Below are 67392 nucleotides of genomic sequence, written 5' to 3'. Positions count from 1 at the left end.
CAAGACCACAGCAACAAATTTTTCCCCATTGATTGGGCACCAGTCACGTATCTGGCAACCCGATTATCTACGCACACAATAATATTTGTGCATTGTTTTAGGCCGCCTCCCCATATAGGCGAACGCGTTGGTAGACGCGTTGGCAGTGCGTTTGCAACGGCGTTTGTGAATTGTGAGTAATCCACACATAGGAAGGTCGCTCAGTATGCTTTGGATAGCGCCAATGTGCGGACGGATTCAAAATGGATGTTGAGTCGCTAACAGCTGCAGCTGTATATTTATTTATTCACAGCTTATAATTACTTTGTAAATGTGGACAAGAAAAAAGGGTATTTTAAAGGGTATTCTCGAAATAAATAAACAAAAGGCGAGAAAACGTAACAAACAAAGAAATAAACTCACTTTTACATAATATTTTATAATATTAAAATAATATAAGTAATTATTTTATTACCTACTTATTATTTATTAAATTATTACATATAAAAATTATTACATATTATTATAATTATCATAACTATAACTCCGGGCGAACAGATCGCGCGGCCTATGTGTGGATAGAGCACGAAGCTTGCGACAAATGTCCTTAGCTCTTTGCCGACATTTCCGACCCGCGCGGCAAGGTCGCAGACGCGTCGGCCAACGTCTAAATACCTACGGCCAACGCGAACGCCCGTTCTACACATTGGGCCAACGCGTCTGCCAACGCGTTCGCCTATTGGCGGCTCTCGACATAGGCGAACGCGTTGGCCAACGCGTCTGCAGACGCGTTGGCCCAATGTGTAGAACGGGCGTTCGCGCGTTGGCCGTAGGTATTTAGACGTTGGCCAACGCGCGAACGCCCGTTCTACACATTGGGCCAACGCGTCTGCAGACGCGTTGGCCAACGCGTTCGCCTATGTCGAGAGCCGCCATATGTCGAGTGCCGGCATTACACACACTACAATATTGAGTTGCCGCATTCAGAATTCTGTTTTTTCTATACAGCGCGGTATCTAGTCGAGCGCGCGCGCGAGACCAATCATTTATCTAAGACTTATACCTTACAATAATTTACATATTATAAACTTTACATTTTACAGTGATGTAAATATTTTAAATACAATCACTACCTTGAATTGCGGTTTAACTTTAAACAATACATTATTGTATTGTTCAAAGTTAAACAGCAATTCAAAGTTACCCAAAATATTACTTTTATAAATATTAGATTAAAAAAAAAACTGCAGTGTCCTCACTCCTCTGTTATGTTACCCCCATAAAGTTATTATACCTAGCGGAATAGAGAAACAAAGGCCTGTGCAAGAGAGATGTCACTATCAGTAACACTGCGTGGTAAATAGAGACGTGTGATACATGACAGCAGCACCCTTTTTTTGACGTCCAGTCGGCACGTGCCGCACGTTGACAATTTAATCTCATAGAATTCATGTTCAATCATGCTTGTGTAATAATAAAAACTAGAGATCGCCCAATGGTCGAAATTCGACCTTACTTGCAACGACATTAGGACTAGACTACCTATATTTTGTAAAAAATATTGACTTCATCATAGTTTTTTTCAATTCTTGTCTCTGGGACTCAGCTGATCTCAGACTAGCCGTTTAAGCATTGTCTAATAGTATCTAAAATTAAATAAAAAAAACAATAATCCATTTTCAATTTGTCAACTTGTTGTCAGCAGACTTCAACCATAAATAAAAGAGTATAATTCGTATGTATAGGCTTGTCACTCAAAAATCTGTCATTTTTCCTAGTAGTAGTGTCGTAATGTGTGTAACGTTTTATTTGTTAAAAATATATATGATAAAAGCATAATTTTAAAATAATATTAGCTCGATGCACTCCTTCACCATATAAACTATAACTGTGCGAAATTTCATGCACCTACGTTTCCCCATTTTTCGTAAAAAGGGTTACAAAGTTTTTCTCTCACGTATTAATATATAGATATGTGTACGTACACATATTTTTCACACAGATGAAAACCAATTTCGGTTTCGTTTGACAGCTCGAGATTGTTGCTCTATTCCGCTAGGTATATTAACTTTATGTAATATACCTAGCGGAATAGAGCAACAATCTCGAGCTGTCAAACGAAACCGAAATTGGTATCATCTGTGTATAAAAATATGTGTACGTATACACTTACACAAGCATGATTGAACATGAATTCTATGAGATTAAATTGTCAACGAGCGGCACGTGCCGACTCGACGTCAAAAAAAAGAGTGCTGCTGTCATGTATCACACGTCTCTTTTTATCACGCAGTGTTACTGATAGTGACATCTCTCTTGCTCAGGCCTTTGTTTCTCTATTCCGCTAGGTATATTAACTTTATGGTATATTATTAACTTTATGGTTACCCCAATAATGCAAGCGGCCATGATTGTTTCTGACGTCACAGTGATTTGACCTTGCCAGTTGCCTGTTGCTTGCCTGGTTTATTTGAAAATAGTACTTTTTCAACACCTGCGTCTGGGATTTCCATGCATTTGTAATTAAATCCGTGTTCAGCTAAACGATCATAATAATAATATTCACTAAAGTTACATTGAAATATATTTTGTACTTACCTGTTAAATAATTTTTCTAGATTTTATTAAAGCTCTGCTATTTATTAGCTGTTCAAGTTTTTTTGTCATCAAACCCCCAAGAACAATATAATCAATTGTAGGTGCAATTTGCACTTATTATGTTTTGTTTTTTTTCTAATTTCTTTCTTTTCTTATTTTTGACCAATATAATTTTTAGAAAACGATATTTTAATAAAATATATTTTGTACCATACTTATTATTTGTTTTATTTTCAATTTGTTTTATTCATAAGTTCTCTTCAAATCGAGAGTAAAATATTTCCTGCTTTTATAAATACTTACTATAGAAGGAGGACCTTTCTAGGCATATTATATGTATAGTGGTCTAATTTATAGGTGTAACTTGAAACTAAGTGATAATTAGGGTGTGTATGTGTCTTTTATATTGAGTTCACTGTGAAAGTAGCAATATTACTGAAAGAGATTTTTTTTTGTGATTTGTATGGACAAGACAACACGCACCCTAAAGTATTATCATTTATCATTTAGTTTTGTTACTCCCTGTACTTATATTATGTATACTTAACTAAAATATAAATATCTACAGTGGAAAATAGACCCAGTGTACCAGTTTTCTGTCTCATTACAAGGTATTATGACTCTGATCTGAGATCTGTTGGCGACTCTACCTCATCGTAAATAATTATTTAAATAATTTTTTCTTCGAAGTATGATGTGAATGTGCAATAAGTACTTTTATGACTGTATTTGGGTTGGCATGGCATCATCTTGCATAACATTTTCATATTCTGAAATGAAAAGCAATAAAATTTATGTAGGTACCTACTTACTTATGTAAATATTTATAAAATACCAAACATTAAATTAATGTTTAATTATAATATTTACCTTTAGGAACTTATTTTGGACGAATGGACGAATTCTAAGACACTTCAGTTCTTAACGAACCATACATACATCGTTAGATCGTTTTCGGAAAACTCGAAACTTTGGGCATGAGAGATCTGGTAATTTGCTTCCATTTCAACAGCATAATATCTTGTTTCATCTCTTTCGACTTGGAATCCTGCAAAAGTACAAATAACTTAAAATTAAATTTTGTTTTAAAAACAGGTAAGTAAAATGAAGTAGGGTAGTACCTATGTAGAGGTCCGAATAAGTTGAAAATTGTAATTATTTTTAGGGTTCCGTACCCAAAGGGACTTCGATGTCTGTCTGTCCGTCTGTCTGTCTCCAGGCTGTATCTCAAGAACGGTGATAGCTAGAGTTGAAATTTTCAGAGATTAGGTATGCATTTCTGTTGCCGCTATAATGCCTGTTTTCACCAACCGCCTCCTAACGCTAAGTGGTCCCCTAGCGGCCATTAAGGGTACATATCCTTGAAGATTTCACGAATTTTTGTGTGTCACGTTCGTCCTTAGAGCGTAGAAGGGCATTTTCAAAAAAATGTGTACCCCCTGATTTTGCCTTGTCCCTCGACTTTGTTAATTTATTTTGTTGAGATAAATAACTTTTAACAGAATATATTAATTTAAGTGAAAAAAGTATATGATTAAATAGATATATAAATTGTCGTCTTGTTGTTACTTTACTAAATAAAAAACTTACGAAGGTTTTAAAGTATTGAAAACCATCAAATATACCTGTCCCCTTCCCAACTAAGATGAGATAATGATTGATTTTTAAAAATATCCAGTATTGGAAGTGATTTCTATACATAATTTAAAATCTCAAAAGTTAAATGTATCAGCTGAAAGTATCAAATATATATTTTTATATGTAATTTCTTTTAAAAATTAATTTGAATTTAAAACGAAAATTTTAGTCTTCCGGAAGTTTCCGCTTTGTCACCGCTCGTTTTTGCAAAAATTCTTCTAATACAGTAATTATTCGGCACGATCTGGCAAAACAACGTATGTTCTTCATCGGTAGGTACGTCTTTTTGTTTTTACTGGCAAACTAACTAGTGAAAAGCGCGGAAATGTTGTTGAAGTGCAGGTGTTTCAATTTCTTTGTTCAGGTATGTGACCAAGTTTTACTGTTATTAATCACTTTTCTTTGATTATTGTTATTGTTTACACATTGCAAAACTTGTATAGTATTTGATACCAAAAATGTATTAGTGCTAAATAAGATGGTTAATTTTTAAACAATTTAAAACAACAAGCAGGTAGCATTATGTGACCTCCGTTGGGTGACTATTTCTACGGTCATTTTTGATATTATCAGGAAAATGCCTTAAATTCCGCGTTCTTTTTTGTTTTTTTGTATAATAAACTATATTTCCTATTACATTATAGAAAAAAAATATAGAAAAAAAGAAAAAATTGACATAAAAATTAAAATGAAATTTTATACCCTGTACACGTTTTTCTGAAATTGCCCAGAAACTTTTGTAAAACATTACTTTTTTTTTTAAATGTGTTTGTTTTAAGAGATATTTGACCCGCAAAGATCGCTAGGGTACACTTAGCGTTAGGAGACCGTTGGTGAAAACAGGCATTAATCCAATACCTATTTAAGGGGGGCTCGTACAACAAACGTGATTTTTTGTCCTTTTTTGCTTTATATCAATAACGACAACACGTAGTTGTAGTAGTTAAAATATTCACAAAATACTTAGGTAATAGTATTTTTTCTTTAATAATTAATAACAACATTTAAATAAAATAAATATTTGAGGGGGGGCTACCATACAAAAAATACATTTTTTTGCCTATTTTGCTCTTTATGTCCGACTCGCACTTGGCCAATTTTTATTTATTAAAATTTTAGCTAACCCGGTGAACTTAAAGTATCACTCGTCTCCCTGGACTTCCACGAATATTTCATAACTGCATTCAGCTCAATACGTGGGAGAGCCATGCTTTGGCACGAATGGGCCGGCTCGACCGGAGAAATAACACGTTCTCACAGAAAACCGGCGTGAAACAGCGCTTGCGCTGTGTTTCGCCGAGTGAGTGAGTTTACCGGAGGCCCAATTCCATTCCCTATCCTCCCCTATTCCCTTCCCTTCCCATCCCTACCCTTCCCTATTACCCTATTCCCTCTTAAAAGGCCGGCAGGCGGCAACGCACCTGCAGCTCTTCTGATGCTGCGAGTGTTCATGGGCGACGGAAGTTGCTTTCCATCAAGTGACCCGTTTGCTCGTTTGCCCCTTTATTTCATTAAAAAAAAAGCCTAATTGGGTCACCCGTTCTCAAGTTTTAGTAATAACAACAAAATTAAAATTATTTTTTATTGAGGTATATTAACAGCTTATTTTAAACTAGCTGTTGCCCGCGACTTCGTCCGCGTTAGTATAGTAGATCACGTCCCAAGTAGGTATTATTTATTGTACAAAAATATTAAATGTACACCATTGACTTTCTTACGATTTTATTATATATAGATGTTCTGCGCGGCTTCGCTTGCGTAATTTAGGAATTTCACGCGATTTTTCCGCAAAAAAATAGCCTATGTCCCTTAACGTGGTCTATTCTTCATGTTTGCCAAATAACATAAAAATTGCTCCAGTAGTTCTTAAGAATCTTATTTCCCCCGTTTTTTCCACATTTTCCTCTATTTCTTCGCTCCTATTAGTCGTAGAATAATAAAATATAGCCTATGGCCTTCCTCGATAAATAGGCTATCTAACACTGAAATAATTTTTCAAATCGGACCAGCAGTTTCTGAGATTAGCGCGTTCAAATAAGCCCTTTCAAATAATTTCCCCCCGTTTTTTCCACACTTTCCTCTATTTCTTCGCTCTTATTAGTCTTAGCGTGATAAAATATAGCTTATAACCTTTCTTAACAAATGGGCTATCTAACACTGAAAGAATTTTTCAAATCGAACCAGTAGTTCCTGAGATTAGCGCGTTCAAATAAGCCCTTTCATATAATTTCCCCCGTTTTTTCCACATTTTCCACTATTTCTTCGCTCCTATTAGTCTAAGCGTGATAAAATATAACTTATAGCCTTACTCGATCAATGGGCTATCTAACACTGAAAGAATTTTTCAAATCGGACCAGTACCTAGTTCCTGAGATTAGCGCGTTCAAATAAGCCCTTTCAAATAATTTCCCTCCGTTTTTTCCACATTTTCCTCTATTTCTTCGTTTCTATTAGTCTTAGCGTGATAAAATATAGCCTATAGCCTTCCTCGATAAATGGGCTATCTAACACTGAAAGAATTTTTCAAATCGGACCAGTAGTTTCTGAGATTAGCGCGTTCAAACAAACAAACTAACAAACTCTGCAGAATTATAATATTAGTATAGATATCCAACATGTTCTGCTTATTTTAAATATCCAACAATTAAGTAGACATTGAAAAATACCGTATTGGCTCACTAAACAGGTTATTTTTTAAAACGTTTATAATTAGGCACTTTTCCTTAAAAATATTTGGTCCCTTTTACATATTCGGACACGAGTGAGACAGATAAGACGCGAATTATCTATGAGAGAGATAGAGATATTCTACGTGTTTTGCGACCGAACTTTGGGAACTAATACCTATCTATACGTATAATTCTGTGCTTTGGGTACAATATTTTCCTGGACTAAGTAGAATGTAGATATTATGTTAATCTACTTAGTCTAATACTTTGAAAATAATCACAAACTAGAGTCTGGTAGGTAACTATTATCAGAGTATTTTATTCCTCGTAACAATGTATTATGTACCTATCGTTTATTTATTTATTTATTTATTTATGCTTTTTGCACAATGTTGGTACATAGGCGGACTTAATGCCAGATGGCATTCTCTACCAGTCAACCTTTAGGTGTCCAGAAACAAAATTGTGTAGGTGCCAATAGTGCGAAAGGATGAAGAAAATAAATAAAATAAATTAAGAGTAATCTAAATATAACTTAAGTCATAAGCAAACATTATACCTAATAGAGTGAGACTATTCTACTAAATACTATAAAAAATATATATATAATACCTAATCTATTACTTAATACAAAATATTATTTATTATTTTTACATAAAATATCAAAAACTGTACTTTATATAATTTAAAAATACTAGTACATATTATATATTATTTATTTATATACCTACTTATATACTTAAATAATAATATATAAGTATATTATATATATTTTATAAAATAATAATAATATATAAAAACTATCATAGATTACAATAATTATTTAATACTTTTCTGCCAATTGCTTCAAATAAAACTCACGCACTTTGCGCTTAAATGTGTCCCTGGTTTTGGTTAGCCTGATGTCACAAGGAAGAGAATTCCAGAGAATAATAGCCTGTACATTGAAAGACGAGTGGATGATGTCCGATCTATGAGAAGGGCAAGAAAGGAGTGCATTGTTAGAGGAACGAAGGGATTTATCATGAGTACTGGAACGGTATTGGAAGAGGGGGGTTAGGTATTTAGGAGCATTAGGATGATGCAACAAGGAGTAAAGCATACACAAGGCCCTAGTAGAGCGGCGCTGTCGTATTGGTAGCCAGTGTAGTTTAGAACGAAAAGTAGAGACATGATCAAATTTGCGTAGATTGAAAATAAATCTTATACAGTTATTGAGTAGGCGATCAAGTTTATTAAGTTTGTCAGCGTTTAGGTCGAAATAGCACACATCACCGTAGTCAATGATGGGAAGGATAAGTGACTGGACGAGCATTAACTTGACTGAAGAAGGAAGGAAGTTTTTAAACCGATAGAAGGATCGCAGGATACCAGTGACTTTGCGAGAGACGTGTGAGATTTGAGCCTGCCAAGTTAAGGTCGAATCAATGTATAATCCAAGGTCCTTGACGTTCGAACTAAATGGAATGACACAATTATTATAGATTACTGGTGGAACGGCACTTTGATCAACCTTGCTTAAATTTCTAGCACTACCTAATAAAATGGCTTGGCACTTAGCTGGATTCACTGTTAGGCCAAACTTACTACACCATTCTCTAATAGCATCAAGATCTCGATTTATTATGTCAATGGCGGATGGTAAGTAATCAAGTTCGGCTTGACTATATACTTGAAGATCATCAGCAAACAGATGATACGCACTGCGAAGTATTTTGGTGACGAGATTTATAAAAATCGAGAAGAGAAGTGGAGAAAGAATACCGCCTTGAGGGACGCCCGTATCTAGATCTAGCCAATCGGAGAACGACTTATCTGTACGTACAGACTGCCGACGCCCTCGTAGATAGGAGGAAATCCATGCTTGTGCTACAGACGAAATCGGTAGACATGAAAGGGCTGCCAGTAATATGTCGTGATCAATATTATTAAATGCATTTGAGAAATCTACTAACACAAGAACTGTAATCTTAGAGTTCTCAAAGCCCTCTTTTATGTCACTTGTGACCTTCAACAATGTTTATGACACAATAGAGGTGAAAACGTGACCAAATCAGAAAGTTAAATTGTATTGTGTAGCGAACTCTAAGGTATCTACTAAAAACAACGGTGTTCGAACGGCTATTGAGGCAAAATGTTCATTTACTTACTTAGAAATCAAAAATATTAATAACTTTTTTAAAACTGGTTTACCGAGTCAAAAAAAAAACGCGTGTTCGTAAAGTTTACTTTTAACACCTCCATCGTGGGTATCGCAGACACAATAAATTTTCAATTGTTATGCGGCAGCCGGCTGCCGCTTGGGAATTGATAGGCAAACAAATTTTTACAATTAATAAGTTACCTACATAGGTAAAGGTAAGTCAGTATTTTTAAGATAATATACTTTGCATTTAGTAATTAACCACTTACATTCAAAACTTGTTTATCAAGCCAAACAAAAAACAAGAATCGTGTAGAGTTGTTGACTTTATAACTGAGACAGAGCAAAGGACGTTTAACTAAGTCTTAACTCTTACTAAGTATAGGTAACTAAAGTTTTAGAATACCTGATCATCCTTTCCAGTGGTTTTCAAAGTGAATATCAATGAGAAGCTCAGGAATAATAGCTTCATGGTGATAGCAACAGACACGACGATAATGAACGGAGTCATCTTGTTTTTCGAGTTTGGTCCACGACCGCAACACGAGAACTGCGCCGACCACCGCGACCAAGTTTGTAGCGCAACTTGTGGCAACACGAAGACTTGATAACTCGTAGAAGTGACACGCAGAAATTAAATAGCACCTGCTTAAGAGAGTTTCCTTAGCACGAGGTGCCTAGTTGATTCCCGCGTGTTATTTGTTTGTCCTGACAGGACCTTTTTGCGTATTACATCTATTTAAAAATCCGAGGAAAATGAACCTTATTGATTTCCTCCTTACTGACCCCGATTCTGCTATCTCAATCCAACATTAATACAGCTTCAATCCATCCGCATCTTATTAATCAGAAAGGAATAGGTACTACTTATATAGTTTGGTTTGATATTTTATGAGAATACCTACTCACTTACTAGGTATATTTTAATTTTACTACAGGGTACCAAAACAAAGTTTACGGTATGTTTAAATCCCATTTACAAAGTTCACTGCGAATATAGCGGCGGCTAATCTATTAGAAAAGAAAGTTTACTCTAGAAAACTTTTTTTTTCTTTTATTATGGGCAAATTCATGACGCTGGGGCGCTTGCCCAATGTACAAATCACATAACAAAAATTCTCTTTATACCTACTTTCACCGTGAACTCTAATACAAGGAACATATACATACTCTTATCACTTTGTTTTGTTACACCCTGTATGTTTACCAAGATTGCATGGAAAATTCAAAACTCTATTATTATTATTTTAGCAGAATCGACCTATGTTCCGATCGCGCGTCGCTCTCACACTGTTCCAGGATGAACGAGACAGCGAGATCGAAACAGGATTGTATCGTAAATACCTACCTAGTTACCGAAATTGGTGTTCAGGATAATGTACGGTCACCTCCAAGGATCAAGCGAGGTTAAGATTTTTCCTCAAACATGTTCAGTCTAATGAGAAACACTTTAACTACTGGACTATAAGTGATATCTTTTCATTTTATCACTAAAATTGAATGGACGGATCCTCCGATAATATTACAATCAATCTTGGATGTCTCCACTATCTACCGACTATCTATTTATCTAATAACTATCAGTGTAGGTACCAATTGTGCCTATTTACATAATTTCATAATAATACATATTATTATGAATTAAATTAATTAATATAAAAACAAAAAATCAAGAAACCTACATACCTAATTACTCCTGCGGGCAGCGGTTTTAGAAAAATGAATCATAATATGATTCATTTTTCTAAAATCGCAAAATGCAACTCTGCTTGCAATTCATTTCTGTATTTTTGTACTGATTTGACATTTGTCAGTTTGACAGTTTTGACAATTCATTTGCTGAATTGATTGAGAGGAATTGCTAAATGTGACCATTTTAGCCCCGCTGAATCTGATATAGTAGTTATCATGATAAAATAATTATTATACTACTCGTCTACTCTACATGTTGGCTGTTGCCTCTAGATAGGTAAACGCCTATTTATTAACAATAAACACCAATAAAAAATTAAGTGTTTATCTTATTGAATTTCAACTACACACACACTACACACACAGGTTACATAAACAAACAAACAAATATACTTTACTGTGCACATATTGATAACATTACAAACACAAATAGGTACAATACTTACAATTAATACAATAAATATTTTTTTAATAAACACTCATTAAAAAAACATTTAAGTATGTAACCAATATAGTCATACCAAAACTCATAAGTTCTCCCTTTTCAACGCCTGATAAAATACTCTTCTACTGTGTTAACAAAATACCATAATTAGTTCATATCTTGCACTACACTTCTAACTTGGACACTTCTGTGAGACGTATAATGCTACATTTTTTACTGGCGTGGCCCCGTAATAACATTCACTCATTGTAGTTGAACCAATGACATTGCTTTGTCGAGAAGCGATTTACTAATTTGAATTTTCGTATGAATAGCGAACTCGCTGGTTTACGTAACAAATGCCCTGCAGTTTCTAACGATTCTCATGAAATTTAGCATATAGGGGGTTTCGCGGGCGATAAATCGATCTAGCTAGGAATCATTTTTAGAAAATGTCATTTTATTCGTGTTTTATCGAATACCGAGCAAAGCTCGGTCAAATAGCTAGTAAGTTGACTAAAACAAGACATATCGATACAGGACTACTATAGGTATTTAATAATAATCAAATAACTACGTTTAACATTTTGATATAAGTAAACCAAAAAAGTTGAATCGACCTCTATCTCGGACAAAAATTAGTACCTCACTACCTACCTACAGTTTTTTTGGAATGAACATTGCACGTGAGTAGGATAATTGAGCACGGATGATATTTTGTGTGATAAGTAAATAAAATAGAAGACAAAATAAGAAAATAAGCTAACAAATTAGGACCTATAAATTACAATCAAAAAATTTTTTTTTATTGGAAGGGGGTTAGATGCCTCGATTAACAAAGATAGAGCAGCGGCTCTACGTAGATAGATTATAATACAGGCGCGGTCCGAAGGGGGGGGGGGGGGGGGGTCACGGGGGACATGACCCCCCCCAAAATCTAAGTTAAAATTGAAAAATCTCAAAATCTTGCCAAATAATAAAAGGAAATTTCTAGCTATCCCGTCAAAACCACTGCGTCCGACCTTAGACAGCTGTCAACCCAGAACCGTACGAGGGCGCAGATAAAAAAATTTATATTAGTATAGTGACTAGTGAGTGACCCTCTCCAAAATTTCAGGCTGCGACCGCGCCTGTTATAATATACCTATAGAAGATAGGTATAGACTATTTTTAAAGATTGATCGAACATTATTTGGTAGATTGGTTAAGCTTCTAATGGATTGACTATGGCATGGAATAATTTAATGCCTGTCTCAATGGGTGGTGAGAATTTTGGTGGCGGTGCTCAAGCATATCTAATGTAGACAGGAGCGTTCTCTGATCTCTCTTCCTTAATCTATCTCTTAACCCTGTCTGTCTGTCTGTCTCCAGGTTGTATCTCAAGAACCGCTTTAGCTAGACTTCTAGAATTTTCACAGATTGTGTCGCCGCTATAACAATAAATACTTAAAATGAAATAAATATTTAAGGGGCACTCCCATACAACAAACGTTATTTTTTACATTAAACAAAAAAAATACATTGTTCTAGCCTATTTTTGCGTTATATCGGTACGGAATCCTTCGTGCGCGAGTCCGACTCGCACTAGCCTTTACTTACATGTGCATTGTTGTGCATCCAATACACGTGTCGTCACCTATCTATAAAAGAACACGTTCCACAGATCATTTTCCAAAAACTCTCTTTTCCTAGCCAAGAAGCCAAGAGGCAGTGGCGGATTTACCAATTGGCTAAGTAGGCTGGAGCCTAGGGCGGCAGATTTAGGGGGCGGCAAATTTAGCCCCATTTTTTTTATCTTACAGAAATAAAAAATCTCACCAAAAACATTTCTTGTAAAATATTGCCGAGACGACCACATATTAGGTTTACGGTTAACCCTGTGAAAAAGATATGTGATCTCATGTAGAGCCAAACATCTGAATCTACTGACCCTAAACAAACATAAACAAATTCTACATACCAGTAAATAATGTATGGCATCGCCGTTTCGCTACCGCACAGAGTGAAACCTTGTGTGGTCGTCTCAGCAAAAATTTTAAAAAAATGTTTTTGGTGGGATATGATTGTGAACTAAACTAACGTATTGAATTTGAAAGCTTTATAGGGGCTGCAAAAATTGAATAGCCTACAGGCGGCAAATTTGTAAATCCGCCACTGCCAAGAGGCCAGTGGCTATCATCAGTCTCAGTATTAAGACTGTTATAATACAACACTAATGGCCCGTCCCATTAGATAATGCCATTATGTAAAACGGGAGTGCTTGACTGTTATCTCTTATTGTCTCTCTTAATATGTAAAATGAATTAGGTCAAGGCTTGGGCGGCCATTCGGCTATCGTCATAAGTCATTTGTCAGGATCGTTTCGGTCTATAACAAACTAGATGTTCCGCGCGGCTTCGCATCTATGGCTCAGTGGATTAGCGCGTTGGTAGATTCAGCCGGGGGTCGCTGGTTCGAATCCCGTCGACGGATCTTTTATAAGTACATAATTGTCTATAAACGTACTACATAAGATACTTAGTAGGTAGTAGGTTACTGTATGTGCGCCGTAGACTCGATCACACAAAAAGTGTGCCGTCTGCGATCTCCCATAATCTGCACTGCCATTTAATATTCGAAATACGAGGTGTCTCTAAAAACATTTTTAAATAAATAAAAGTGAATCAAGAACATAGTTACTAGTTAAATAATATCAGTGTCTGTAAATTGAATTCAAAAGTAACTCACGTTGATAATTCGCTTACGATTATGAAAATCACGTCTGATACCAGACGAACGTGATCCTTGGACTTGTTTGTAACAAAGTGCAGCATGCAGATCATGTAATCGAAAGTGTCTGCGGACAGCCGAAACATGTCTTATTGTATGCTCTACACTGGCTAAAGTATGTGATACAGCGGCCATATTAAGGTATATTTAAAATAACGTCTTTATAAGGGTGGGTTGCACCAGAGGCGTGGTTAAAGTTATGGTCAAAGTTATGTTTATAGTTAAGGCTTTGACCTTAACTTTGACCACAGAATTTGACAGATGACAGCTGGTCCGACAAGGCTTGAAATGAGCGTGGGCGGGGGCGCTGCTGGTAAAGGAGAACTGTCAAAAATGGCGTTTTTGTATGATGTCAGCGTTACTTCCTTTTTTCGCCACGTTCATTCAAAGCCTTGTCGAGCTCAAGGTTATGGTTAAATATGGCGTCCATTTTTTACTTTAACCAAAGATTTGACATTTTGCATTGTAGTTAAAGTAAAAAGTTACAGTTATAGCTAAAGTAAGTTGGTACAACCCACCCTAACATTATCATAATATTATTATGTTTTCGTAAAAGACAGAAAAGTTTTAAATAATTTACGAAAAGTAACAAAAATTGTTTCTATTCCGAGTAACATTATGTATCTAATCTTCACAAGTTATTTTTAAATTTGGTGTTCAGGCACAGAATACTAAATAGTTATTACGTAAGATCGGTAGCTTTATTTAACAGTGTCACTAACTTATCAGACAGGGACAAAATATTGTAGGACTAAACCGTTTAGGAACTAGGTATATTCACTGATTAGATGATGCCCGCAACTCTGTTGCGACAAAATTCGTTTATCGCGCGGGAACCGTACATTTTTCCGGGATAAAAAGTATCCTATGTCCTTTCCCGGGACTCAAAGTATCTCCATGCCAAATTTCAGCAAAATCGGTATAGCGGTTTGATCGTGAAGAGGTAACAGACAGACAGACAGACAGACGGACAGACAGACAGACACACTTTCGTATTTATAATATTAGTATGGAAGTATGGATATTGCTCTTTATTTGGGCACCAAAAGCACTAAAGGGCTAAAGGGCTAAGATTTTTCATATTAAATATTTTCTACGAGGAAGTTGACAAATGTCTATGACGCAGCGATATACCGTTATCGCTTATCTCTTATTGCTCACACAAAAATATTGATATTTTACCGATAAATACAACAAATAATACAATCAGGCTCACTCGCTCCAGTCTGGGTTATCGCTAATCAGTTGCCAAAATATTGTGCTTTCTCTGTCATAAATACAAGGAAGGAGGGAGACAACATGACAATCCACAAGTAACACTAATCTGCCGTAAGTGGGCCTAGGTATTTAAACATTAGTCTCGCCTGTTATGTTTTAAAAAAAATATTTTCACTCAAACATGTCGTCGTATCACACATTGTTTTTTATTTTGATGTGCGTATTTTTGGGGCTGAATGTCCTCTTTCTGATTGGATCCATCTTCCTGACGCTGCATTATGAAAGAACTGTAAGTTTATTTTTTTGGAAAAATATTATTATTAACTGATTTTAAGGTGGACTTTCAAAGCGAGCGTCTATAAGCGTCAGTGACGCCGACCGTCGTGACTGTAAAAATGTATGGTTTTGCGTCAGTGACGTCACAAACTCCGCGGTATCGGTGTGCTCGATCCCAAACCATACATTTTTCACAGTCGCGGCATCACTGACGCTATAGACCAGCGGTAGGCAACAGGCGGAGCTACATTTAGGACAAGTGTTTTTTTCTGGACCTCGTTAAAATTTTCTGACAGTATCCGGACCCCACCTAAAATTACTTGCCGACCCCTGCTATAGACGTTCGATTCGAAAGGATACCTTTAGGAATGCGTCACAGTATACAAAACAAAATGGCATCCATCCTTGTTACTGGCGGGTGCCAAGACAGTTTGAGCTTGTCCCTGAGGCTCCTTAAGATCATATCAAAGGGTTAGGAGTTAGGACCCAAGCTTAAAGGAGTTGCAGTGGCAAAATTTCGTAGTGTGCCTCCTTATTAAAAAATGCATTTCCTCTAATAAAACTTTCACTTACAGGAGCGCAAGAAACAAGACCTGGAACCAGCTCCGATTCGCGAGACGTTTCGCGAGTCGGTTCGCAGCGAGAACCCACGCTCCAGCCTGGTACCACAGGCCATTATATTCAACGCCATAATCGAGTCCAGAAGATCAACCCTCTCCGCATCCGGGGTCCCTGGATTTCCATAATAAGCCATCATGCATGGAGCCATCATGGAGCAAATGTCGGACAAAAACCAGAGAATTTGATTCACAATTTGACTATGGTAGATGGCGGATCTTCGTAATTTGGCCGGGTTATATCCATAACCATACCACACCATACAATGCGTGAACGTGAATTTTCGCCTTGTGTATGCCTTCCTTTGCCGTAGCCCGACCAAATTACGTAGGTCCGCCATCTGCCTACGGATCAATTTGTCCGACACATTCTTATGTGTCGGACAAATTGATCTCTTGCCACATCTTTGTGGCAAGGGGATACATTTTTTTATATATTAAATATTGTAAGACTAGAAAAGAATCTTAAATACATTACTGAGTAAATTGTATCTACTGTTTTACTGTAATTTGAGGTTATAAAATAATATATTTATGGGAAAATAGAGAGATTTCTTTTGTATTAACAACTGCTTAAAAAATCATTCATGTTATACCTTTTTTGGTAGTTTCAGCTCTAATTATGTAATTTTGAAATGATATGATACATCATACATGCTGCTTGTTGCATTAAAATAGTAGCTAGAATTCTGGTACCTACTTATTGCAGCAAACGATTATACGGATGAGCTTCATATTCGTACATGTTTTTAAAAAGATAAGACGACACGTAACGCAGCGATGCTTGAAAAATCGAGCGGTGTTATGATATTTTCAAAATTTTTATATTGCTTCTATGGACCAGTGCGATACTCATGTGGCATGCTTGAATTCGTTCCATTTTGATGCTGTCCTAAAATAAAGAAACTATTATTTTGTGTAATGACTTCGTATGTGATTAATCTGAAAAAGATTATTTTTAAACGGTTGTACGTGATATGAATCAAAGAATCTTATCAAGTATTGATTGTACGTAACAAATAAAACGATTATGAATATATTTTAAATTACACATCCAATTATAATATAATGTAGTAGATATACAATTGAAAATCTATTGTGTCTGCGATTCCCACGATCGAGGTATATAGTCCGTGCAATCTACGAAGACGCACCCCACCAATTTTTTGGTGAGCATCTTTCCCTTTGGCCGTGACGCTTTCTCTTAATTATTGGTCTATTTATTGAAGTGTGCGCGTGCACTCATAGGTAATAAATTAGTGTGTACCGATAACACTCAAACATTGGCGATAGATAGTACACATATACTATAGACGATTAGGAGGAATAGTGGGGCGCGTCTTCGTGGATTGCACGGACTATATTAAGTGTTAAACATTTGAACACATGCAGTTTTCTGATAAGATACTATTGCAATATAAAAATAACGGGTTACGGGGCCCAGAATTTCATATTTGGACATTAAGGGCCTGTTTCAACACTTTCTTTAATTGTGGGAGAGCCATGCTTCAGCACGAATGGGCCGGCTCAACCGGAGAAATACCACGTTCTCACAGAAAACCGGCGTGAAACAGCACTTGCGCTGTGTTTCGCTGAGTGAGTGAGTTTACCGGAGACCCAATCCCCTACCCTATTCCCTTCCCTTCCCTACCTTCCCCTATTCCCTGCCCTTCCCCTATTCCCTGCCCTTCCCCTATTCCCTGCCCTTCCCTACCCTCCCCTATTACCCTATTCCCTCTTAAAAGGCCGGCAACGCACTTGCAGCTCTTCTGATGCTGCGAGTGTCCATGGGCGACGGAAAATGCTTTCCATCAGGTGACCCGTTTGCTCGTTTGCCCCCTTATTTCATAAAAAAAAAAACTGATAAAGTGCCGAATAGGCTATTCACAACTTTTTTGACAGATTCTCCATACTTAATCTGTCAAGTTAATTGTTGGATAGCCTATTCGTCACTTATCAGGAAGTGGCGAAACAGGCCCTTAATATAATGTATATGCACTTGGCATCTATGCCACCCTCATAGTATCATGGTTGCAGGTTTCTGAGTTTACGATTCGACATCAGTTTATCGCGTGGGAATCTTACTTTTTTCCGGGACAAAATTGTCTTTATAATATTTATGAATGGCTCATTAATTATAAAACATCGGCTCGCCTCTTCACATCGCATTGCCATTTGTAGTTAAAGTAATAGTTAGGTAATTTTTTTGTGTTTTATCCCAATACAAACTAATACTAAAAAACCGACCAAATAATCTGCAGCTGAACAAATTAATAATCATCTTAATCATGCTTATTAATCTTAGAAATCACTCATATTATCGATATTACGTTATTTAATCAACTATTAAAGTATCATAATTCGCGCACGCTCAAAGTAAGAGTCGCCTTCGAGACTGATCGTCCTTGGCCTTAATGCATTATATTTTCCATCTAGATTAAAAACCTGTGCATTTCATTATTATCAGCTGATACTCGTTTTACCGACCGCTTTTGAATATTATTTGTGTTTACTACGACTATCTCTACATATTATATAATATTATTATCTCTACGAGGTAAAATTAAAATCACTAATGGCCGCATCGCTATAATTGAAGTTGAATTATTATAAAAACTAGAGAATTCGACCTTAGTTTCAACGACATTAGGACTACTACCTATATTTTGTAAAAAAATATTGACGTTATCATATTTTTTTCAACTCTTCTCTATGGGACTCAGCTGATGTCAGACTGGCCGTGTAAGCATTGTCTAATAGTATCTAAGATTCAATAAAAAAAAACTATAATCTATTTTCAATTTGTCACCTTGTTGTCAACAGCTTACGGCCGTTCCCAATATTTGATCTATACATAAAATATATGACTCTAATGTCTAATGTGAGCTATTCCTATCTCTAGTAGGGCAAAACCAGAGATAGATCAAATATTGGGAATGGCCGTTAGATATGTACATAGTCAACAGACTTAAATCAAAAATAAAAGAGTATAATTCGTATGTAGAGGTTTGTCACTCAAAAATCTGTCATTTTTCCTAGTGTGTGTGTTGTAGTGTGTGTAATGTTTTATTTGTTAAAAAATCTGAGTAAAAAATGTATGATAAAAACATAATTTCAAAATAATATTAGTTCGATGCACTCCTTCATCATATAAACTATAACTGTGCCAAATTTCATTCACCTACGTTTCACCATTTTTCGTCAAAAGGGATACAAAGTTTTTGGCTTGGGTGAATAAATTTACTATAAGCTTTTTTTTAATATTAATGTTATGTAGACGTTGACCTGTCAATCTCTTTATCGAAGTTAAGTAATAATTGATAAATATCTAGTTTATAGCAAACTTATTAAAAAGTAAGCGTAGTCCCGAAAATGTGCTACGGCCTACGCCGTAGACCGTAGAGGCTATATCCCGTAGGCGTCTATGGGATGTAAATTGAAATACAAAACTTTTTTTTAATTAGGGGCAAACGAGCATACTTGTCACTGATGGAAAACAACTACCGTCACCCATGGACACTCGCAACATCAGAAGAGTTGCAGTAGTATTGCTGGCCTGGAAATATGTAAATATTATGTATATATAAGGTTTGCAGGTTGTAGTGGTAATTGTATTAAAGTTTTACTTCCAAAAGAAAAACGTAAAAAATGATACATAAATTTAAATTATCTATGAATTCACTACTGAGAAAGCAATGTGGTTTGTTCTAATAGGGTGCTTACTATCATATAATTTGTAGGCGTTTTAAATTTTATTTCCTCGAGTTTTCGCCTTACGGGCTTTACAGCCTAATTTAACTTTAGACGTTTTCAAATTTAAATTACTTACGTTATTTATAAACCATCGTCAGTATCTGGTAATGCCTACGCGTAATAGTATAAAATGACTTAATATTTGTAAATGCGAAAGTGTGTCTGTCTGTTACCTCTTCACGCCCAAACCGCTGAAGCAATTTTGCTGTTTGGTATGGAGATACTTTGAGTCCCGGGAAAGGACATAGAATACTTTTTATTCCGGAAAAATGTTCGGTTCCCGAATCCATCATCTATTATAAAATGTCATAAGGCTATGCTTCAATAAATGTTTAAGCACAGCTTTAAGCCGGGTTCAGACGAGTGTAACGTGTAATGTAATTCACTGTGTAATGTAACACGAATTCTACGTGTGGACGGCACTACGAGCATTACATGTAACGCTCGGGGTTTATCCATCGGCTGTCGGTTTTCGCGCGAGCACAAAGGCTCGTTTGGACAATTCGCTTTGAGTTCGTGTGCCGTCCATACTGTTGACGCTAAATTACACGTAATCTTACATTTCACGTTACACTCGTCTGGACCCGGCTTAAGGCATATCTACGTTATTTTTTGAGATTAATGTTAGCTAGCATAGCTGTAAGATCTAAGCTTAGCGTAACCCGACCAAGTTATGTAGGTCCGACATAAACGTATGAATAAACTCTGATAGTACAAGTGAGTAAACCCCGACATACTTAGGCTCATTATGCTAATTTTTACGACTGAATATTATGTGATTGGGAGGAAAATAATGTTATAGATCATAGCAAGGACCATTACCGAATGCCAGGCGTGTGTTATTATGGCAAAATATGCGGCCTCGAGATTAGTAATTTAGTTTGTAAATGTTACTTGTAGTTTATTCATGGACATAGGGTTGTTGAACATCAGAAAAAAGCCGAACTGTCAGCCGGATTGGGTGTCCGGCCTAAATTAAACGCAGTCCGGATTAATTTGTAGAGTTTTGTATATTTAATTTTATATGAAGCCTATATCTTATGTTGAATGATTTAACGTCTTATTATTAGAAAATTTAAAATGTTTTGGAGCCTATAATTCATATTATGTATATAATTGTAGATGAGGAGATAATCCTTAATAGTAGGGTGTCCAGCCCTAGTAGACAAGTGGCAAGCGATTATCGTAAACGCTAACAAAATGTATACGATTTGACATAAGTCATCGCTTCGCTAGCGAATACCACCGAATACTAATATCAAATCCCTGGATACATTTTAAGGCGTTGGCGCTGTCTGTCTTTTCCCGGGACTCGAACTATCTCATATATATCATAGTCCATACCATATTTCATTAAAATCGGTTCAGCGATTTAAGCGTGAAGATGTAACAGACAGACAGACTTTCGCATTTATACGATGTTAGTATGAATTAAAAGAAAACAAGAGAAAGAAGAGATAGAAGCATAAAGTTAATATACCTAGCGGAATAGAGAAACAAAGGCCTGAGCAAGAGAGATGTCACTGTCAGTAACACTGCGTGGTAAAAAGAGACGTGTGATACATGACAGCAGCACTCTTTTTTTGACGTCCAGTCGGCACGTGCCGCACGTTGATAATTTAATCTCATAGAAATCATTGTCAATCATGCTTGTGTAAGTGTATACGTACACATATTTTTACACACAGATGAAACCAATTTCGGTTTCGTTTGACAGCTCGAGATTGTTGCTCTATTCCGCTAGGTATATTAACTTTATGGATAGAAGAGTATACTTTACTTCTTTCTCTTTGTTTACATGACAACGCGCGTGTCACTTCGAGGCTTCGGAGGCTTTCAGCGTGGCATGAACACGCGTCACTACCGAGGCTCCAGTCGCCAGTCGCCAGTTCGTTGTGCGGTGAGCGGCCGCGTTCTCTGACTCTGAGTTAGTACACGTTACAATTTCTAGTGGAAGCACTTTCGCTATCTGATCTTCGATAATGCAGTGAAATTCTACCTGTTTCTTTCCCGTGGATAAGCCACGGCGGGATTACAAGGTGAGTTACGTGGAAAGTGAAAGGCGAATTCCTTATTGTATTTTGAATGTTACATATTACGTTAGTCCAGCGTAAAAGTTTGTAAATCGCAGTAAATTCTACTAAAGTATATTACGTAGTTTATTTTGTTTTAGGAGTATTTAGGTAGTCTCAAATATATTTTATAACATTTAAACCTGCAACCTATAAAGTATGAACTAATGACTATATTTAAATATTATAATTATTGCTAGTAGGTATAATAATGGCTACTGCTATTTAGTTTCAGTAAAAATTATTTATACATTAAATTGACACGTTTTATGGGGGTTTAAAAAATCGATAGGAAAATCGATAGGATACACGACGGAATTCTGATAACGATAATGTTTTATCATAACATTTTAAAGCACATCATAAATTATAGGTGCAATAAAGAGTAGCATCATAATATTTTTTTCTTTTTATTAATTTTACCTCGATAATTTAATGTAATTAATCACTTACCTAGTATATCTTGCAAAATTGGTAAAAGATATTCAAATTAATGAAATATTTACATTTTCGCATAAATTTTCTTAAAGTTTTAGTAGAGTTCGCTTCCTGCTACTGATTTTATATATTTTGCCTTAAGCATACTTTCTGGTTCTCTTGTATGTTACTAATATCATTAGATACCTATATACGATATAGAAAACCAAGATCGTACAAATAACCCATTTACTGTAATAACTTATTTATCTTTTAAGAACAAGACGCCTCTTGTTCCTTTTTAGGAAAAAGTCAAAGAGTCTTCTTTCGATAGATTGATAGATTTCTTTTGATCTTTTGATAATAGTAAATTGCATTTGAAAAGCTGAAGAATTCACGTATTTGCCTATTTGGTTTATATAAAAAGGGTAAACAGAAATTAAATACATACGAGAAAGACATGAAAATTAAACTATCTGTTATTGTAATGTAATTGCGAGAATAATTAACCACTACGAAAAGTGTAGATTTGTATTTTAAAAACACTCCCGTTAATGTTTGTTAAATCGATTAAAATTTTCTAAAATATTCTAAATCTTATATATAAAATTCTCGTGTCACAATGTTAGGCCACGTACTCCTCCAAAACAGCTTTACAGATTTTAACCAAACCAAATTTTATATGCATATTCAATGGCTCTGAGAATCGGCTACTGGGTACTTTTTATATTGATAAGTGCATTTGTTGAATAAATAATAGTAAATTATTACAACTCGAGACTGACGGCGAGCATTGTTTGTGCGACGGGATAGCGATGGACGTTGCCATGGTGACATACTTATTTAGTCACTTCAATAAAATAATACGGGCGAAATACTTTATATGGCAAAGGAACATTTGCCGGGACAGCTAGTATTTGTATATTATGTAACTAAGTAATAAATATTATAAATCTAAATTTAGTTTAGGTTTTTAAGTACTTACTATAGAATAAAATTTATGAGAAGTGTTAGTTTTTATTTACCTACACAGGCATAACTAGTACCATACGTTTTATAAGTTTGACTAAAATGACTTGCGTTAGTTTAATAGAAATGGAAAGTGAAATAATATTCTGTTAATGAAATTCAAATCTAAGTGATTAGGTTATCTAATAGCTGACAAACAAGTTTAGATTTATGCGTTAGGTAATAGTTGTGTTTAAATATTAACATGCTTTTTACCCTTTAATTAATGATTATTTGCACGATCGGATTATATGCACGATCAAAGTGCCGAAATATTATGCAAAAAATATGCACAATCAAAAGTCACTTATTATTAAAATTTATTATTTTTTGAAGAGTTTTCAATTTCAGAAGAGTCACTTTTTATAATTTCATCAAATCCAGGATTTTTCACTAAGTACCTAATTATACAGCACCAATAATAATTTTATACAAACATTTTTTCGATTGCATCGATCTTAATGCCCATGGAAGTTTATTAAATCGTTAACTACTTTATTCAAATTTTTTACTAGCGTTGCCAACTACAAAGAACTTTTTTATTTCTAGAAAGATATTGTACCTATAGGGTGTATAGCATTCTGTAAATGGGGATGGAGCCACATAATATTTGAAATGTTTTGATCGTTCGTACCTCTGTTTTGTGGCCTCGGTGTGTGTGATGATAGCTATAGTTTGGAGACTACGAGGGCTTAAAACTACCGAAATATGCACTATCAACAAAAATTACCAAAATATGCACTATCGCCTAAAAAGTGCCATTATATGCATTTCCATATTATGCAAATATGTAAATGCATGAAATCCGATGTCTACTCATAACGTTCAAAATCTTCATTTAATTATAGTTACATAAGTAAATAATATTCTTCTCTGAGTGGGGCAGTAATTCATAGCAGGTCTTTGATATTTTATGGTTAATTGTTTAGCGTACTAAATTAGAGTAGTATGTGTGTAAAGCCTTTCTACTATACCGCCTTGGTAGAGTCGGTTACTTTCATTTTCATAGTTTTATTTTACCAACTCCGAAAATGGATGTCGCTATTTGTTTGCTATTTAATGCTCTGCTTTGTAAATATTATTAGCGTTAAAATTTTCCCACCTACTTGGTGTTTCAAAAAATATTATATTGTAATCGAAATTACATACTATACTAAAGTTTTAATTTAAATTACAATAATGTTAAAATCTATGTTTGCGACTGGGTTTTCGTGTTACCTAATATTCTTTATTGTTTTCAACCGTTTTCCAAAACATAGGAGGAGCAGGCCATTTAGCCGAAACTTTTTTGTTTTCGCTTCGTTATAGAATCGCCCATCAAAATGTATGGAATTGACATAAGACGAGTCGAACGTCAACGTCATATTAACGAACGCTTATGTCAATTCCATACATTTTCATCGGCGATTCTATAACGAAGCGAAAACGGAAAAATTTTGGCTCACCCCCCTGGCCATTTAGCCGAAACGTTTTCGTTTTCGCTTCGTCATAGAATCGCCGCTCAAAATGTATGAAATTGACTTAAGACGAGTCGAACGACAACGTCATATTAACGAACGCTTATGTCAATTCCATACATTTTCATCGGCGATTCTATAACGAAGCGAAAACGAAAAGATTTTGGCTCACCCCCCTGGTTATGATTTGTTTTGTGTGATGTTTTGTGATGTTATAACATTACACTGTCGTTTGCATACTGATTTTGTTGAAGAGTTGTTATTAAAAATCCGAAAACAGTTTTTTATCATGTTTATTTTGTTATCGTGCGAAATGCCCGGTTAGACGGGAACATAATACTCGTAATAATTGTAGATAATAATTATTTTAAACTGCAATTTACCCATCATAATAATGCTATCTATAAGAATTAATAGAAATATTATTTTTCAATACTAGATGCCACCGTTGCGTCTAAATTTGTGTGTCGCGCAGGAACCGTAAAATTTTCCGGGATAAAAAATATCCTTTATCGTTTCCCGGGATTCCATACCAAAATTTCAGTAAAACCGGTTCAGATGTTTGGACGTGAAGAGATAACAAACAGACATACATACTTTCGTATTTATAATATTAGTATGGATTACCATGCGAAAAGCCGGGAAAAATTGCTAGTAAATATTATGTAAGAATACCAAAAATCACTTCAATTTGGAAAAGAAATCAAGGATCAATAATAATAATAATATGTAATAACTGCTTAACGCATAAGCACTAATAAACAGTATCCTCATTTCTAGAGAGGATACATTAAGCTTACATTATAGGTACAGTTGTGGAAACCCCGAAATGTAATCTTGAACCTTATCGTGAAGGAAATAGGATTGAAATGTGATAAAAACTTCATGTCAGCGACTGTACGCTACTCTATGTGGAGCGTGAAGATTGGTGATTGCGAATGACATTTCCTTAATATACAATCATTAAGCTAGGTGGTCACGTAAACGATGCTAAATCATTGCAAATAATTAATGATATCCATTCATAATGACTTACTTTATTGATGCAGGGTCCTTAGCGAAGCTGGTTACTTATTTAAAAGTAAACTAGACCATAGGTGACTTGTTTATTGCGCGGGAACCGTACATTTCCCGCAAAGAACCATCCTATGCTCTTTCCGGTCTCTCAAATTAGTAAACTGTATCAAATATTATATCTTCATCGGTTTAGCGCGCTTGAGCGTTAAAAAGGTAACATACTATAATATGGCCTAGGATCCCTTCATAGAAGGACCTTCGCGAGCTAGTTAATGGATGAAAAGTATATTATATTCAATTACGTATGTCAACAAATTTATTGCACGTGGGTTGCCTAAAAAAGTCCAGATTAAGTTATACTTATAAATGTACATTCATTGACTATACTAAAATTATCAAAAACTAGCGGTACTACGGAACCCCTATATTGCGCGTGGCCCGACTCGCACTTGGCCGATTATTTTTAATTGGTAGAAATACAAGGACTGTAATAATGTAAGCCCGATATTAACGATGTTTAGATCCTGTTTCACCACTTCCTGATAAGTGCCGGATAGTCTATCCACAACTTAACTTGACAGATTCTCTATACTCCATCTGTCAAGTCAAGTGGTGGAGAGCCTATCAGGCACTTATCAGGAGGTGGTGAAACAGGCCCTTAGACTAAAACAACAAGTATAATTTACAATCTACGGATAATAATAATTACTTTTGTGGTTCACCACTACTGTGCTTGATAGCGACAGTGTTCTTACAGAAATGGCGGAAGTGGTACGCCGTACGTACTACAGTTTGTAGATATTGTGTGTTATCTGACAACTTTTACAAACCTTGTAACATTTTAATCAAAAGCAATAAATGCCGTCCGATATTATAATATTGTCCGTAACGCAATTTCAATATAACGATTGTTTTGTTTTAAATAATGAATATTATGACTACAAAAAGGTATTCCTCTAATATATACTAGCTATTTGACCGAGCTTTGCTCGGTATTCGATAAAACACGAATAAAATGACATTTTCTAAAAATGATTCCTAGCTAGATCAATTTATCACCCCTGAAACCCCCTATGTACTAAATTTCATGAAAATCGTTGGAGCCGATTTCGAGATTCCAATGCTCGAAGAAAGAAAGAATTGCTCGTTTAGAGATATAAGATATTATAATTTAGTATGGGCCAAACTACTTTGTAACATTTTTGCATCATTACGTTTTTTATAGTAAGTAATAAAAGAAAACAATACCGTACTCTTATTTTGGACTAATATCAAAGTATCAACTGACGTATCCAAAAATGATAATCTGCACAACACTAACTACGTATAAGTACATTATTTTCACTATTAAGTACACGTTTATTTTAAATACATTCCTTAATGTATCTCTGTACTGTACTGTTTAATCAGCTGATCGTGTGCTCGCGTGTTGACTGTAGAGGTTACATACTTGTATGTAACACTTACATACATTCACGTACGTAAATAATTCATTTCTATCTGTTGCCGCCTGCGTTCAACATTATCAGTGCCGTAAACAGTCTTTTTTGCGCCCTGTGCGAGCTTCTACAACTGCGCCCTTGCTTTTTTATAGATATTATATTACCCAAAGCAATGTATAGGACTATTTTACTGTTGGAATCGTGCTCTAGGGGCGCAGCGGGAACTATTATCGGGAGCAAACCGAAAAAATAATACTCCTGCCTGGTTTGGCCATTTTTGCGCCCCCCCCCAGAATTTACGCCCTGTGCCTGGGCACCGGTGGCACCGCCCTATTTACGGCACTGAACATTATTAGTATCAACTATAGAAAAAATTAGGGAAACAATCTCCTAGACTTTTAAGAGTTATTGTAAAAGCAATCTCCTAGACTTTTATTGTAAATTGTTTCAGTCAAAGTCTTGAACCCGGTTACAAATCCCAAGTACACTATTTCTATGACAGCGTCAAGTGCTCGTATTATGTTTTGACTGTATAGTGTATATTAACATTCATAATTATTACTACAAACATGACCATTACACTATAGTCTATATCTCATAAATATAAAGAGTAGAGACTATAGTCTGTAGCGAGTGCAATATTTTTTTAAGAAAAAGACACTTTCATAATATTTAAAGTATTCGTTAATTACACCGGTTTAAACTGTGTAATAGTTCAATTACAATAAAATTTCGGAATTCTACTGCAGGCTAAAATATACCTAGGGGAAGGTGAGGTAAAATGATCCCCTTAAGGGAAAAAATCTTAAGTATGGCTATAGTTGAAGGAAAAATCGCAATATTTATATGGCTGGATGTAGTGAATTTACCAAACTTCGTGATAGCATACTTATTTTTTATCATATGTACGTACTTTTTTTGTACTAGTTTAACTAAAGGATCATTTTATACACCCCTATGTATAAAATGATCCCTTGAGTTGGGGTAAAATAATCCCAGAGATAATAATAAATATTATCTCTGGGATTATTTTACCAATAAATTGGTTATCAATAATAAATATTGATAACCAATTTAAGCATATAAGTAAGAAACACATGGGATCATTTGACCCGTAGGGATCGTTTTACCTCACATTCCCCTACCTTACAAGATATTGATAATTTTATAATAAGAAAATTGTTTATGAGCTACATAACACAGTAAAAGTAAGCTATTAAAACATCAATTGAAGTGTTGATTAATTCTTCCTTCGTAATTAATAACTCTATTAAGTAGTAGCTACGGTATATTTAAATTTTAGAATGGCGTGCAGAGGATAGGTAATTATTACGTACAATAAAGCAATATCCGCAAGGTAAATTATGACTGTTTTGGTTAGCTTCCGAGCACTGATTAATAAGGTGGCGTCCATATTGTACCGGGGATAGAGGGGAATATAATATTACAAGGTGACTTGCGCCAAAATTCGTTTATCGTGTGAGAAGCGTTGATTATTCCGGGATAAAAAGTATCCGATTCCCGGGACTTAAAATATATCCATACCAAACTACAGCAAAATCGGTTCAGCGGTTTGGGCGTGAAGAGGTAACAGATAGACAGACAAACAGACAGACAGACAGGCAGACGGACAGACAGGCACACTTTCGAATATTTTATAATAATAACTAGATGTCCCGCGCGGCTTCGCCCGCGTAAATTAGAAATTTTACAGAATCCGTAGGTACATTTTCCCATAAAAAATATTTCCCCCGTTTTTCCCACATTTTCCTGAGTTTCTTCTGTCGTATTAGTCTTAGAGTAATAATATAATATAACCTTCTCGATAAATGATGAGTCTTACTCGATAAATGATCTATCTAACACTGAGATAAGTTTTTAAATCGGACCTGTAGTTTCTGAGATTGACGCGTTCAAGCAAACATACTCTTCAGGTTTATAATATTAGGTAGATATAGATTTTTTTTAATTATCGCTTGACAAACTCGAGTCTCGATCTAAAAGACTATGAAATGGTATAATATGGTAGTGATGATGATGATGATGATGATGAAGAATGTAATTTGCATAGTAGCATATGCTTTCTGTTCTTAAAACAACGCCGAAACTCCCAAACTTGTATCTATAAAGAATCAGGAATTCTCTCAGCACCTTTCGAACCACGGTATACCAGGTATATCTCGGTGCAAAATCTTACTTGTTGGTAGCATATGCTTAGAATACTTCTCACGAAACCGAAGTCACCATATGTTTCCCTATAAGTTTTGAGGAGTTCCCTCGATTACTTATGGATCCTTCATCAGATCACCACTTTTCTGAATATAATACCAAATTGGGATGATACCCTATATACCAAAAGAAAAATTTTGAAAATCGGTTAACAAACGGCGGAGTAATCGTTGAATATAAGAAAACGAACATAACACCTCCCCCATTTTGAAAGTCGGTTAAAATTGTAGCCTATGTGTTATTTATTTAATATTTTAATCAGCACATGAATTGAATAACAAAATTTTTTTCAAATTAATCGTAGCACCATCTGTCAGGACAAACTAAAATTGAAATAGAATAATATTGAATGCGATGATAGCGCCGTCCGCCGGATCTAATGTAAAACATTCCAAAATCAACAACTCCTTATAAATAAGAAATTAATTGAAAAAACATTTTCCAGTAGACCAAACTGTAAATCTAAACCATTCTCGAATCTCCACGAACACACACAAAAAATTTCATCAAAATTGGTCCAGTCGTTTAGGAGGAGTTCAGTCACATACACACGCACACAAGAAATATATATATATTAAGATATGGATATCATAATATAGTTTTGATTGAATGTAGTGAAAATCTTCTTCTCGTGCACTTGTTGGGATCAAAAAAGGCAATCTCACGACAGGATTCAGGACTCGTGACGAAAATTTTTACTCGTTCGTGGGTACGAGGAGGGGTGGAGTATGAGAGAAAATATTTCCCCTGTCTTTCCTGACCCCGCTTTTTCGTTTTCTCTCAAGGGAGGCAAACTATTGTTTTTTTGCCCTTCTTTTTTTAAAATACTGCAGCAGGCTAGCATCACACCTGACAACAGCCGCACCTTTCCCCGATAATTTGCAAAACCAGTGCAGTTTATTCGTTTAATAATTAACACGTCGTCTATAATTTACAATTTAAATAGGCGTTGGTAACACTATTTTGGTTACTGGAGCAACGTGTGTTGCAATTTGCAAGCTTAGGGGTGAAGCCAAACGAGCATAATTTTGTGAGTCGTGAGTTGCAGAATTTCTGCCGCGTAAATATCTTTTCATACAAATCGTGACTCATTCACATGAACACTCAATATCTATACTTACTAATATTGATGTGAAAGTGGGTCTGTCTAATTGCCAGTCTGCCGACTGTCTATCTGTTACTTTAGCGTCAAACTAAAATTCCGTTTTTAATGACCGATTAAATTTACAATCAATATTGTTAGTAAAATCAACTGAAACCCTAATATACGTTGTGATAACTACGAAAATTGGGAATAAGTATTACGCTAAGGTTGGAGCAGAGGGTGCTACAGTACCTATACATACAGTACTAGCACATACAGTAAATAATCCGACCAAAATCCGACATGTCGCACGCGTCTTATGAGAATACGAGCTTTTGCCCGCGGCTTCGTTCGCGTTAAGAAGTATTATTATATACAAACTTTCAACCCCTATTTTAACCCCTTAGAGGTAGAATTGATCAAAATCCTTTCTTAGCGGATGCCCACGTCATATCATCTACCTGTATGCCAAATTTCAGCCCGATCCGTCCAGTGGTTTGGGCTGTGCGTTGATAGATCACTATGTCAATCAGTCAGTCACCTTTGAGTTTTATATATACAGGGTGTAACAAAAATAAGTGATAATACTTTAGGGTGTGTACGTGTTCCTTGTAGAGAGTTCACTGTGAAAGTAGCAGCTCTGAAAGACCAACATTTTTTTTCACTTTTATACGGGGAAACTCGTGACGCTCGGACCCTTGCCCATACAAAAGTGAAAAAAATTTTTCGTCTTTCAGAGCTGCTACTTTCACAGTGAACTCTCTACAAGGAACACGTACACACCCTAAAGTATTATCACTTATTTTTGTTACACACTGTATAGATTGACAGAAACGCATACATCAACAAATCGCATACATTTTGTTGGTGTTTACGATAATAATCGCTTGCCACTTGTCTAGTAGGACTGGTGCTGCCTAGCGTCAAAACATTGCAGTAATATTTTATCCCATTCACCTTCAGAGGATAAGGGAGAGCGCAGACGACAGACTTTTTGTGCGATCGCCGCAGACTCGATCGCACAAAAAGCCTGTCGTCTGCGATCTCCCTTATAGGATATAATGCAATGTTTTGACGCTGGGACTGTCAGCAGTCCCTATCCAGTATTCAGTTTCAGATGAGTTCCAGTTATATCCACGTAATGCATCTGTTATGCCGCGGCCGCACATTCGTCTACCGTCACGAAGCTTCGTGCTATGAGACGATATCATTGGACGATACACGCAGATCGTCCAATGGTATCGTTTCAAGCACGAAGCACTACGCATGTGCGGCCGCAGCATTATTAGAACAACGTGTAGTATGTAGTATGGTAGTACTCGTGTCGTAATAATATGAGAAGGGATAAGTCGCCGCGTTTCAATATACAAAATAATTACATCCCCCGAGACGCAGACGTCAGCGAATGTAGGACACTACATTCGCTGACGTCTGCTTATTTACTTCTCAAGACTGCTAGAGAAAATATTACGGTTGAATTGTACCAGTCTGAGTTAGAGTCGGCAGTTCTCTCAATCGTAAATTATAAAAGAGAAGTAATTATATTGTGATCTAATACGTATATACATATATATATATATATATATATATATATATATATATATATATATATATATATATATATATATATATATATATATATATTTCCACCCCGGAGTTGATATTGCGTCCTACATGGCGGTTTTTACCGATGATATTGCGTCCGACTGACTTGTTGCATCCTGTATACGGACGCAAGATTGACCATCTCTCAAATTCAGCCAGAAGTAGTGTTAAGGTTAGTACAATGGCTGGGTGAAATATTGGCATGGACGTTGTTTTGTCACCGGAGTGCTTTTCGGCGTATTTCTTAGTTCCGCTATTTGGCGCGCGAATTTTGGAGGTCGCTACTGTGCGCCGTATATCGGTGGCGTATATTCGATACTTTGTTTACGTATAACACGCCGATAATGTGGATTCCTGTATATAATAAAGTTTTTATCAATTCTAATGTGTGATTTAATTACGTCCCACAAAACGACATCGTCCCAGAGGAGACGCGGGGGTGACAGAGGCGAGGGGGCGGAGTTCGCACGCGACATGCAAGGGCATGTTTTTGTTTATATTTTTTGCCGGCCAGCGCGGACGTAATGACGCTTGTGGTATAAATATTGTGTAGTGGGGCGAATATTTGAGAGAGACTAAATTCATGTCTTCAAAGTTGGGTTCACAACGCCTTCGTAAATTTGATGTAACATTACACATTTCAAATTCTAATTAACTTACAAAAATGCTGCTAAAACTATTTGAAAGTAGAGTTAATATTTCAAAAGTTATTATAAAAAAAAGTACCAAATTATGAAATTTTTGCGTGTCGTTTCGATACTGCCGCTTACAATTTATTATTTATAAAAAAAAATGAGCTAGAAAGGATTAAAAATTTAATGTTAATTTGAAGATAAAGAAGAGAAGAATCCGATACCAACAAATAACACATCAACTTACATTAAATAACTAAAAATTATATTTTTAAAATGTTCATAAAATTCGCGTCATTGTCCTGCGCATTGTTTGTTTTGAATGCCTTGCCGATATACTCAACGTGACGGGTTGAAACCTATTTTGCGATAAAATCTGCTGGCTCACTTTATTTGATCGCAGTGCTTTGGTGTGGATAGAGGTCTTCGTTTTATGCTCTCTCTCTCTCTCTTTGAAATACGTTCTACAAAAATTTCCAAATAAGACGTCATTTACATTTCTCGATGTGTGCCAACATTTGTCTGTTTTTCACTACTTTTTTTATACCAAGTTATAAAGGCCCGCAACATTTCTAAGTTCTTAATAATTTTCTTTATATCAATACTTAATTATAAACGAATTTAGTGAATTCCTCATTTTCCTGAACGTCTTTTTCCTGAATAGCCCTAAAAACATAATGACGATCATTCAGAATAATGATCAAATCTGTAACTGTATTTCAGGAAAACAGGAACAAATATATCGAATCGATGCAATGTCGATATTACAATTAGGTAGTTATTTGACACATTTTCGAAAAATAGTAGTAGAATAGTAGTAAAAATGTTATCTACACTTCAATATTATAAAGCAGGAGAGGTTGTTTGTTTGTTTGAACGCGTTAATCTCAGGAACTACTAGTCCGATTTGAAAAATTCTTTCAGTGTTAGATAGCCCATTTATCGAGGAAGGCTATAAGCAATATTTTATCACGCTAAGAATAATAGAAGCGAAGAAATAGAGGAAAATGTGGAAAAAACGGAGGGAAATTATTTGAAAGGGCTTATTTGAACGCGCTTATCTCAGGAACTACTGGTCCGATTTGAAAAATTCTTTCAGTGTTAGATTGTCGTGTCAATGGTTGTCGTGATTGATGTAGATCGTTTTTTTTAAAAGAAGTGATTTTAAAAACTATTTTAAAGACAAAATAAAATGGCCTTGGCCGTCGACCCATTTTGTAATACAAAAAAAATGTTTTAATTGTGGTGCAACGACCAAGAATAATATCAATATTATTACAAATAATTTTGTTCTACCTATGAAACGAAAGAACATAAAATCGCTTTATAAATCTTCATTTTTCTGGTGCAGCATATTTATTTACAAATAAATATGCAATTTACGATCATTATCCTGACGTCCAGTGTCCTGTTTGTTGTTGAACTGTTTATATACTTACCTGTCTAAAAGTATTTTGGATCGATTGTATTAACTACTATGTCCCTACCTACATACCTACGTATATGATTTTCTTTGATAAGTACTTACCTATTGTATATTTTAAACAAAAGCCCATCAGTGACTGAGTTTAGACTGCGAATTGGGTTGGGACTAATGTATTTTTAAATATCTATACTTACTAATATTGTAGAGACGAAATATTTAATCGTTTGCTTATTACTATTTAACTTACGAGTTACGAGACTACTGAACCAATTTAAATAATTCTTTCGCTATTAGAAAGCCACGGTAATGAGAAAATAGCCCAAACAAGTGCATCGAAACTCAACGTGGTCAAGTGGTTACCGGGTCATGGGCTAGGCTGTACACTGTACAGTGTTCTGAGATTTTTTTTTAATCTTGACTTTCTTCATTCATAAATCGACACCCTTGACAAGATTTATAGTAACTGTGATGGCATGCTTATAATAATAATAATGTACTTTTATTCAGCTCGATAACATAAAAACCTTAATCTAGACAATTACAACATGCAAATTATTTTATTTTCAATGGTTTTTTATATTAGAATGTTAAGATCGCAACCGGCAGCTTAGCTAGGTTACAGTATAACCTGTGTTAAAGCCACCGGACCCTTTCCCAACTACTGATCGCATATCGCTGATTTTACATTTCAGGCAATTAAAATTAGATTACAAATCAAATCAATGTTTAAAATTAATCAAACTTGATACAATAAACGGGGGCGGTGGTTACTCGCGTCCGTAGGAATTACCTTTTACTACCCTACACGTGTCCCCCGGGTGGTGCTAAACGAGTAACAACGCCGAGTCTCAGGCGGCGGATATGATAACCTGACTCCTAGGCAGTAGTGGCCTTGAGGACTAAATACCCTCAAAAAGTCTAGCGCGGAAAGCAACGGGAAACTACCGCAACTATAATCCCAAGAAAACCACCATGATTAAGAACGCCACCAGAGATAATATGATGTCATGCGACCCGACTAACGCTCGGCGCCAGCTTGGTTCCGGGCCGACTGGTGTGAAATTGACTACCGGCTGCAGTTGGAAACATAACATCTTACTCTAGCAAACTAACACCCAAGGGAAGGGCAATAACAATAGGAACCTGGAATGTCCGTGGACTTTTAAGGCCAGGAAAAATCGAAGTTGTTGAAGCGGAGATGGAGCGCTATAATCTGGCTATACTAGGATTGAGTGAGACCCATGTCAAAGATAACGGATACCACATCACACCTGAACGAAATATGGTAATCTACTCTGACAGGCAAGACAATAGTTTTAGTGGTGTGGGCTTCATAGTTGCTAGCTGGCTACGAGACAAGGTATTGGGGTATAATACCATCAACAATAGAATTATATCCTTAAAAATTTCAGCCCATCCACACCCAATTAACTTTGTACAGGTCTATGCGCCGACCACTGCAGCCACCGAAGAAGAGATGGAGGAATTTTACCACGAGCTAGAATTAACCTGCAAAGCGTTACCAAAGAAGGAATGTACTATCATCCTGGGAGACTTTAATGCTAAGATAGGGCACACTGGTAATGATCAACACCTAAGGAATGTTATTGGGGAATACGGCCCGCAACAGTCGAGGTGAGATGTTGTTAGAGTTTTGCATTGAAAAAGGACTATTCGTAACTAACACGGCATATAAACAACATCCAAGACGCTTATGGACATGGCGATCGCCAACAGGTCATAAAAATCAGATTGACTTCATATTAATCAGCAGCAGATGGAAGTCGTGCATAACTCTCTCAAAGACTTTTCCGGGTGCAGATTGTGGCAGCGACCATCAGCTGTTAATAGCTCAATACAGAGTCCGCCTCAAAGTAGTTTCAAAGCCTCCACCATCCAAAAATATTCTTCTAACACAAGAAGCGAAAGCTTTTGAGGACACACTACAAACTCGACTGGACAGTGAAACGTATTGCCCATTTGACTCAGCCAATACATCATGGAATCAGCTTAAGGCCGCATTAGAAGAGACAACTAGAACAATCACAAATGGACGGAAAGTAAAACACCCTAGATCTGAGTGGATGACCACTTGGGAGGCAATCGCACAAAGAAAGGCTCTAAAGACTGGAGGAATTCGTTCAAAGGAAGAACAACAGCGATACTCTGAACTTGACTCACTAGTACAGCGTCTCTGTAGACATGACAAGAATGCATATATCAATTCTATATGTAGAGATATACAAACACACTCTGATACCCTACATCCAAGAGACATGTTCCAAAAGGTAAAAATTCTCACACGGGAACGAAAATCAAAATCTTGGAACATAGAAGATGAAAAGGGTAACCTGATTTTAGACAAGAACCAAGTGATGACAAGATGGAGGAACTACTGCCAAGACCTGTACAAATATGACGCTGATAAACCTGACACTAGATTAGATTTTACAGATAAAGAACCCGACATCGTTCTCCATGAAGTAGAAGCAGCTATAAATAAGCTCAAAACAAAAGCTTGCGGTGGAGATGGTATACAGTCACAAGTGCTTAAGAGCTTGGGTAAGTGTGGAATCAGAGTAATGCATTCAATATGTCTTAAAGTATGGAGAACAGGACAGTGGCCAGACGATTGGACATAATCTCTCGTGATACCACTACATAAGAAAGGGTCGACTAAAAAGTGTGGAAATTATCGGACCATCTCACTAATTTCACACGCCAGTAAGATTCTTCTCCATGTTATAAACAACAGATTGGCACACTATATAACTAGACAGATATCCAAAGAGCAGGCGGGATTCGTAAAGGGCAGGGGTACCCGAGAACAAATCCTAAACATCCGTCAGCTGATAGAAAAGAGCAGAGAATTCAATGTCCCAATAGTACTCTGTTTTGTGAATTACGCTAAGGCCTTTGACTGCATCGTCTGGTCCAAAATGCTGGAGATGATGAGAGAGTTGGGCGTCCCCGATCATCTCATATTTTTGGTACAAAACCTCTATCTGGAAGGTCGATCAAGGGTGCGATTAGACAATGATCTGTCAGAGCCGTTTGCTACAGAGCGTGGTGTCAGACAGGGTTGCATCCTCTCTCCACAGCTGTTCAACCTCGTAGGCGAATATATAATGCGTCGAGTGTTGGAAGATTGGGAGGATGGTATTAAAATTAACGGATACCTTCTCAACAACCTAAGGTTCGCTGACGACACCACGCTTATAAGTACTTGCGAAGTGAAACTTGCTGAACTTCTAGCGCGGCTCGAAAAGTTAGTCGAGACTTTGGCCTCCAAATCAATCGCAATAAAACCAAACTGATGTACGTCGATAAGCTGAACCAAATACAAAAGACATCCTTACTACAAGATCTCCAACCCGTAGAGGAGTTTGTCTACCTGGGATCGTTGATTAGCAACAATGGTAACTGCGAGAGGGAGGTTGTCCGACGGGCTCAGATGGCTAAATCTGCGGTTGGGCGCTTAGAAAAGATATGGAAGAATAAGAACATCTATCGTAGCACAAAAATAACACTAATGCGTTCCCTAATCTTTTCAATATTTTTATATGCCTCCGAGACATGGACACTAAAAGCACGTACTCGAGCTAAGATTGACGCTTTTGAAATGTGGTGCTGGCGTAAAATGCTCCGCATCCCTTGGACCGCACACCGGACCAACATGTCTATACTTCAGCAACTCAAAATTACCACCCGCCTGTCCACGCTTTGTCTACAACGATCACTTGCCTTTTTTGGCCACATAGCCCGCCGGGAGCCTAATAATCTTGAGAGTCTCATACTAGCTGGGCAATTAGAGGGGAAAAGAGGCAGAGGCAGAGTGGCTACACGATGGACAGACGCGATTGTCAAGGCTGCTGACTGCACGTTCCAGGAGGCATTTCATCAAGCCAAAAATAGAGACAAGTGGAGAGCCCTATCCCAAAAAGCAAATTTTGGTGGTCACGTCCCTCAGCCATGAGGATACGACTAGGAAGAAGAAGATACAATAAACAATACAAAAAACGATCGAAACGATCTACATCAATCACGACAACCATGATTGACTATGACTATCACAGCACAGAACGCAACGTCGCGTCGTGTTTGCTTACGCGCGCGCGTTAACCAACTACTTACGAAAAAATTTATTATTATTGTGAACTTGTATTATAATCAAATACCGTCCTCTTTTTGTACAAAACAAATAAACAGAAATAATAGGTACTATTATAGATAATAACCATAATTTAAATTTACAAACAAAGTATATATATTGTTGTGTAATTTTTGTGTAGTTGTGTAATTTTTTGAGATTTTGGACTGTTTTATCTCATTTTTGATAGGTACGTTAATAATTTTTTAAACGTTTTTATTTTTCTTTTCGACGCCTAAAGGGCCTTTTTTTGAGACTTTGTACTGATAGGTATGTCTGATATGTGATTCTTCAGGTTAATATTTTTCTAAGCATTTTTGTTTTATTTTTTTAACGCCTAAACGGCTAATAACGAATTTCAATTTGTTAAATTTTATCAACTTGTCACGTGGGCAGAGCCACGATTGAAAACTAGTATTGCTTACATACACAAGTTAACTATAGTCAATGTCACAGTAAATTATCCTCTCAACTGGTCGTTCTTAAAATTGTTAATTTCTTAAATTACTTTTATGTTCCTATTTCGGTGTATTTGATTTGTCCGACACTTTGATTATTATGACTATGGGTTTATTATTGTACCTACTTGATTTTAAACAATAAAACTTAAAAATACCTACTACCGAAACAATTGTTTTATTTTGTGTTCATACTTAAGTTCAGAAGAAACACGCTCACATAAATAAAATGATCATATCTATCATAATTATTCTTAATATTTTTTAGTTAGCCTAGCGGACTAATTATAATTTAAAATTTAATTTATCTATGTAATATAGGGATAACTTGTTTTTAATGTCTGTTATGTACTCCAAGTTATAGAAATAAGTATTTCATTTTAATCGACTTCATAAAGAGGGATGATTCTCTATTTATACATACATATCGTCACTCCTGTCCCTCATCGGGGTAGACAGAGACCACATCACGCAATGAATTTATTGGGATCTATTATATAGGTACCTATGTATGTATCGATATAACATATAAGGTTAGGAGGAAGCAAGAAACTCAACAGTTTATGGCGTACATAAAAAAATAATATACGGTACCGATATAATCTCAAATATAGTAAGGAGTCATTTAATTAGTAGAATGCATGGAATTAATATAGTACAATATACGGTATCAATATAACCATACATTTAAATGGATGTAGGAAAAACGATTAAATGCATGGAACGAATACAAAAATATACAATGTGTCACATGATTTCCATCGAGAACGGAAGCAAAAAACCAGCGAGAATTATTTCAAATTGAATATCTAATTTTCGTACGTAAACAAAATTTCTCGTCGACAATAGAATTCACATGACAGCAATGTAACTATATTCGCACGAATAACAATTAAAAAGTCATTGGGAATGGTAGACGCCATAGGGTTCGACTTTGAAAAGACGCAACAAGTCTTCGGCGATTTAAATATATATATATATATATATATATATATATATATATATATATATATATATATATATATACAGGGTGTAACAAAAACAAGTGATAATACTTTAGGGTGTGTACGTATTCCTTGTAGAGATTTCACTGTGAAAGTAGCAGCGCTGAAAGACCAAAATTTTTTTTCACTTTTGTATGGGCAAGGGCCCGAGCGTCACGAGTTTCCCCATACAAAAGTGAAAATTTTTTTTGGTATTTCAACGCTGCTACTTTCACAGAGAACTCTCTACAGGGAACACATACACACCCTAAATTATTATCACTTGTTTTTGTTACACCCTGTATATATATATATATATATATATATACGTTTATAACTTGCTTCACTTGCAAAAACATTTTAATGCTACCTATTTTAAAAGTTGTTTACTTATTAATGCTACAGCGACACTGGCATCTTAGGTATTTTTGGTGCTGTAGAGCTAGTAAATAATAATTAGCAATAATACCATAACACCGACTGCTGTAACAATTGAACCTAGTAATAAAGATAGAGAAAGAGAAGCAACGAGCTATTTTTTTAGCTTTTTCTTTCGGCGCTGTCCGTCGAAATTGGGCGTAAACCAATAAGTATGATCCCATTTAACAAAATATTAGTTTTTATAAAAAAATTCTATATCGTGAAAAGCGCTGTACTTACTAGTTAAAAAAAAGTTTGCAATAAAATATACCGAAGACTCTACGTCATAGCAGTAAAATATCTAGTTTCAAAAAACGATAGAACACGCCTAGGCGTGTCTAGATCAGCAGACACCTTGTTCACTTAATGACCTTACTAAAAATCATAACATAGCAACATCAAAATTAAAATGTTTTAGTCGGAGAGTAAAATGAATAAAATATTACTTATAGATTAAAGTGAGAATCTAAAAGGAGCTTGAATTTTTTGCATAATTTCTAGCAAGACCTATATCATTTTATTTGTATCTAGGCAATGACGAGAGTTAATGATACATTGAAATATAAACTCTAAATGTATTACAACGCACGTGAACGATATAATATGAGAGCATGTTTACTGTTTAGTAAACATTATCGTAAAAAGCGTCTACTCTCCTTCCATTTTAATGTGAGTATAGTAGGTTCTATATTGTAGATCTGTATATCTACTCGCTATACTGCTAGTATAACAGGTTAAAACAATTTTTTTTATTACTTATCAAGCAAATTTTTCCGTTTTAGGGTTCTGTAATCAACAAGTCCTCGTTGTCTACGGATCACTAACCAGCTGATTTGTTGTATATTGATATTTTAATACTTAATAGTTATATAATTTAAGAGTAACATACATATAGAACATTCCATATTTTAGGACCATCAAATCGAAATATTAAATCCTCTATCTCTGTTGGCACTTGGCTACCACTTTCGAGATTTTTCGCAGAGGAAATTGTTGTTCGTCTTACCAAAATAAAGCTACTCACGAAAAATTAGCTTGATAGTAATAAAAAAAAATGTTCTAGGGAACCTGTACTATGTGCTATTTTAAATGCACCTTTATTTCTTGGTCGATCGTTGGTGATAGTGAGTGAATTTCCTAGATTTTTTTTTGTTAGCTGGCTAAGGCCAGGGTCCCAGGGTCTTCCACTTGTCTCACTCCGGCTCCACCGTTAGCCAGCCCAGCTGGTAGGCCTCCATCTCATCGCGTCAACTTTTCCTAGGCCAGCCACGGTTGCGATATTATTATTATCCTAGATATTAATCAGTGAAATATGTTATCATATTTTTTGTTTAATATAAGATTGTTTGTTCAATATTTCATGAGAATACCATTTTGTTAGATATGTGATGGACAAGATCTACGAATAATAATTTATTATTCGTAGGACAAGATCTAATTAAACAGTAGGAATTTGTTTCAACAAATTCAACAAATTCGGCATATTAAGTAAATTAAAAAAATAATTTATGGCGGCTGATAATACCTAATAATCTGCGGATCATTACCTTTGCAAGAAAAAAATAATCAAGATAGAGTACTGTCTTTCTGTTTAAAAAAAGGAACGTTTTTTTTGTAATAAACAAGTATTTTCTTTAGGCATTTTGTTTACGTTATAGAAGATAGGTATTTTTACTAAACCTAGATACTCTACATACGGTACTCACTAAGTAATAAATGAAAAATAATTTAATAGGTGTATATACTCTACATACGGTACTCACTAAGTAATAAATGAAAAATAATTTAATAGGTGTATTTATTGAGATTGTCTGATGCAATTACCGTAACAATGGTATCAAGTGGCCCAGCTCTGAAGGTGAAAGTCTAGTACCGAAGGTCGCGGCGAACGAATTCGGCCCGTGCCCCGTCGTGATACCCAGTCGTGATTTCATTAGCGATGCGCAATAGAAAGAAATGTCAACATAGTGAAGGGATGTCGATAATGAGACGACTCAATCACCGTCTTGAGATGTGCTTGGAAATAGGTCATTTGTGTGAACTTAAAACTAGGCTTAAGAGGGCGAATAAAGCAAAAAATCAAATACCTTTCTTCTCTCTGAACACTTAACGCCCGTCTTTCATCGATCTTGCTAATAGTTACCCTTATAAATATATGTGATATATGTGAAAAGCTCTTTTACAAGACACAAAATATAGTTTTTAAGATGACATATTCAACGAGTAAAGATTTAGTAACATAACTCTAACCCTACGTAACTTTATTTACTTCGTAGATTTATTTCAAATCAATAACATTTATTATACGAACAATTAAATATATAAGTAATAATAATATTATTTTCCTTGGAGGGAAAGAAAAGTGTATTGTATCGTTAAGGTGCAAGTGTTGTTGGACTTGTTGGTTGGTTATTTATTTTAAAATGAATTATAAATAGTTAAATTATGATGAAACTTAATTTGAACACAAATATATTGACAGCTTGACACTGTATAATATCCCGGATAACTTAATTTATGCTATTTGCTATTTAATTGCAGTATTCAAACGACAAGTAGCTTTTCTGGGATTTCTAGCTAGAGAATTCTAAGTACCACATCCATATTACAATATAAATACCATGCAGTAGATTATCTTCATACCAGCTCGTCCAAATCATGCCTTCATTGATTTCAGATAAATAGAAAGTAAACAACGCCATATCTATCTTACGAAAAACAAGCCTGTGTTGATTTGTTTCAGAACAATTGCTAGGTTGAGTTATAGCGACTTGCACATTGCATCCAACTAAATTGTACAAGTAAATAAGTAATTGGACACCAAAAACTCGCGGTTTTGCGGCTAAACCGCGAGATCACAAGCAATTTGTTTTGTCTTCATCAGCTCTCACCCATAGAGTTACGCTACTGTTATGTAGATATTGTACAATGCCCATACCTACACTAGTTCCTGATCTACATTACGTTGCTATGTCTAGATTTGTCACAAGTTTCGTCTAGTTAGTATTACCACATTCGGCCTTACATGCTATAGAATGCGGTCATCTGTTGTGCAACTGTAAAAATTGTTGCAGTTCTAATTAACTGTTACTTTTAGATAATAACGCCTTGGCTACTACCCGTTTTTGTTAATCAATACTAATATTATAAATGCGAAAGTGTGTCTGTTTGTCAGTCAATCTGTCTGTTCCCTCTTGACGTCGAAACCGCTGAACAGATTTTGCTGAAATTTGGAATCGAGGTAGTTTAGTTTAGTTAGTTGAGTCCCGAGAAAGGACAAATGATCCCGGAAATTCGCTTGTAAGCAAAAGTTTTTCCCGATTACTTTTATACCTTTCATGCCAATTGAATGAATTAAGCGCAAATTCAATGAATTAATATAAGTACGAAAAAGTGAAAGACTTTTTCGTACTCATATTACTAGTCGAGTCACCATAGAAATTAAAATGTACCTACACGAAATAAGCATTTAATTATTCACTCTCACTCACAATGACATAATATTAACAAAACAACTACACAAGTCGAAGTGGGGATGGATGACCTTAAAATACGGTTTTAAATGTCACAAAATGTCACGGATATTAAAACCACTTGATACGAAAAAATCGCGTGATTATTACCGTACTAGAGCGAGGAAATATTCATTATAGCGAACCGGCCTTTCTTGTTCTGATATTGTAGTACTGAATACATTATATTATACGGTACTGTTAATTCTGACATAAGTGCAAATTTTTGACGCCTCCATCGTTCTGTGCTTTAGATCGTTCTGTGCTCTTGACTGGTCGTGAGTTTGATTCTCGGCAATGCGGGTAGTTTACCTGATAGTAGAATGATTATAGAATGATTATCACCAAAACCGGTGGGGGAGTATAATTATTATACTGTATGATTAGACATTAGGTATTGATCACTCATGATACAGTTTCATAAAAAAATGGAACTTATACCATGGTAGTAGAGTACAGATATATTTTTGAGGCAAAAGGTGTGATTAAATAAATACTTTGGAGCCATTTTGACTATGTTACCGGTTACCGCTTATCACAATTTACTGCCAAAATTTTGAACACAGAGACATTTGAACAAACTTTTTTTTTACTCCCACACCGGTTTCGGTGATTGAGGCCGGTTTCATCGAAACCACGCCAGTTACGCAAAAGTAATTTTATAGTGCCTAAATGTGTGCGCAGTACACAAGAGCATTTTCTACTTTGCTTCTTCTACTGCCTTTACTCTCATAACCGGACGTGGGACGGACCACCGACACGACTGGCGAGAGATCAGGCACAGGACCGACCTTCACATGCCCATCCGACGCATGGATCATCTTACTTGTCAGACAATCAGGTGACCAGCCTGAAATGTCTTAACCAAACTTGGAAATAACATGTTTTCAACGCGGAAATCGAACCCACGACCTCCGAGTCAAAAGCCGCGCTCTAAACTACATGGACCACGGAGGCGTTATAAACAAACTTATTCAAGGGCATTTTTGCTAGAATTAATAATTAATATTTATTAAAAATAATCGTTTTATTGAATCAGGTGTAAGTATACAGTGTGACGCACTACAACCTCTACGTTGAACAAATAGTTCTGAAAAATATTTACTTTTAAATAATAAATCGATTGTATTGCGTGCACCTGAAATAATTCTTTATTTTTGTTAAATTAAAAAAAAAAGGTCGATAATGACAAAAGTACTTACTTAGGTAATTCTAATTTATGTTTAATATTGAGCAAAATCTTTTTATGGAAATAATGTTGTGTATAAATACAAAAGATAGGCGACTTTATCCAAAAGATAATATTATATTGTATATTAAAATTTTATATTCACAAAATATATTTTTTACAATATTACAAACATACAATTTAACAAAAAAATGGATAAAACATTAGATATTTTACTTTGTGTAAATCAAAATAATCCAATAAACCTGATATTGAGTATGGTTGATGAATATATCTTTTTAAATACAAATCGGCCAAGTGCGAGTCGGACTCGCGCACGAAGGGTTCCGTACCGTTATAGAACAAAAATAGGACGAAAACAGTGTTTTTTTTTATGGGAGCCCCCCATAAAATATTATTTTATTTTAATATTATTATTAATTATTAAAGTACAGATATAATTAAAGCATTTTTGAAAATTTCAAGTGCCTACCGGGCAGTTCCATGTAAAAGTCTACCATAAACTAAGAAAATAAATACCTGATTTTGGTATTCAATATAATTATAGTCACAACATTATGGTACTATTAAGATTTTATAGAAGCAACAATTTCTAAGCATTACTTTTCTAGCAAAGCTGCCATTTATGAGATGATGTCGTGAGCTCGGCTGAGTGTGGTTTTGTGTGATGAAGTTCTGACTTAGTTTTCACGTTATCTATTTTAAATTCTTGTCATATTTTGTTACACACTGATTGTTCACACAGTTAAATACCGATATAGCTTTTGAGATTCGGGAAAATTTATTTTAAAAAGATATAATAGGCTTGTAAGATCACAGTGTCGAGCTGTAGTGTCGGTCACATAAAAAACATTACTTTTGTCTTTAACTACAGTAAAATTACTTTTACATCAATAAAATTAGAAACTTTCTTACGTGACGCCGTTACTTAAATGGTACTGGCATTAAAAATTTGTCATCTTTTTTATAACACCTAAACTCTAAAAAATATTTTTGTAGTGTCGGTCACATTATAGAGTTGATCACGCCCAAAAGTAGCGTTTTGGTTGTTAGTTTTGATGATAGATAGCGAAAATAGCTATAGAAAGCAGAGAGAGAGAAGCAGAAAGCTAAATTATTATTTTAAGAACCTGCCAGACCACATCAAAGTCAAATATAATCCAAAATTTAGCGATGTCTGGAAATGGGAAGCAATTGTCACAAAAATTTGGCAGTAGAACATGAGATTCTTACAGATATCGCAAGAAAATGAGATAAAATTATTAATCTTTTAACTTTATTGAACGTAAGGTAGACCTGCAGAACTGGAAACCTTCTAAAGTAATAGCGACCGAAACTCCATAGTGTCTGGTCGTTCTTACCTCTATAGGGCTCATATAAAGGAAAATTTTTAGCTTAAAAAAATTACGAAAGTCTGCCTATCGCTGCCTCTTGGGTTATTATGTTAATAGTTTTTTAGAAGATTTCGTGTTGAGTTATTTTTTGACTAATTATTAGTGATTTCGTTTTTATGATGTTTAAGTTCAAAAAAATTTTTTAATGAATCAACTAATTACTGATTTGCTTTTATATAATTTTAGAGTTCATATTGTACGTGCTGAGATACATAAATTTTAAGGTGTCATGTAAAACTACCGACTTTTACCTGCCCAAAGTGAGTGTAGTGTCGGTCACGTTTTGGGCTGTAGTGTCGGTCACAATTTCTTTTGCTAATAAATATTTTTTAAATAACTTACAGGTTATAGGTAACCATTTTATAATAGTTTGTTTCATGCACTTTCCATAAAAAGACAAAGTAGAGTTATTTAGCACACAGAGAGAAAGATTATTGGTGTTTACAAACAATCTCGGAAACGACTTCCTTTTGCATGTAGTGTCGGTCACGTTTATGTTTGACTAAATAAATGCTATTTGAAAACAACAGCGTACACCATTTTTTCTGCATAAGTTACCTTGTTTAATCTGCTACAAAGCCATCTTAAAATTGATATTAACAACATGATAGTAACCATAATATATGACAAAATAAAACGCAAGTCGTATCAAATGTAGAGTCAGTCACATATGGAATTGCCCTACCTATTTCCACTATTGATAATGAGCAAAAAAAGAAAAAGCCAGTTTGTTGTATGGAAGCCCCCCTTAAATGTTAATGTTATTTTATTTTTTGTATTTGTTGTTATAGCGGCAATAGATATAGGTACATTAATCTGTGAAAATTTCAGAAGTCTAGCTTTAGCGGTTCTTGAGATACAGCCTGAAGACACATAGACGGATGGATGGACGGACAGACGGACAACGAAGTCCTACTAATAGAGTCCCGATTTTACCATTTAGGCACGGAACTCTAATAAAAATGATACAAGAGAGTCTCAAAAAATGAGGTGTAACCGCCGTACTCAGAGACATAGTTTGACAGATAATGTATACGGCTTATGTCAAAATTTTGAATTAATTACATTAAGCCCGGCCGCACATTGTCCGAATTCTGATCAGAAACAGTTGAATTTCGCCGGACCGCCACCCCGCACACCAACCGCACACTATCCGAAATATCCTTCCGGCGAGTTCGAGCTCACTCGGCTCAGTACAAAATGTAAGAGACAGCGCGGACGTTCAACTGTTTCTGATCAGAAATTTCGGACAATGTGCGGCCGGGCTAAGGGCCTGTTTCACCACTTCCTGATAAGGCTATCCACCATAATTAACTTGACAGATCAAGTATGGAGATTCTGTCAAAAAAGTTGCGAATAGCCTATTAGGCACTTTATCAGAAAGCTTTATCAGGCCCTAAGTAATTTATGTTCCACTCTGAATGCGGCAGTAATCCTTCTACGCGAGCTCTACGAAGACGTTGCCACGTAGGCACGCCACGTAGCTCGCAGCTACGCCGATCGTAGACCTACGTCACCAACTGTTAACACTTAACAGTTGGTGACGTAGGTCTACGATCTAAATTTTACAATCTAAAGGTTCTCGAATAAAAAATGCTACAGATTACAGCCGTATACGTTTATTGTCGAATTTTACAATTAGTGAAAAATACGTGTCGTCTAGTTCGAATATTGATGTCGAATAATAATTGTCATATTATGAAGCGTCTTGATGCGTGTTCTATTCGTGTTCCACGCGTTCTTTTGTTTCATGAAATTAGAGCGGGACAGTTGAAATGTATGAACACCAACACTGAAACTCTTTACAGCGACCTATTTTTAATCGACTTCCAAAAAGGAGGAGGTTATATGTTCGTTTGTATATACAGGGTGTAACAAAAATAAGTGATAATACTTTAGGGTGTGTACGTGTTCCTTGTAGAGAGTTCACTGTGAAAGTAGCAGCGCTGAAAGACCAAAAATTTTTTTCACTTTTGTATGGGGAAACTCGTGACGCTCGGAGCCTTGCCCATACAAAAGTGAAAAAAAAATTTCGTCTTTCAGAGCTGCTACTTTCACAGTGAACTCTCTACAAGGAACACGTACACACCCTAAAGTATTATCACTTATTTTTGTTACACACTGTGTATTATACATATATTTTTTGTATGTTATTAGATATTGTCTTTGATAACTATAATTGTTACAGCTTTAACTATTTTGTACCTAATACACTTTATGACCGTTTGATCGAATATATTTAAGGACAAAGATCATACAAGAAATTTTGCAGCGACATAAATATAGCTTAGATGCTTAGTTACACAAAATGTAGAGATGATTTTTTACGAGTAAGGTACTTAAATGATTAGTAAATTGGACAGTACCAGTCATTGGAAAAAGAACAAAAACCCAATATTTATTAATGTTGCTTTAAAAATTTCCTGTTTTTAAAGTAAAAGAACGCCTATTTTTAAAGAAAAACAGTCAGTTTTTAAAGCAACATGGTGTTTTGTGCTTTTTCCAATGACTATAGTACTGTCCAATCTACTAGTCATTTACCAGCGACCACATAGCCTCTCATTTACCCTACATTTATTTCTTTGTCTAAAGGTCTGTACATATGCATACGCAGAAAATCATATGCCCAGAAGGTAAATTTAGATCCATTTACAACACCTTACATCATACATTTTCATATATTAGCGAAAGTATTGAGATAATCTCATGATTATTTCAACACCCCATACATTTCCTTAACAACACAGCACGATGACAGAGTATATGTCACCCTAACCGCTGACATATTAAAGCCGTCCCACGCAACAACCTGTATATAGATACTGTATAACACCCTGTATGGCGCCGGGCGGACGCCCGCCCATGTCGTTATGCCAGGGTTGTCCAACCTTTTCTTGGCCAGGAACTTCTTACATTTTATTTTTCTTGTTCAACAGTGATCACTATGAAGCCTTAATATTTAATATAACTGTCCCTGTGTGATCTAAGCTTAAAAAAATCTTAAACTTAAAATAAAATCAATAGGAAATTACATTAAAAAACTTTGGAATTTTAGTAAGTAGTACTGGAATTTCTGAGCTCGCATTCTTTCTCTTCATCTCTTCCGGTTAGGTCAAATTCAGGTCGGCCATCCTAGGACGAACAATGTTACTCAAAGCTTGACTTAAAATCATTGACGAACCATATCTTTCTACGGACCACTGGTTGGGAAGCAGCGCGTTACGCAGACTTTGCAACAAGTCGCTTCGCCTATAATTTGTTTTCAATAACCTTATAATAAGATATTCAATAGCCTGATAATAGAGTTCATAGTTTATAATAGTGATAGGGTTTCTAGTTTATTCTAATATATAAAATTCTCGTGTCACAATGTTAGATGGCGTACTCCTCCGAAACGGCTTTACTGATTTTAACCAAATCTTATACGCATATTCAGTGGATCTGAGAATCGGCTACTGGGTACTTATTATTTTAATATATTGTTGAATAAATAATAGTAAATTATTACAACTCGAGACTGACGGCTCTCTCTACTCAATTACTGTAATTTAACATCTATGTAACCTAAATTCGTAATAAATAAATGATTATGATTATGATACGGCGACCATTGTTTGTGCGACGGGATAGCGATGGACGTTGCCATGACATAATTATTTAGTCACTTCAATAAAATAATACGGGCGAAATATTATATGGCAACGAAAAGTTTACTGGGACAGCTAGTAATAATACTTATATACAGTTTGGACTCGCTCGTGTTTAATTCTTTTACACTATAAATTCGGTTATTTAACACGCTTAATTACTAGCTTGCGCTGTATGTAACAAATAACAATACACTAATTTCTGGTGAGTTTGTTTTTATCAACACAAAAATCATTTGGATTTTTGATAATAAGATTCAAATATCTAGATATCACAAAGTTTCTGCCATAATAATTTCGTTCAATAACTATAATAGCGTTTTGCTCGTAGTAGGGGGTTAAAACGGCACATTATTGTTTCCAGTAAATTCAATCAATAACAATTCAGTCAATAACAGGGTTCATCCATAAAGTATGTCACCTCCTAAAGGGAGGGGGGAGGTGGTCGACGAAGTGTGCTGTGTGACATGATGTGACAATGGAGGTAAAGGGGTCCTAAGTTTTGTGACATCACATTTTAAATTTTATTAAATAGCTAAAAGCCGAGCTTGTGTCGTTTTTCTGCGTGGTAATAATCTCAGAGGAAGTTTTTTTTTATATTTTAATAGTGACCAAACCTTGACTTACCGATGATAACACATCTTTCTATTTAAAGGTACTCCCTCACCGCGAGCATTCACTTGTAATGTAACATTATAGATTCGTTTTTGAGCATTACATTACAATACTATAATCTTAACTGATCTCTTAATGAGCATTCCATAGCTAGTTGATGTTACTAGTTGTATCAAGATATTACACACTGTATTATTACAAGGTGCGCATTGCAATGCTCGACTCTGTAACGTTACATTACAAGCGAATTCGGTAGCACCGTAAATAAAAATTATGCTATGTGGTTTAACATAGTAATCAGATATTAACTATGTTAAAGCACAAATCAATAGGCGTGATAGTTTTTCCATAAAGTGTACCACAGAAGTGCTTAGGTTGTGGGATATACTAGCGAATTTTTTAAATATTGAGGTGGTTTTGATTTTCTCACAAATTTGACCTCCTGTGACGGTCTAAAAATCATGAAAATCGTGTGAAATATTTTATGGATGGCCCCTTACTAATAACTTAATTATTTTCATACTAGTTAAACAGTAGGAGATCCTTATGAATTACGAGCAATTTATATTATTGACAAAAAGTATAAGTACAGTACTAAATTTTAATTGTAAGGATTGTTTAAAATTATAGCAATTATGTTTTTTATTTGTGTTAACATAATATTTTCTTAAAAATGACAATTATAATTTTATTCATTTTTATTTGTCTGTATAGGTAAAACATTAACAAAATGAATATATTTATGAAAAAATACTTCAGCCTCGACATGAAAGTCATCTAAAATCGATTTCTGATTACTCGTAATAGACAGATGACAAATTGATACAAATAGGTATGTACTACTAAGTTATTTGTCTGCAGTAAACAACACAATTAATCTTAATCTTTCAGACATTTTCTGTGATGTTTTCAGAAATGTTTTGGGAGTTTTAAACATTATTCTAATCTAATCGTTGTGCTAAAATAATTTAAACATTATGCTAATCGTATTTAAACTTTTTTTGAAGCTTAGTAAGTTATTAATGTCGACTTATTAATTACTAGAAGACACCCGCAACTCCGTGCGCCAAAATTCGTTTATTTCGTGGGAATTGTAGATTATTCCGGGTTAAAAAGTATCCTATATCCTTTCCTAGGACTCAAAGTATCTCCATACCAAATTTCAGCGAAATCGGTTCAGCTGTTTGGCCGTAATGAGGTAACAGGCAGACAGACAGACAGACACACTTTCGCATGTATAATATTAGTATGGATGCATCGGTGATCCATTTTCAATTATTTTATAACACACCTTCAAATATGACCAAAATATTCACCTATCGCGCGTCAAAAGGCAACAATACACTTTTCCGCAATAAAACTATCCTTTCTCGAGCGCCGCTGTCCTACAGTTTTTCGTTGTATCCAAATCGGCTTAGCAATTTAAGCATGAAACAGACACAAAGACTCAATAGCTATGCACAGGGCTAGGCCCCGTAAGGGCTAGTGGCGCCTGTGTGCAAAACAAAGATTTTGGCGCCCCCTTAGGCAATTTTTTTGGGTCCTTGGATTTGGCGCCCCTAAAGATGGCGATTTCGCGCCCCTAGAGGATGGCGCCCGTGTGCATTGCGCACATTGCACATAATATGGTAGCGGGGGCCCTGTCTATGATGAATTTCATATCATGTATATTATTAAGTAAGAATGGATAGTTATTTTCACTTAACATTTATTACAATTATTATGAAGCTTATAACGATATGCTTATCTTGTTACGAGTATTTTCACCGCATAATATTTAGTACGTCATCAACATAGGAAATAATATTGTACTTGTACCTCATATTGTACCTTATCTCTGCAAATAAATGATTTCTATTTCCATTCTAATGGAAAATGTAGGAAATTGATTTCGTAATACCTACCTCACGTTTGACGCAAGAACGCAAGAAAAAGATTGTTATGGAGGTATGTTAACTGTTATTACTACCAGAAATCAGAACACTCCATTTATGCCAAAAATAATATTAATAAGTATATAATATATAACTAGCTGTCCCGGCAAATGTTGTTTTGCCATTATGAAGTATTTTGCCTATATTATTTTACTGAAGTGACTAGTTAATATGTATGGCACCATGGCAACGTCCATCGCTATCCCGTCGGTCGTCGCACTTGTGCGACGGGATAGCGAAGGACGTTGACAAACAATGGTCGCCGTCAGTCTCGAGTTATAATAATTTATTATTTTTTAATTAACAAAATATACACTTATCAATATAAAAAGTAGCCATTAGCCGATTCTCAGACCTACTGAATATGCATATAAAATTTGGTAAATTTATACGTGGGAGAGCCATGCTCCGGCACGAATGGGCCGGCTCGACCGGAGAAATACCACGTTCTCACAGAAAACCGGCGTGAAACAGCGCTTGCGCTGTGTTTCGCCGAGTGAGTGAGTTTACCGGAGGCCCAATCCCCTACCCTATTCCCTTCCCTGTCCTCCCCTATTCCCTTCCCTTCCCTCCTCTATTACCCTATTCCCTCTTAAAAGGCCGGCAACGCACTTGCAGCTCTTCTGATAGTGCGAGTGTTCATGGGCGACGGATGTTGCTTTCCATCAGGTGACCCGTCTGCTCGTTTGCCCCCTTATTTCATAAAAAAAAAGCCGTTTCGGAGGAGTAGGAGCTAGGGTCGGTATAGTTAGGACTTGTTGATTCAGAAGCTTGGCTCTACATGAGATCTGATATCTTTTTCACAAGGTAAACCTTATGTGGTCGTCTTGGCAACATTTAACATGAAATGGTTTTGGTGGGATTGTTTTATAATAAAGTTTAAAAGGTTTTTTCTCAATTCCAGTTTCAAAAATGCCGCAGTGGGCGAGCGCGGAGGGCGGGGGGTCCGAGGCGGCGGCACCGGACCAGATGATGTGCTATGAAGACGAAACCTCAGAGTATTGTGAGAAGAACGGCGAAGATTTGAAAATAGAACAGGCTGGTGGTTAGTATATTCTTTGGGACATTGCTTGTTTTTTAAATAAGTTTACCGGAAAGGGATATTGCAAGTTTCATCATTACATTAACGTACATTTATAAAGAACTAGACGTTCCGCGTGGCTTCGCCCGCATAAATTAGGAATTTTACGGAAACCGTACATTTTTCGCAAAAAATAGCCTATGTTCCTTCACTTGGTCTACTCTACATCGGTGCCAAATAACTTAAAAATTTATCCAGTAGTTCGCGAGATAAGCGGCTTCAAATAATTTTCCCGACTTTTTCCACATTTTCCTCTGTTTCTTCGCTTCTATTTGTCTTTAAAGAGTAATAATTTATAGCCTATGTAGCCTTTCTCGATAAATGGTCTATCTAACACTGAAATAATTGTTCAAATCGGACCAGTACTAGTTCCTGAGATTAGCGCGTTCAAACAAACAAACTCTTCCGCTTTATAATATAAGTATAGATTAAAAGTATATACATAAACAAACAAACTTATAATAGAATACAATATGTCGGGATAAGCTGATGTGTGAGAAAGGTAGAGTTGGTAAAAATTAAGTAAAGTGCTTTCTTGGGTGTAAAGATAAACTGCCCTAGTAACATTGTCTCCCTAAGCTTTATTTAGGTACTTACATTTAGATCAAAATGAAATCAAACAGAGGTTTTACGGAAAATCCAACTTAAGCGATTTGACTTCTGATATTTAACATGCAAACATTTTGCTTAATGCTAACCGGCACTTACCTGGCTTGGCGTAAGATTAGCATCACGTTCAGTGAAAGTGAATCGCGGCTGCGTAATAAAACCGCAAAGGAAATAAATTAACTAATTTAAATACCACATACCACAAACATTGTTTAAGAACATTGAATTATTATGTATCTACCACGGAAGAAGGACACGTTTTCTCCGTGGATTTGATGGACAAAAATTTCAACCAAGATCAGCTATTAAAATATCAAAGGCCTATAATTAGAGTGAAAGAGAAAGCTTTTTCTGCCTCTTTTAGTCTAATAAGATCGTCCCACATTGTAGTGCAAAATTATTATTGCTAGCAATTTCAAAGATACTTATCTCAATTTTTTCCTTCAAAAAGCAAATAGATAATACCTATATAGATAGATATATTTGATAATATAGATTATAGAATATAGATAGATATATTTTGATATAAGTGTCTATAATTTGGTAAAGTCGTTTTTCCACTTTTTGGTAAAGTCGTAAAACCATAAACGTGGAAAGATATCACTGGATAAATTAATTATTTACCCAGTGATATCTTTAGTGAAGTGGAAAGTCCCTTCTCAGTTCTCGTTAGCAGTGAATCAAGGAAACCAAAGTTTCTCAGTGACGATTAAGCAAATTAACAAACGAAGTCAACTTCTCATTTGCACTATTGAACCTCAGTAAACTCAACGCAAAAAACATTTCGGCGAGTTTCCACCTTAACCAATCTTTAAATAGTCCATAAAACGTAATAAATAACTAATATTCCTTATCTTTATTGCCATAAAAGTTATCTGTGTTTTAATAAAAGCCTTTAAGTAAAAACATCAGAAATCACCCGTGGCGGGGCGTTAAAATCGATTAGCTCGTTACGCAAATGCTTTATCAAGCGAGCAGTCGCTTGCGTCACGACTCCAGTTTCATACAGTAGTCACTTAATCTCGATTTTTAAGTGGTATTCATGTTGTCGTAGGTTAAACTTGATCAGTGTTAATTGCAAAATATGAGCATAAGCTAACTGCAACATAACTTATAACAAAACGAAACAAAACAAAACATATATGAGAGTGTCATAATCCTCTATTATAAGTACTTATCTTGTCTGATATGTTCTTACCCTCTCAAGATGGGCAGTATATCAAAGGCACTTAAGTCAAGGTTCAACCACATTAAAGCGCCTCTCAAGTAACAGTTTGACAGCACAGTAGAGTCACAGATTAATAAATATATGGTTAATTCGTAAATAGAGTGCACATATTTGATACGCCACACCTCGAGAACAATCTTGAGCTTAATCTTAGCGGTAAGAGCGGTTTACTAATCCGGGCTAAAGTCTTGGTATATGGTCGAATCTTTTTCGTCGACATTTTGGACGAAGTAAAAAAAGAGACCAAAATTATTATCATACGAAACGTTAATATGTTACAAAATATTAATATGTCAGTGGACCAGGAATGGGCAATATTAGATCAGTGTTGTTTATAGAAACCTCTATGACATAATTCTCGTGCTATAATAATAAATAATTATTTTATTGTATCCCGTTTTTTGAATTTATTACTATTTTTCACGTTTTAATATAATTACCTACCAATTGGCTCAGTTATGTAATTTGCTCGTGATCCGGCTATAAAATCACTTCAAGACGTGTTTAATTGTAACTTACATACGGTACATAAAATATTATGTTTTATGATTAGTAGTCACAAAAGGTTACTTATAAGTTATAAGTATAAATTGTTTCTAAAATTGTAAACTAAATATGTATTTGTTTATAAATTTCGAGGCGTTGTGTTGTAACGTCTATGAAAACACAGTATTTTAAGAATTCTGTGTCTCTATTTTTTCTTTGATTGCTTTGTAAAATTACATGAAGAATAAAATAAGCTTAGAGAATAGTTATGTACGATTTTGAGATACATTCTAATGTACTTATACTAACTACTACTACTAATGTTACTTATATTAGATCATTTCATTAATTTCAAACTTTCATTGCACATAAACCGTATTACCTAATCTAACAAGAGAAAATCGGCCTGTATCGACTTTCGTTTCGCCTAATTACTGGTGAACGTTCTAGATTTCTACGACAGCGGCAGCGGCAGCGATGAGCAGGTGCCAAGACGGGTGTGCCGGCCTCGTCGCACTCCAGTCAGCTCCTCATCATCAGGAACCACCAGCAGCTCAGGACCTGGCAGACGCCGCCGATGTGGAATATCAGCCCGGGAACGCAACCTGCGACGGTTGGAAAGCAACGAGCGGGAACGAATGCGCATGCACTCACTCAATCGCGCGTTTGAGGTAACTTTCATCTAAGTTTAAATTATGTAATCCAATATGATTTTGTGCGTGAAGTGGAATTATTTTCAGCAATACGCACATACTTGGGCACTGTAAGCTCCCGCGTAGCTGACCCAAATGAGTCTGGCTAGTGGCACACATAAACATTGATATCTAAAAAATAAATATTGTTACGTGCTAGGGTTCGAAGAATTCGGAGAGAAAGACCTGGTGACTCTCTTGAAGACTTTATTCACTATGACTAGGTCACACAAGCACACACTAGGTCACAACACTTAGCACTAAGTCCAAACACTAATCACTAGGTCCAATCACTAAGCACTATCACTGTCCTAGGTCGTAGCCAAGTCGCGGGTTTCACTGGTTCACTCACTATTGATCACTTGTTGTCACTCCGAAATCGCCTTGATGATAGCTCGAAACGAACTGACTCGCCGGGCCTACCTGCGGCTTTTTATATGGCGAGACGAATTCCAGAAAGTTCCCGATTCACGTAAACAAGTAAACAACCGTGGGAACTTTCTAGGAGGCTCGAGCATGTACCACAATAAAACTGCCGTCCTTACGATAAGTGCAGTAAGTTGAATTTAATTTAGACCTTATGGACTCAGTCATAAGGTCTAAATTAAAACACGTAAACACGCAAACAAATAAACGGTAAACACGTAAACAAACATTGGACCTTTCTAGAAGGTTCGAGTATGTACTTGCGCACCTCATGCCATCTAGTATTGAGTAGGGGATTTATGTTGCCTGTGCTCCCTCGGTAAGCTTCGCTGGTTTGTCGCTAGATGGCACCACGTGTCCGTATACCATGTACCGTAACACTATTAAAGTCATATCGATAAAAAAACAAGAATGAATGTACCTACTATCAGACAAGTTGGTTCATAGGCTAGTCCATAGATATTATTTAACTGCAAAGTCAACTGCCTATGAATCCAAAATCAATTTCTTCGGTGGCATAGCTAAACACAAACACGTACAATATCTTACAGCTAGAGTACAAGATGCAAGTTACATTAGCGCACAGCTATGCGTAATCTTAGGTCAGCATAATTATTATTGTTTTCATTTCCTACAATTATCGTATCTGCAACTTTGTTTCAGGATTTACGGCGGGTGATTCCTCACGTGAAGAAGGATAATCGTAGTCTCTCTAAAATTGAAACTTTAACTCTTGCCAAAAATTACGTGAAAGCCCTCACAAATGCGATATGCACCATGAGAGGGGAGGTGCCTCGATACCAGTAAGTAGATCATAAAAAAGTTAGTTTTAAAGTAAGTAATAAATAATAATTAAAAGCAGTCGCCGACTAGGTACAATCTTTTCAGTCGAGAGTCGAACGACAAATCAGTAAGAAAATGCTAAAGCGTTTCTGTGCGCACCTTCATCTTCATACTTATTACACGATCGATTAAACCATTGGCGGACTAAAATTTTGCAGACCGCAAGCTACGTAATATTTTTACATAAGTATTTTTATAACAAAATCAAACTTGAAAACTCTATTGCGATTTTATAGTTTATTTTCAGCTTTGTTAGATTAGGCTTGGCAATAGGCAAGTTCCAAAAGTCATGTCGAGGCAAAGCGTAGTCGAAGAAGTGACCGGCCGGGCCCATACTGGCGCGGGCGTTGTAATTTGGTCTGGGGCCATTTTGATTTCAAACTACTATTACTTCTTCTTCTTTTAGCGTAAGCCTCCCCATTTAGGAGTTGCCAGGAGTATTAAAGGAGTTTTTTTTCAACTTTCAGATTCAACAGTGAAGATGAAAATGTTGAACCAGTATTTGTTTTAAGCAGAGATCAAGAGCAGAACAATAATGTGCCAAACGACCAAGAAGAAGATCCGTCGAGTCCGACAGCTAATAGCCTCTGACATTAGATGGAGTGAGAGCAAACGCTCACTGATATAAGACAGTTTTAAGTCAGACCAAGCAAGACAAAATTTTGTTGGTGTGTGCATCTCTATGTATCTAAAATATACACAAACCAAACAAATTTCGTTTGTATGTGTAACGTCTATAGTCTATCTTAAGACTGTCTCGTCTCAAGTGAGCGAGGACTCTAAAATCTACGCTAAAAAGACAGAAGCTACTGAAGCAAAGACTTGACTGAGGTCCTTGTATTTTAAATACTCCGTTCCGTTAGTCATTGCAGGCATCACCAAAATCATTTTTTGTACTTGTCTCTTTTTGTACTTGTTGAGATAGGTACATAATCTTTTTTTTATCTGAGGATTTACAACTCTACAAGGATGTTTTGGCGTTTAAAATCTGAGGTTTTGCCGCTATATTGTAAAGTGCTACTTGGGAAAATCCTGTCAATATTAACTATAGGTCTACCAGAATCTGATGGCAAAAAAATGGAAAAAAGAAATTGACGCTACCAATACTGGGGAAATTGGAGCAAAACGTTTGATACTTTATTTTTCTTATAGCGGCTGATTTTGTGTGTGAGACATGCAAATGCAAAAGAATATCCAATGATTGAGGATATTTTTTGATAATCTGCCATCCAAATTTGCCATGAGATTCTGGTAGACCTATAGAGTATAGACTGTATAGATACTATGATCTCACACATTGTTGCCTTTAAACTGAAACTTGTAGAGATGCAATCGAAGTACAGATAAAATCGAAACTTGGTATTTAAAATCACATGGTCCTCTGACCAAACTATGGCAACGAGTGAATACCTATTTATATTATTGTTCGCTTAATGTACTTAATAGTATCTTTGTTGTAATTTGTCAAACATATAAACTATTTTAGAGGAAAATTTATATAAAAACAGTAAGTAAAGAACAAAAATGATGCGCCTAGTCTTCGTTGGGTTAAGAATGTTACAAGCTACTATACTCCACTCGGGCTAACTTGTCGCTAGCGGTCATTGACTCCCTGTCAAAAACTTGTCATTTTCCATATAAACCGCGATTGACAATGAAGTGACAGATATTGTCAATCGTGGTTTTATATGGAAAATGACAAGTTTTTGACAGGGAGTCAACGACCGATAGCGACAAGTTAGCCCGAGTGGAGTATAATCTAACAGCCGCACTCGTAAATATTTACGATGATTAAACTTTAATTTAATGAAAAGTTTGACAGAAATGACAATTACGGTCTTACCACAAAAAAACTAAACATCTGGTGAACAGTTGTTTTAAGACCATTTTGTACTGAATTTTTCTCTAATCAACTGTTCAACTGCTATTGTTCTAATCAAATGTTTAAATCTTTTGTAGTAAGACCATTAATGTTTATTGAGGCTTATGTCAAAATATTCATTTAATTATAGACTTATAGTTATGTAATTAATATTCGTATCTGAGTGCGGCAGTAAAAGTTTCAGTAGTTATACCTAGGTATTTAGATTAAGCCTGCTGCCTGATAACTGGTTACAGACGTTCTTAAATGTAAGAATGTCAAACTTAAGAGGGCGACTAACCCAAAAAATCAAACATCGTCCTTCTCTCTTCACACTCACGCCCGTCTTTCATATGCCAGGTGAAAAAGGACGACGCGGATTCATCGCCAAATAAGTTTTTTCTCAATAACTCGATAAATATACAACATTTAAAAAATCCGCTAGATCGATTTCTCAATGATAGAATATTATACAATATGTTAAAATATTATCTTAGTTCAATGCACGGTTATGACAATAAATGAAAAATTCGTGAAAATTTAATGCATCTTTGTGATTTTTTTCTATCGAGAAAATTTTAAGATATCGTGTTTTTGCTCAGATCAAATTCTCGGAAATATAATATAGTATCTAATTTTAGAAAATGAAACAATTCGGGGCTTATTTTCAAGTATAAAAATGAATTATAAAATTGACTCTTTAGGGTTAGTCGCCCCCTTAAGTGGGAGGCTGGGTGTCTCATAATAAACATCTTTATTTCTAGCTGCCTATCAATGAAAATCGTCAACTATTACAGCCAAGTTGTTAAAGATCTCTCCAATGGTGCCAATATTATTAGAATAAAATTAACATTCCAATTATAAATAATGCTAATTATTTTAGGGATCTACCATGATTCATGTACGTAGTCAATTTGTTTATGTCAAATTATCTCGATTTTACCATGTTCCACATTAAACATACGTACCGTACCTTATAATCAAACATCTACAGGCAACATTAATAAGGTACCCAAGATTTTACCAATGTCAGCCTAGCCACAAACGTTCTTATTATAAGATTCTTTATGGATGAAGCCAAACGAGCGTAATTTTGTGAGTCGTGACTCTCGTGAGTCGCAGAATTTCTACCGCGTAAATAATATCTTTTCATACAAATCACGACTCACAAAATTACTCTCGTGTCAATCAAACAGGACTTTTATATGAAACTGAATGCAGCAGAATTTCTGCCAGTCGAAATTCTAGACTCACAACTCACAACTCACAAATTACGCTCGTTTGGCTCGTCAAATTCAGGTCGAACGCAAAGACATACAAAATACCTATCTATGCATACGTCTGCCACACAATATACTTCGAAAAAATTAAGTGCTTACGGGTGTGGGTTACATGTGGAAAAATATTATGTTTTGTATAGAAGCTAGCCCTTAGACTTAATTTTAATAATATTTTAAAATAAGAACGTCCGTGGCTAGGATAAAAAAGTCAGGCCGCGCAATCAATTTAAGGTAGAACTACTCCAGCTACCCTACTCTTAAAAATCTAATCTTTCACACTAGGTACCGATACATCACATTATGGCTTTTATTCCTATGTATGCCTAATTAGTAAGTTACCTACCTACGTTGCAATCTCAGTTCCAAGTTACCGTTGTATTTTTTGTTATATTTAAAGTAAGTACTTATTATTATTTAAAAGTACTTAAGTCAAATTATTGCATTTTGTCTGATCCTATTAAAGACATTAAATGTTAAAATTTTAATTTTATATTTTATTGTACATTGTGATTTAGATAGATAATATTAAAATATAAGATCTTAAATATATAATTATATTCTATGTTACTTATATTGTTAGTGTAAAAGAGAAACAGTACCGAATTTATAAAAACTGAATTATTTTTATGTGTAATACATTATTTAAAGCATGATTTTGTGTTTCCTTTTGCTCGCTAAAATAAATTGTATGCCGTATGACCAATAATAATGTTATTGTTTACTAGTTGTCCCGGCATACGTTGTTTTGCCATGTAAAGTATTTCCCGCATAAACCTATAATGCTATAATATTAAGTCTATGATTTCCCGTATTTCCGATTTCGCCACAGACATAGACACAGACATAGATCATCCCAAACGACGAGCAATGCTCGTCTTTCGAAAGTCTGTTCTTTAGTCTGCTATTCGGAATCAGATGTCAATCGGAATTTTAAAAATGCCTAAAAGTGCCATATTGAGCTGTAGAAATTTAAATAGAGACGTTGGCCTAGATAATGGACACTTTTCTTATCATCGGTACTTCACAGTAGCTATAAAGGCACGCTCGTTTTCATACAAATGGAGCGACATGCGGTGTCTATCTTGTTCTATGTCTTCTGTCATTCTGTCAATTCTATTTATAAGTACCTACCAATAAATACAAAGCGCTAAATATAGTACGGGAGCCCCTACAACAATTTTTTTTATTACTATCAAGCAAATTTTTTATGAGTAGTAGTTCATTTTGATAAGTTTGTGGCTTCACAACATTTAAAAACAATTAATAGATTAGGTTATTATTAATATTATGATTTATAACATTTGTTAACTAAACATTAACAACAACCGTCCAAAATTGGCCGATTACTATCTAGATGAATGACTCGTTTATCGCGCGGGAACTGTACATTTTTCCGGGATAAAACGTATCCTATGTCCTTTTCCGGGACTCAAAGTATCTCCATGCCAAATTTCAGCAAAATCGGTTCAGCAGTTTGGGCGTGAAAACTGAAGTGGTAACAGACAGACATCGCTTTTAGAATATTAGTAAAGTATGGATATTGGTACGGAAAAATGGATTATGCCGCAATTTTAAACATTGTGTTGACCATTCAAATAATTTACTTTGTCGCGCGCCGCAATTTGACGACCATGGCCGGTGTAAAAGGTCACTAAAAACCTTTATTAACACTTTTATTACAATATGAATTAAAGACCGACTTCTTTGTTATGTCCTAGTAAGTAGGACATAACATTACACGCTTTTGACGCTTATATACACCGATATTTAAATGGCAAAAAACGGAACCCTTATAGATTCGTCATGTCTGTATGTCTGTCTGTCTGTCCGTCCATATGTCACAGCCACTTTTCTCCGAAACTATAAGAGCTATACTATTAAAACTTGGTAAGTACCTAGATGTAGTCTGTGAACCGCATTAAGATTTTGATACAAAAATGGAAAAATTATTAAAAATTTTAGGGGTCCCCATAGGTGCAACCATAGACTTAATATATACTGTCGTATAGACCACCTGACAACCCGAAAATGCGTGACCATTTTCGATGTGTGCGTGTGCTAGTGAATAGTGATGTATATTTTACTATCGATAGTATAGTATTTTGCTATCGATAGTATAGTCCGTTCGAGTTATTTTACCTGAGTTTCTATAAGAAATAAATAATATGCAACTTTGACAGATTTGTATTTCAAATTAGGTATCATAAATTTTAATTGGCAAAAAAAGGTGACGATTGAAAAGTAGTTACACATTTTCTTTTGGAATGATTTTTCAATCGTCGGATATATTATTATGACATGAGGTTCTTATAGGGGTAAATAATATACACATAACACATTATAAAGTTACTTATTTATTACTAAGGTAAAATCTATCTGGTAAATCAGCCCTTACATTGAAAGTAAACGTTGAAAGTAAACAACACACAATACATACTATATTATATTTTATTCTTAAATTAAATACATATTATCATAAAATATCATAATATTTTTTATTACAATTATTTTTAACCGACTTCCAAACAGGAGGAGTCTAGACGTTCGGCTGTGGATATATTTTTTATGTATGTTCAACGATTACTCCGCCGTTTATGAACCGATTTTCAAATTTTTTCTTTTGTTGTACATTGTATTGTTCCGAGTAGGTATCATGTTCACAAAAGTGGTGGTCTGGTGATGATAACCATGAGAAATCGAGGTGACTCCTTGATATTCAAATGGGAACATATGGTCCCAGAAAACGTTCAAAATCTTTCGATAGCTCTTTTAACCAAAATAGTATTTATTCTACATTTTCTTTTAAAAAATTCAATGAAATGTTTGCTACACATTGTTGAATTTTTCTTGGGATTCCAACCAACACGCCCAATTAATTTCAGCCATTTTCCTCTTATTAGAGGATCTTGAGGGAATTTGTAAAACAAATGATTATGATATATAAATATAAAGATTCCTCTAGTTTTAGAGTCACTCTATATTATAGTAGTTATATTATATTAGCTATTATATTAGCTATATTATACTATACTATATTATATTAGTTAAAATAAGATAATATGTCCTTTTTAGTCCGGCCGCACATTATCCGAATTTCTGATCACAAAAATTCAGACGCCCCGCCTCGCTCATACATTTTGACACGTCAGAAATTCTTTTAGTATGATGGGTCTACAACAAAATGTATGAACAGAGTGCGTTCCACCGGGCGTCCGAATTTTTCTGATCAGAAATTTCGGATAATGTGCGACCGGGCTTAAGGTGATAAATATTAAATTAGTAAATGATTTTTATTTTAGTTTTATGTTATTGTAAAATATCGATAAGCATATCGATAAATTTGATTCAAGCACTAGCGTATATGTAAAAAAACCCACGTTTATGGGTGCAACTCATAAACCTATAATGCTAAAGACCAACAAAGAGTGCGAGAGAGAAGAAAATCCTTTATGGAATTATAACAAGATGAAAAGAGAGAGGCAGTCTAATGAAAATTGTAACAACTTTTATTTGACAGGTCGTCAAAAGTCGTCAATCGTTTTTATGCCCTTTCGGTATTTGCAATTTATTATTTAAATCGTATGTTATTTTCAACAAATACTATTATACCTATATAACAATAATAACTTGTGCTGTGAGTGATTGCAGTGTAAATCATAGGAATAATCCTGAAGAATATACATTTCACCCGTAATTAATCTTCATGTCCTAATTGCTACGATGTGTTTATTTTTGCTATATTCTGGTCTTTAGTTCTCTATTTCAAATAAAATATTGTGAATCCTCCCTTTTACTTTAATATTTTGCGTAACTAAAGGTACTATTGTTCCTATATTACACAAATTTTGAAGAAAAATTTTTCATCAAAATTTCTTACATATACGCTAGTGCTTGAATCAAATTTATCGATATGCTTATCGATATTTTACAATAACATAAATCTAAAATAAAAATCATTTACCTTTATATTTATCACCTTAAACCCGGCCGCACATTATCCGAAATTTCTGATCAGAAAAATTCGGACGCCCGGCGGAACGCACTCTGTTCATACATTTTGTTGTAGACCCATCATACTAAAAGAATTTCTGACGTGTCAAAATGTATGAGCGGGGCGGGGCGTCCGAATTTTTGTGATCAGAAATTCGGAAAATGTGCGGCCGGACTAAAAAGGACATATTATCTTATTTTAACTAATATAATATAGTATAGTATAATAAAGCTAATATAATATAACTACTATAATATAGAGTGACTCTAAAACTAGAGGAAGGTTTATATTTATATATCATAATCATTTGTTTTACAGATTCCCTCAAGATCCTCTAATAAGAGGAAAATGGCTGAAATTAATTGGGCGTGTTGGTTGGAATCCCAAGAAAAATTCAACAATATGTAGCAAACATTTCATTGAAAATTTTTAAAGAAAAATTAGAATAAATACTATTTTGGTTAAAGGAGCTATCCCAACTTTATTTGTGCCAGTAAGTTTGACATACTGTTGCACTTGTTACTGAAGCAATTATTAAAAATAAGCAATTATAAGCAATTAATGCTTTTTAGTTCATTTAAGATTATACTTATATGAACTAAAAAGTATTAAATAATCCTTATTCTGTACTCAATCTTCATAATTTTGAAGTCGGTACCAGTCCTAAGTATATAAGTTGCTGTTATACCTATTCTGTCAGAGAACTGGCGATTAGGTTAGCTGGTACCGATTGCAAAATAATGAAGATTGAGAACAGAATTAATACTGAGTACAGAATATGAATTATTTAATACTTTTTAGTTCATTTAAGTATAATATTACTATTGTCATTGCCTTGGAAGTCGGTTTTAATTTTTTGTTTAAAAATAATAATTTTACTCATTTTAGCTGTCCTTAACGTTTTCTATACTTACAGTTGGTGTTTTAAAAAATCAAAATCAAAATTGCTTTATTTCTGAACAAATCTAAAATAAAATATATTTTCAGAATACATGGTGCCTACCACCGGTTCGGTAACTAAGCCGACGAGAAGAACTGGCGTAAGAAACTCGCACGCCCACTTTTTACCAAAAAAAGTGAGAAAAAAAATAATCTTTTAAAACAAAATTTACAATGCTGTAACTAAAAATTATACAATATAAACATAGATACATAATAATTGTAAGTCATGTAGAAGTAGCCTTGCAAGCAGTCATTCAGCATTCTACTCCCAAGATGTGCCATCAATTATGAAATCATTTTGGCTTTGGCACAAAACGTTCTTTGACTACTTTTTTAAATTTATTAATCGAAAGATTTTGAACGTTTTCTGGGACCATATGTTCCCATTTGAATATCAAGGAGTCACTTCGATTTCTCATTGTTTCCATCACCAGACCACCACTTTTGTGAACATGATACCTACTCGGAACAATACAATGTACAGCAAAAGAAAAAATTTGAAAATCGGTTCATAAACGGCGGAGTAATCGTTGAACATACATAAAAATATATCCACAGGCGAACGTCTGACTCCTCCTGTTTGGATGTCGGTTCAAAATAATTGTAATAAAATATTATGATATTTTATAATATGTATTTAATTTAAGAATAAAATATAATATACTATGTGTGTTGTTTACTTTCAACGTTTACTTTCAATGTAAGGACTGATTTACCAGATAGATTTTACCTGAGTAATAAATAAGTAACTTTATAATGTGTTAAGTGTAAATTATTTACCCCTATAAGAACCTCATGTCATAACATATCCGACGATTGAAAAATCATTCCAAAAGAAAATGTGTATCTACTTTTCAATCGTCACCTTTTTTTGCCAATTAAAATTTATGATACCTAATTTGAAATACAAATCTGTCAAAGTTGCATATTATTTATTTCTTATAGAAACTCAGGTAAAATAACTCGAACGGACTATACTATCGATAGCAAAATACTATACTATCGATAGTAAAATATACATCACTAGCACACGCACACATTGACAGATCAAAAATGGTCACGCATTTTCGAGTTGTCAGGTGGTCTTTACGACAGTATATATTATGTCTATGGTGCAACTAAAACAAAAAAAAATCATCTAATCTATGCGTGTGGGGTATCTATGGATAGGTCTTAAAAATCATATTGAGGTTTCTTATATCATTTTTCTCTAACCTGAATAGTTTGCGAGAGAGACTATTCCAAAGTGGTAAAATGTGTGTGTCCCCACTTTAACTTCTAAAGTAGTTGTTGTTCTAAGTGATAATTCTAAAAAAAATATATGATGTACGGTACACTACTATAAAATCTACCAACGAAAATTGGTTTGAACCATAGAATTATAACCTTTAGAAAAGGCATTCCATACAATCGTCAGAGTGAAAATGTGTCACCCTCGAAATGAGTGAGCTCACTCATCTGAGAGCAGTGTGCCTTAGGACGCGGT

The 67392-nt window shown here is 35.3% G+C and overlaps 1 protein-coding gene and 1 long non-coding RNA gene across 3 annotated transcripts; one reads left to right on the top strand and one right to left on the bottom strand.

Moving 5' to 3' along the window:
- Positions 1 to 3101: 3101 nt before the first annotated feature.
- On the bottom strand, positions 3102 to 9862 carry LOC121732360. Its single transcript, XR_006036358.1, has 3 exons — positions 9434 to 9862; positions 3448 to 3625; positions 3102 to 3347 (listed from the first exon to the last, which is right to left on the bottom strand). It is a non-coding gene; the product is annotated as an uncharacterized LOC121732360 (long non-coding RNA).
- Positions 9863 to 21637: 11775 nt separating this feature from the next.
- On the top strand, positions 21638 to 58926 carry LOC121732602 (protein dimmed-like). 2 transcript variants are annotated; one of them, XM_042122541.1, is made up of 6 exons: positions 21638 to 21815; positions 53372 to 53512; positions 56322 to 56542; positions 57653 to 57792; positions 58300 to 58434; positions 58608 to 58926. In XM_042122541.1, exons 2-5 carry the CDS (start codon positions 53380 to 53382, stop codon positions 58421 to 58423), a joined length of 618 nt encoding a protein of 205 aa, XP_041978475.1. In that variant the 5' UTR covers positions 21638 to 21815; positions 53372 to 53379; the 3' UTR covers positions 58424 to 58434; positions 58608 to 58926. The 2 variants fall into 2 exon arrangements, with proteins under 2 accessions (XP_041978475.1, XP_041978474.1); XM_042122540.1 differs by having other exon boundaries at positions 58300 to 58926.
- Positions 58927 to 67392: the final 8466 nt, after the last annotated feature.

Source organism: Aricia agestis, chromosome 12 (genome assembly GCF_905147365.1).
Source record: "Aricia agestis chromosome 12, ilAriAges1.1, whole genome shotgun sequence".
NCBI lineage: Eukaryota > Metazoa > Arthropoda > Insecta > Lepidoptera > Lycaenidae > Aricia > Aricia agestis.
The sequence above is the reverse complement of the archived record's forward strand: the minus strand, read 5'-3'. Positions and strand labels throughout refer to the sequence as shown.

What these genes read in the sequence shown, in the direction of transcription:
- LOC121732602 (XM_042122541.1), top strand. Translation starts at nt 53,380, where the DNA reads ATGCCGCAGTGGGCGAGCGCGGAGGGCGGGGGGTCCGAGGCGGCGGCA. An exon ending in CACTCAATCGCGCGTTTGAG is followed by an intron (nt 56,543 to 57,652) that starts GTAACTTTCATC and finishes ACTTTGTTTCAG; the next exon opens with GATTTACGGCGGGTGATTCC. An exon ending in GGGGAGGTGCCTCGATACCA is followed by an intron (nt 57,793 to 58,299) that starts GTAAGTAGATCA and finishes TTCAACTTTCAG; the next exon opens with ATTCAACAGTGAAGATGAAA.